The sequence below is a fragment of the Nyctereutes procyonoides genome, unplaced genomic scaffold (assembly GCF_905146905.1).
Source record: "Nyctereutes procyonoides isolate TBG_1078 unplaced genomic scaffold, NYPRO_anot_genome, whole genome shotgun sequence".
NCBI lineage: Eukaryota > Metazoa > Chordata > Mammalia > Carnivora > Canidae > Nyctereutes > Nyctereutes procyonoides.
In genome coordinates this window covers 10,470,008-10,542,096 of record NW_026575049.1, presented here as the reverse complement: position 1 = coordinate 10,542,096, position 72,089 = coordinate 10,470,008, and the positions used below count along the sequence as shown (strand labels likewise).

The window sequence follows — 72,089 nt, the reverse complement described above, 5'->3', positions numbered from 1 at the left end:
AGAGAATAAGGATCATGTGTACTGGGGGTATGATGACTACAAAGCTTTCTACCTGAGTTACCCGAAGTTCTCTTTCTCCTGGAGAGATGTATACTGCCAGAGAATGAATTATGGGTTTCTGAACATCAGACAAAAAATTGAGAAATAGTTTCATTATGCAGTCAATGAATATTTATTAATCGCCTATTGCGTGCCAAGTGCTCTCCTGGGTGCTGGGGACAGTACAGTGCATGAGACAGAGGACTTGCCTTCTGGTTAGGGATTCTGGTTTAGCCCTTCCTGGCATCAGGCTGGGAAAACTGCCACTTAAAATTTTAGATCTACCATGGGTACAGTCTGTCTGGGGCCTGGGAACATGAGGCCAGGGGGTGTTCATCTGGGGTGGCCTCTGGAAGACATTTGACAGTTTACAAGTCAACAACGGAAGAGAAGACCTCTCATGATCTGAAGTTATTTAGCACCGATATGGCTCCAGCTGTTTCTTCCTGGGAGCAGTTTTATGCTGTATCCCCAGCTCTCCTAACAACAAATATTTTTGAGACTTCCTGTATCACTGTTCAGAAATCCTAGTGCATTTTTTCACTTTAGTGGGTTTTGGTCAAGCTCATGGAAGCCTAAGATCTTGGCTCCATTAACACTATGTTTTTGATGGTTGCCCAGCAGGGCTGTATAATGACTCAGAGACATGTCGCTGCTGCTGAAGACTGGTTTGCAATTTTCTGACATTCGATGTTTGTTTCACAGCTGTTTATTCCCTAATCAGGAATAATAATAATGAGGCTGGCAAGCAAGACTGCACCAAACCTTCAAATTACAAGTACTGTAAAGGCAGCCCAAATTCACCTCCATGCATGTTCCCAAAGATGCTTAGTGAGTTATTTAAATTCACAGAACTATATATCAATTCCCTCGACATCCTTTTTGTTGATTTCCTTTTATGTGTCTGGTGCTGTGCTAAGTGTTGGAGATGCAAAGATAGACAAGATGAAGACTCTTCCCTGGGAAGCATATAATTTGATGATGTCAAAACTTATTTTCCATGGGACAACAATTATGTATGTTTGTCGTGTTCCCAGGCAAACCAACAAGTCTACTGAATCCACAGTATAAGCATAAACCTAGTGCTGATATAATTATACAGAGTTTTGGACAAAAGTGGCCATGTCTCATATAATAGAAAATTGAAAGAAAAAGAGTCTCTCATCTTGGGCTCATGAACACCCTCAAGCAAATGTTTGGAAGGAATCTAACTGTTATTTACTCGTCCAAATCTCACCCTTTGCATCTGTCTCCTAAGGCACCTTCCCAAATGCTCAGTGTCCTCGTGCTGCTCTATTCCTACACGGTGGCCTTCACCTGGGTCTTGCCGTCTCACCAATGCTCAAGATTCTGTAATTATTCATTTTCCTTCTTCTAGTTCTTCAACACTCTTGATCTTGACTAGTTGTGGGAGAAAAATCTGATCAAACCTATGTGCACACTCCTTCCCCTAGCAATAGATCATGGCACTTGCTCCCCTGTCATCCATCTCTTGGGATGTTTCCCAGTCTAGTTTTTAGGTGTTATTTAGAATTTGATCCATTTTTAATAACTCAAAATCAAGATATAACCACTATATTGCCAGGTTCTCTTCCTTAGGCATCCATATACATGATAAAAGTTGTTAGAAAGATTTTTTGGAAATATTATTTCGAGACTTAACTTGTGTGTTACTTAACTTGAATGAGCACAGGTAAGATTTCAAGATGAGCTACTATATCTACTATATTCTTAAAACACTTGTATGTTAAGAAAGGTAGTGATCAGATTGCTAAGCATTAGTATTTCCAAATTTAAATTGATACTGATTATAATTTAATAAAATTTTTTTAAGTAACCTCTACACCCAACGTGGGACTCAGCCTTATGATGCCAGGAATTAAGAGTCACAAGCTCCTCTGACTGAGCCAACCAGGTATCCTTCAAAAAAAATTTTTAAGATATATTTGCATCCACCATAATTATTAAGATCACTTTAAAAAGTCACAGAATGGGATAAAATGAGTGCTTAGATTAGCCAACACTGTTATTTTAAAAATGTAAGTCTTCCTCAGGATTAAAAATATATGTGTATATTTTTATGTACATTAAATGTACATAAAAGTGTATTAAAAATATATAAGGTTATTTCTAAAAGTGGAATTATCTCCAAGCTATTATCACTATTTATTTTAAGGCAGAGGATATAGGACACGAGTCCTTTATTTCTGATCACCTTTAATGAGATAAGAATCTATGAAGCTGGAAGGAAAATGAGCCCATGACCAAACTGTTTACTCAGCTACTACACAAGATGAAAAAATATTATGCCGAATCTGGAATCCACAAAGACAAAGCAATTGCTTTCTTTGAAAAATAAGTAGGGTTTAGAAAATTTCTGGGATTTATCTGTGAAAACACCTTAGGGGCCCTAATAGTGACGTTTTAGGGAAACACTCGCATTTCAAGGTGGGAAAAATAGGAGGTGGCGTTTTGTGGGCTCCTGTGGTGGTTAGGTAGTTCTCAGAAGACAGTACTGGAAATTAGATAATTGCTGATGTCATTTTTTACAAAAAAAATGTGTATTCTGGGGGCTATAAAAGCAGCAACTTTTGCCTTCCCCTCACAAGCAGAATCATCGAAACAGGTAAGTGTTTCAGCAAACTTGGTGTGATGGGTTCGTTTGACGTGATACTTCTTGATACCTAATTGTTTGCCTTTATGCTTTTGCTTCTTGTTCTCTTGATACCAGGTTTCTTTTCTAGTCGCCATTAGTTCCAGTTAGAGCTGTTTGCGATGGCTGCCCTGCAGAAATCTGTGAGCTCTACCCTTATGGGAACTCTGGCCGCCAGCTGCCTCCTTCTCATTGCCCTGTGGGTACAGGGAGGGGCAGCGCTGCCCATCAGCTCTCACTGCAGACTCGACAAGTCCAACTTCCAGCAGCCCTATATCACCAACCGCACCTTCATGCTGGCTAAGGAGGTACTCATCTCGGTCTCTCTCTGTCTTTTCATATCTTCTCTCCTTGGAACCTGATAGTTCCTAAAACGTTTTCCAGAACACTACTAAGATCTGTAAGAATGCATCGTCTCTCCTCACTGGTAGACCAGAGATTATTTTCTATGTCTCCTTAGAGACTCTTTGGAGATTGGCTTTACCAGAAGACCCTCCATGTTGGCCTTGATGATATATGTTCGTTGAATTTTACTCCCCAAAGGCCATTTATTAGCCCTCCTGACTGTGTTTCTCCTTACTCCTGTGTGCATTATTTTAAACTCATGCACACATCTGAATTCTTGAGTCTTCCTGGGGCTGCTCTGGGGAGAGTGGATAGAGTGCATCTCTACTCACAGACTTTTCATGACAGATGAAAAGGCACTTAGTCTTTTCTTCTCTTCCAGGCTAGTTTGGCAGATAACAACACAGATGTTCGTCTCATTGGGGAGAAACTGTTCCACGGAGTCAATGTAAGCCATAGTCATGATGAGCGGGGCAGTGTGTCATCCCTGGTTGTTTGGATGGTGGTGATGATGCTCTGGGTCTTCTGGATGCCCCTCAACATGACCCCTGCTGTTTCACTTTTGCCTGCAGATGGGAGAGCGCTGCTATCTGATGAAGGAGGTGCTGAACTTTACCCTTGAAGAAGTGCTGCTCCCCCAATCCGATAGGTTTCAGCCCTATATGCAGGAGGTGGTGCCCTTCCTGGCCAGGCTCAGCAACAAGCTAAGCCAATGTGTAAGTTTTTGTCCCCGCCTAACTCTACCCTCTCCTACTTGACTGTCTTGCCTTGCTTCTTTCCTTTAGAGCTCTTCTCTGCAAACCCTCACTGCCCCTTCCCACGCTGGCACCTCTTGGTGCAACACCACCGTGAGAGTCATTTGGAATCACAGAATGTTTGTTTTTGCTTTAATTGAATCATATTTTGAACATATGATGACGAAGAGTGTCTGAAAGACAAGAGCAGAGAAGGCTCTTTTGTCCTTGGGAAAAAGCATCTCAAGTTATGTGAGACGAGAAAGGTGTTAAGACCTGTAGGGAAAAAATGCCTAGATGTGGGAATGGGTCCCTGGAGTATAGATGGAACAGGTGGGAAGAAGAGAGGCTAATGGGAAGATTTAATGTTCAGTGCCGGGTGGGCAAAGATGGTTGCCCTTTGGATATCACGAGAAGGGACAAAAGTCAGAGGTGTGTGACCTTGATGGCTCTGAATATTTAAAATTATGAAAAGACTGCAGTGGAGTGGGCAGAGTGAAGGGACCTAGTATTTATTGAGGAGGGCCTACTGTTCACACAAGACATTTTATGTCCGTTTCTTGTTCTGAGCATGCATTTTTTTGGGGGGTGGAGTTAGGGTTTTATTCTTCACAGAATTTGCATAAACCACTCTACTCTTTCCACAAACGTAAACCTCAGTAGGATTTCTCAAGGGTGAAGAGAGGTCCCATGTAAGGGAAATGACTGGATTTTGGTGTCCAAGGGAATTCAAGAGCTTTGAAAATCTAGGTCACTGGTGAAATCTAGGTCATTGTGGGCAAAATTGCTAAGAACTTTAACTCCAGGTGCATTGTAACACACCTCAGTTAGGGACGCTGAGGTTCATAGAGCTTCAGCACAACAGTGTTAAAATAAGTGCTCTGGTTTTCATTTTGTAGCATATTGAGAACGATGACCAGCATATCCAGAGAAATGTGCAAAAGCTGAAGGACACAGTGCAAAAGGTACTACTAATAACTATTAACTCTAACCCATTAAATAGGAGAGACAAATACTGTTTTTCTTTCCTACCCTTTCTTTTCTTCCCCCACATGTAATTTTTTTTGCTTTATTTGCCTACATCAGGTTGATTATATATTTATTTATTTGTATATAATATTTATTTTAAATTTTATTATATATATTTATAGATAAATTTTAAAATTTTGCAAATCATAGAATTCTAGAATTGACTGGGAAGTAAGATCATCTAATCTCTTCACCCCATGTTCTGGGCATGACTAGCAGTAGAGCCAGGGCTAGAATGCAGGTCTCTTGAATCCCTTCTAGCACTCTTTCTAGCAGCAATTTGTGTTAGTTTTAGTGTTAATTCTTTAGGAAATTTGAAATTCCTACTGATTCACGTAATCCAAACAAGCACTTCTTCAAAAACAGGAAAGTACTTGGGAACAAATTTATTTGAGGTGATTTTTGAAGCCATTGATTTGATGATTTGAAACTTGGAGAAATAAACCCAGAACAACCATAACAAAAGAGTTGCACATATATGATGTAAATTTCTAGAATTATTGATACTTATATTTAATTATCATAATATAATACCTAGAAGCTATTGATTTCAATTTAAAAGCAAGAATGAGCAACCCCCAATTTCTTTTATGCAGTTCCAAACGGAATAGATTTATTAGAGTGAATGGAAGTCTGAACTGGAAATACTCTTCTCTTCCTCTCTCTTTTCCCTTTCCTTTCTGGTCTCCTTCTTCACTCAACAAATCCCCAGTGAACATCTATCTGGTTAGGCTAGTGTGCATTTGTACAGAGAATGATACTGTCACGTGGCCTATTTGGGGAAAAGAACAATAGTAGAAGGCTCAGACTAGCAATTGTGACTCATTCAAAAACCAGAGGAATGATTACTAGCAGCGAAAGTGATGCTCTTGCAAGCAGGTAACAAACCTCAGAAACATGAAGGTTCTAGCTGTTGGAATTTTTAATAATAGGTGTAACCTTAATCATCCCCTTCTTTCCACCTTGATGTTTCTTTTAAAAATTATTTCTTGCTGATCATGATTTAATGAATCTAACCATTTCTTTGATAATCGAAGGCTTTGTAGTCTTTCATTGTGAAGACCAATTCTCTTGCCATATATCTATTACCTAGAGGTAGAGGGCTGAATGTTAGCATGCCATTGCCAAGAAGTTCTTTGCACTTCTGGCTTGAAAAATTCCTGATGTCAGCTTACTTTGTTGGCTTTAGAAAAATGAAGTGTGAGAGAGAAACATCTGATGGTGATCCATGTAGGGGAATAGAATTTAAAACTTTTAACGCATTTTGAAAAAATCGACTTTAACATTTGCAGTAGAGTGTCATGTAGAAGAGTGATTATGTATTTATTTATTTTTTTAAGGCCTGTAGCTCCAGAAAGCATAGGTGAGAGAAGAATGTTACTCAGAGGAAGCTCAACCTGAGAGAAAACTGGTCAGCACCAGCTGAAATGAGAGGGTGGTCTTGGAGGTGTTAATTCCCCGCCACTGGAGGTAGAAGCAGAGAGCTGGTTGTGGTAGAATGGAGGAGACACAGTAGATCAGGAGACTTCCAAAGTTCTTTATATCCTTGGGAGTCTTTGAGATATAAGAAGTATTACTTGACATGATGTCAAAGGAAGTACGAAAGGTGGAATGATGGCAGACAGCAGGAAGAGAAAGGGGAGCAAAACATAGAGGACAGTCATGGCTTACTACTTTCCTTGAAATAAGTTGGAGCAAATTTAATAGATTAGATGAATTTCAGAGGAGGATGCTTTGGCCTCGAATCTGACGTCTGTCTCCTATGGAGTTTGGAAGCCTCATTTGCATACTATTTGGAAGGAAGAGGAAAGAAGCGGTATTATATTATGTATCTGGCTTTCTACTAATTAGAGCAACTGGATGGGACTAATTTGTCATTCCCCCCACAAAAGTGAAAACCTGTATTTTCCCCCCTTTGTTAAGGAGTTGAGAACAGAAAAAAAAAAAACCCATGTGTACTGGTAAATGTGTAGTTTTGATTCGAAGTTGTGTGAGCTGAGCTGTTATAATTAGTTGGCCTTAGCCTATTGTGAGGGTATGAGGCAAGGCCGGGAGTGATGGGGGGTATTGGGTCCTGCCGATGCCTGCACAGCTTCTCTCTGCTTCTCTGGTGAGGAAGTGGCTTTCGGCAGCTTCATCAGTGTAGATACAACTGAGACTGGTGCCTGTTGGTGCCCTTTCATTTCAGTTGGGTCTATGGCAAATCACACTATATTCTTGTGAAAAGATCACTATTAGTAATATTTTACAAAGGCAAAAACCTGGTTTATGTCTCTAGCAACCTAACCATCTTTTTCTAATTTGTTCCTCCTAAAAAAAAGCATGGTATAAATGCTCAAATACTCATACATTCTTATTTTACAGCTTGGAGAGAATGGAGAGATCAAAGCAATTGGAGAACTGGATCTGCTGTTTATGGCCCTGAGAAATGCCTGCGTTTGACCAGAGCAAAGCTGGAAAATGGATAACCAACCCTTTTTGCCTGTTAGAAATAACAAGACCCCCTAAAAGGTTTTCTTTTATCAAAAGGAAAATGGGAAGCCAAACTTTACAATCATGGGTGGAGTCTAAAGAAACCCCTGCTTAGCTTAAAAAAGAGAACAATGCCACCTGTGTCCAGAAGACCAGAAGGTAGACCTTCCAAGCTTAATGAGAATGACTGATAAAATGTTATTGTAGTTGGTGTTTTATATGCAGAAATTTATTTTTTAAAAGTAATTGTCTATTCCCATAAACCATATTACTTCCCATTTCCTAAATAACCTCATTTCCAAAACCAATAATTTATATTTATGAATTTATTTATTATTGTAAGTACACATTTTATTTATGTCATTTTAATATATAGATTTATTTATAGAAGTGTTATGGTATTGCTACTTAAGTATAAAGTCAGTATTTATATTTATGACAATAATTATAGAGCTATGTTTATTTGACCTCAATAAATACTTTGATACCCTACATCTTGTGGCTTTGTGATTTGTTTCCCTTTACTATCATCATCCTCATTACCATCATCACCATCACCATCACCATCATCATCATCATCATGTAATCATTCCTATTTGCTTATTGTATACTACTCTTAAGCTCTAGCTTGAATCTATTAAGGAGGGCATTCTTCAGTTTTCCTGCAAGTCAGGATATACAGTAAAGGGGAAGAGGACTGAGTTTGCGGGAGTCTTTGAAATTTGTGCAGAGAAGGAAAAGCAATAGAGATAGATGGACTAGTTCTATCTAGAAGAATGAACAGGAGACACCAGCACTGAGGAATGTGTAGGTCTTTCCACAGAAAGTGAAAGTCAGTGGTTAGGAGAGGTCAGTGGGTCAGTGGTCAACTGTTTACGGTGTTTCATTCTCTGAAAAGTCAGGAACCCCAGGTTTATTGTACAGGTCACGCGCCAATTGGTTGTCAAGTTCCTGAAGGATTAGGCCAAGCCTAGTGGTGACAGGTGAGCGCATATGTAAATTTTAGATTCGCTCCTGGGTAAAGTGGAGCTAATACTTTTGGGTATGGGTTCCAAATGCTGAGAGGCACCAAAGCTAAGCTTCATAGATAATAGAAATATAATTGTTTCTGGGCTAAGCTGGGGTTTAGGACTCTTTCTTCTCTTCTTCCAAAAGAATCTCAGTGTAAAACTTAGCGAAATTTGGGATTGTAATTATTTTTGACCAATCTTCTAGAAATTGAGCCATAAATGGAATATCCTCAGAATTGGATTCATGAACGCTTCCATCTAGGCCAAGGAGTCTGAAATGAAGAGATTCTTAAAATTCTGGATGCTAATGAATGTAAAGCATAAAGTATCAGGATCTTCTTCAATTCTGAAGGGCAGTGCTGGCAAATTTTGCAGCCATGGGAGATAGTCCAAATTCCTCACAGGGAGGGAGTCTTTACAGAATCATTGGTACCCGCTATAGCAATTCCTTGCAGCAGTGGCAGAGGGCAGCATTGGCTGGCACTATTAACACTACTCTTACTCTTGGCCTTGGCAGAGGCCTCCGGTGTCTCCTCCCCCAGTAGCAGATGGCAACACCCAGGTGTTCATGAAGACTAATCCGTGAGGTTGCATGAGACAGAGGCCCCCAGAGACACCAACCAGCATTTAGGACTGAGGAAAAGCCACTGGAGTGTTTTGAGTGTGGGAAAAACTGGCTATGATTCCTGTTCTAAAAAGATCACTTTGGGGTTGGGTGGAGAGTAAGTCTGGGAGGGGTGAGACTAGAGGCAAGTCCAGCACCACAGTTTAGGGAGGAGGTGATGATTGCACTGGAGTGGGTGGGAGTGGAGCCAGAGAAAACTGATGGGTGACTATTTCTGTGACACTTGGTTTGGGTTGCCTGGGAAATAAGGGCCACACATAGGTCAGATTCACTAAGAGAAAAAGCGATCTGCTAGTTTTTCTTCTGGTTCTTCATTTATATTAGATTCTTCCCTAGCATGCAGTGCTTCATATGAGTAAGGACAGACAGATGATTTTTGTTCTGAAAAGAGGTCAGGATTTTAAGATTTGAGTCAAGATATGTATCAGATGAGAAATAGTGATACCAAGAGTTGAAATCTGAGGTCCTATCATCTCGCAGGCTACCACAGCTATAGTGACTTTATCTTTAAAATATACTTTCAAGGCGCTTGAGTGGCTCAGTCAGTTAAGCATCTGATCTTGATTTCAGCTCAGGTTTACGATGTCAGTTGTGAGATTGAGCCCTGCATCAGGCTACATGCTGGGCATGAAGCCCGCTTACGATTCTTTCTCTCCCTCTGCTTCTCCTCCCCCTCTGCTTGGTCTTTCTCTATAATTAATAATAATAATAATAATTTACACACATATACATATATACTTTCAAGGACTGTTTATTGTTTAAAAAAAAAAGATGCAGAGGACTGGGACGATGGATCCTAATCACCAAGAGAAAATCCTATCGCTGCTACATCATGAGGGCTGGGTAGACTGTAACTGGACTACGGGCATGGACTGAATTGTCTTGTCTATTCACTCAATAGTCTTGTCCATGGAGAACTGCATCAATTGAAAAAGACAGGATCATCAAGAACTCTGTTTCTATAGGAATGAGGGTGTAGGTCACTTGACCAGGTGAAGGACCCTGTCCAATGAGGTGTAGGCAGAGGGAATAGGGAAAATGGAATGAGTGGTGGAAGGAGGAGTTCCTAATTATTAATTTAGGTCATGTGAACAGCTATAAAAATAGTAACTATAGCAGATAAGGTTTCTATTAATGAGTTATTTGTCTTTTTTCTCCTTTTCCCTTCCCTCCACCTTTTTTTTAAAGGAAATTTTAATTTTTTTAATTTTATTTTAAGATTTATTGATTTTTTTTATTTTTTTAAAATTTTCTATTTATTCAGAGGCAGAGAGAGAGAGGCAGGCAGAGAGGCAGAGACACAGGCAGAGGGAGAAGCAGACTCCACACAGGGAGCCCAATGTGGGACTTGATCCCAGGTCTCCAGGATCACACCCCAGGCTGCAGGTCGCACTAAACCGCTGCGCCACCGGGGCTGCCCCTTCCCTCCACCTTTTATAGGAAGATCATTTGTAGAGGTTATTCTAGTTTTCAGGTGGGAATATGATCGCATTGATATTATTTTGTAATGTAATGTAATGTAATGATTAAGTAGTTGATGAAATTCTAAGTGTTACCTGTGTTGGAGACACAGGAGACATTTTTCACCTGAACAAATCCAAGAGTGGATGTTGAAGACAAAAGGGATGGCTTGTGCCATCTGGCCCTCCAGATCCATCCTCTGTTCTTTTCCACTCTAGTTGGTGCCCAGAGAGTCTGATATATATCAAATGCCTCATATATGTGTTTATTCTCTTTCTATTGTATTTGGCAAGTGGGAAGAGTTAGCAGGAGATTGAAGGAAGTGAATAAGGTCAGAATACTTATTCCTCTGGAAGCTTCTTGCCAGATTGCTTTGCAGGTTGGTGTTATAGTTCTACCAAAAGCCTCAGCTCCTTGCAGACGGCCCTCTTCCATATAGTCTTCTTTCCTGGTTTTAGAAATTGTTCTCAGCACTGTTTCCTCATTGGCTTCCAGCTATTGTTAGCTTCAGGGCATTGCACTGCTTCATGGGGTCCCTTAAACTCTACATCTTAAAAAAAAATCAATCTCTTATTAAACTCTTCTCTGTTACCCAGTTTGAGTGTATCATATGTTTTCTGCTGGGATTCTGATCTATATATTCCCTTTCTCTCTTGACTCTCTCCACAACGCCCACATAGCAGCAGGATGAAGTCTGTTAATTTAGATATCTTTTATGCACAATAAAGAAGTCAGTTTTTGGCATATCTGAGTCATGTGTAAAATTTGACCCTGCAGTAAAGCAAAATCAGAAACAATAGAATTTTGGTTTCTAAAATCAAGCACTTTCTTTAATTAAAAAATCCAACAGATTTCTCTACGGGGGAGTAGTGGCATTTAGGTCAACATGCAGGAACTAATGTGCTCTCTTCTTCCCTCTGGCCTAAGAATGCTCTTGGTCCCCTGGAGGCTCTCTTCTCTACCCTGTTGCTTTCATGCAGGACAAACAAGGGGATCTTTAAGTCGGGCTATGACACCAGCTAGAGGATGGGAGAATTATTACACTTGAATAATTTTGACTGCTCTCAGCCTTGTGTTTTGGTTGCCTCTCTTGTGTGTGACCCTTCTTTCTCCTCTTCTCTTGCTTCAGGACATTCAGGATGACCCTACATGCTTCTTTTAGTCACGGTCTCTCCTTATTTCTATGGGGTTTAACTGTCTGGGTCATTCTCTGCATTCCGTATCTCACTTTAGCAATACGAGTGCGGAAGAACCTCAATAGCATCTAGAAATTGATCTGTCGTGCCCTTACCGGTGGGTGCTGTTTCTCTGTGAAACCTGCATGCTGCGGGATGCCCTGTCGAGCTCTTGTTTCATCTATGATATTTTCCACTTGCCATGACCTCAGAGGCTGTTTTTAGGCACACTGGTTGCCCAGGAACTTTATGATTCCTACGTTGCTGCTTGACTCAATAATATCTTTAGAAATTTCAATTCAATTCAGGTCAGTAAGCAACCATTTAGATCATAGAGTAGCAAGATGCTGCACTAGGGGCTATGAAAGTAGAAGGTTTAGCTATAATTTGGATGCTGTCCTCAAGAAGCTGGTAGCCTCATGAGGAAGATGATGAGCAAACAACTGTCCGGGAACAAGTGGACTGAAATGTGCTTATGGGAGAGGCACCAACAAGGTGACAGTTGTCACTGTTGATGTCACCAGGGTTGCATTTGAGCAGATTTTTTTGAAGGATAAGAAAAATTTCAGCAGGTCTGAAAAATTCAGACCACAATTTCAAATGTGGTCTCCTCTGTGAAACTTCCCCTTCGCAACCTAGCATAGTTAATTGCTCCATCTTCAGGAGCCTCAAGGCATAAATGTATAATTCTCTTTTAGCATTTATCATGCTGCATATTAATTATTTGTATGTGTCTATTTTAGGAGCTTCTCAAGTATAGAAAATATTGTTTGTCTTTGTGTTTTAGGACCTAAAGATGCCTGGCACCTAACAGGGGCTTGGTAAATATTTGGTGGATAGATGCATAAAAAACTGAACAGCAGGGCAGCCCCAGTGGTTCAGCGGTTTAGGGCTGCCTTCAGCCCAGGGCATGATCCTGGAGACCTGGGATCGAGCCCCACGTCGAGCTCCCTGCATGGAGCCTGCTTCTCCCTCTGCCAGTGTCTCTGCCTCTCTCTCTCTTTCTCTCTGTCTTTCATGAATAAATAAATAAAATCTTTAAAAAAAAAACTGAACAGCATTCTGGGCCTAAGGATTTGGATAAGCAAAGGGTTAGAGACCAGAAAGGGGAAAGAGTCATCAGCGAAAAGCCAGAGGCCCAGTGTGGCTGGAGCACAGGGTATGATGACCAGCAATGGTAACACTAATTCTACACGAGGTCCTATTTCTAGTCTCTGGAAACCCAGCTCTTGATCAGACTTATGAAAAGGGAACTTTGTGAATTAATAGGATTTTGGCTCACTCCATGCCTTGGCCTCTAACCTAATATGAGCTGATAAGACAACTGCCTCAACACTCTGTACTCTTAACTTTGTCCTTTTTGAGTTTGGGCAGCTGGCATCTGCTAACACTTCCCACCACCAAATGCCTCATAAGAATTATGGGAAATGTGATATTGCTGATGGTATGGAGTAAAATCCATTCAAAAGCTAAATCCAAACCAACTCAATAGTTTCTGACACAGCCAGACAAGAGATGTCACCTCCTGGAGAACATCCACACTGTAGGAGACCCACCCATGGCCTACCTGGCCTTCTCTGTTGATAACCTCCGACAAGCAAAGGCTGCTGGAGAACACCTGATTTAAAGCCATGATAGTATTATCTGAGTTATCCATCCATGGTTTTGTCAAAGTCTCCAAGCTTTTGTCTCCAGAGCGTGTTTCTAATGGACTGAGGCATGTCCCTAGAGCATGTGTAATCTGCTCTTCACTGTCTCCACAGTCTTTGAACTGCATGTTCCTCATTCTTAAAATAAGGAGAGTGACATCTACCCTCATGTAAGAATGAAATCACTCCATCATGGCTGGTTGGAAGTAGAATTTTGAGTTGAATTTAAAAAATATATATATATATATTATTCTTTTAAAACACAATATATATGCAATATATAAAGAATAAATGAACACACTGATTCAGAGCAGAACCTTGGAAGACATTAGCCCCAAAGCAAGTTTATGGGAAGGATAAGAGACCTCTTACTAAGAGACCTCTTACTAGCTGATTCTTGCCATCAGTGAGTACTTGCAAAACAAACAACACACATATGTTTAACTGCAGAAAAGTGAAGAGCTGTTGTGTAGAAAGTAATGAGAAAAGATACAAGAACAAAAAGGAGGAGCCAGCATCACTGAACACAGAGCTGCAGGAGAGGTTCCCTTCAAGCCCAGCCGGTCAGCTGGTCTGATCTGTCTAAACACTTCTGGTTGGGTTTGAAATGCAGAAGAAAGACAGGAAACAGTACAGAAAGCAGCAGAGGAGATGCCCACTGTGGGCTCTGCAGACCTTCCAGGCAACATTAGATGATAAAGAACTGCTTGCGGCTGCCCAGCAGAGCTCAGAAGTGGGTCAAGAAGAAACACTTGAGAGGTCCTGCTTAGCAGAGTTTATTGTGTCAGCACCCATATTTCTTCCTCTGATCCCTGACCACCCTTTGGTCTTTCCTTCCCTCTCAGGGCATTGGGTGGCGATTGTGTTGGGGTGTATCCAGTAATCCAACACTATTTATTGAACACATACTGTGTGCCAGTCACTGTTTAGAACAGGTGTAATAGTGATAAACACACAGACAAAAATCCCTGCCCTGATAGAATATAGATTTTAGTGAAGGGAGACAGTAAACAAAATGCATAAGTAAAATATATCATGAGTTAGATAATAATAAGGGCTTCAAAAAAAAAAAAAAAAAGGAAAGGGAGTGGGGTTAACTCTATTACGGTAGTGTTTTACTTTGCTAAGTGCTGCCATAAGAAAGCACCGAGGCTGGTGGGCTTCAACAACAGAGATTTATTTTTCTCCTAGCCCTGGAGGCTGAGAGCCTGACACCAAGGTGTCAGGAGGGCTGGTTTTTCCTCAGGCCTTCCTCCTCGGCTTGCAGCTGGCCACCTTCCCTCTGTGGATGTCTGGGTCTTAATCTCCCTCTTCTTAGGAAGACACCAGTTGTATTGGACTGGGGCCTACCCAGAGGACTTCACTTTAACTAGATTACATCTTTGAAGACCCTTTCTCCAGATGCAGTCACATTCTAGCATAGTGGGGGTTAGGATTTCAACATAGGAGGGTTTTTTTTGGGAGGGGGGAGGGACAACATTCAGCCCAGATATCCTGGGAAAGCCTTGCTGATAAAATGATATTTGAGCAAAGTTTTGAAAGATTGGAAAGAACTGGCCATGCAGATGTCTGGGGGAAAAGCATCTTGGGCAGAGGGAACAACAAGTACGAAGACCCTGAGACAAGGGTGTGCCTGGTGAGTCGAATGAGCAACAAGGAGGTGTTGTGGCCAGATGAGGAGAGCAAGCGACAGCAGGAGAAGAGGCCAGAGAGGCGAGGGGACTGGCAAGTTCAGGCAGCCCCTTAGGCCATTGAAAGGACTTCGGCTTTTATCCTAAGTGTGAGGGGGAGTCCTTAAGGGGGAAATCGTGTTGCTAAGTCTGCAAGTTCACGTTCAAATGCAGTGCTCCGTCTGAGCGAAGTCTAGCAGGTGTTTGTGCGCAGTGCTGCAGGCCCCCAGAGCTGAAGGCACAGACCAATGGTTAGTCCATTTTCATGGAAAAGGTACATCTATTTCTAGGCCTCTCACAATCACGATTTCTGAATTCTGTCTCCATTCTTGCTGTTATTACTGCAAACCTTATTTTCAATGCACTTAGAAAATGAGGTGGGGAGGCTATATTTTTATGTGATTTCACAAAACTTTGGAGGATGACTCCACTGTGCCTCCTGTCTCTCCTTGCTGAGCTCAGGGAAGGGGACAGCAGCAGAGGTCTGCTTTCTGTTACCCATTGTGGTCGGTTATTATATTCTTTTTATTTTTTAAATCATGGTTAGTGTATCATAGTCTTTGCAATATTTATGGATGATGTGCCTTTCATTGCCAGATAATGAATGGCCAGTACATCTGATACCAGTGTGTCAAACCTGCAAATGCAAAGTTAGCCCCAAACCTACAGAGCTACAAAGAAGATTGATACTAAAAAAATAGCTATTGGAATGTATAGTAATTTTTTAATAGTAGGTTTATTTTTATGCTTCTCATCAGAAGACCTTGGGGTCCTACATAAATCCCATGTACTTATAAGCCCAGAGGCAAAGTAGTCCAGTGGAAATACCATTAGTTTGTGTTTTGAAGGCATGGGTCAAGCCTAGGTTTGCTCCTTCCTGGCTCTGTGTCTTCGAGGAAGTCATTTTACCTCTTTCCATCTCAGTTCTCCCACCTGCAAACTGGAAAAAAAAAAAAGATCTTCACTTTTTATAGAGTGTTGGGAAGAACAAGTAAAGGAATATGAAGTTAGATATTTTTATCAAGTATATGCAAGGCCTGTAAAATACCACAAACAATTGTTTTACTCTTCTTTATGTTTTTTTCTTCTTGTTCCTTTTCCCTTAGGTCACGGTCCCATCTCTTGTTGTCTGTAGTGTCCGTCACAACCTCGGACATTCCTTGTGTCCTGTTCTCCAGTGTGGTGGGAGGCTGCACAGGGAGTGGGAAGCACGTGGGTATGGAAGGGAATCCCCTGCCTCTTTGATCGAAGGGTCACTTGGGCATGTGATTAAACTTCCTCGACTTCTGTAAAATGGAGCAATACCAGATGCTCTAAAACTACCTACGTTCTCAAATATAATGAGAAGTATTTAGCTATTGCCTATATTTCAGGATATGAAAGTGTTCTCCTCCCAATCAGCCTGTGGAATATTAAGTTGTCAGCACAACAGTCAAGGTCTCTCTTAATTCCATGAATCTAGGATCAGCAGGAAAGCGAGTAGCCAGGGCTTGATTTCACCTCTTTTTTTTTTTAAAGATTTTATTTATTCATCCATGATAGACACAGAGAGAGAGGCAGAGACAGAGGCAGAGAGAGAAGCAGGTTCCATGCAGGGAGCCCCACGCGGGACTTGTTCCCGGCACCGTGGGATCACGCCCTGAGCCACAGGTAGACGTCCAACCGTTGAGCCACCCGGGTGTCCCATGATTTCACCTCTCAAGGAAGCATTCAAATGGATCTAAATACATTTTAAAAATTGGATGAGGTAGGATTCTCTTCCTCTTAAAAATGTTTTTCTAGAGCTACTAATATGTTGGCATTTGCAATATAGTTAAAAAATAATTCTCTTCTAGACTGAACAAGAGAGGAAGGACCATGACTTCAGATAAGGCTTGGTGTAGCTATGACTCAGTGGAGGCTTCTTTCCCTCCTGCTGCATCAGCGGCTAGGCTCTCCTTGCTTCTCTTTCTCTCCTTCTCCTTCTTTCCTTCCTCTCCCTCCTCTCCTCTCCTCTCCTCTCCTCTCCTCTCCTCTCCTCTCCTCTCCTCTCCTCTCCTCTCCCCTCCCCTCCCCTCCCCTCCCCTCCCTCCCCTTCCCTTCCCTTCCCCTTCCTTTCCTTTCCTTTCCTTTCCTTTCCTTTCCTTTCCTTTCCTTTCCTTTCCTTTCCTTTCCTTTCCTTTCCTTTCCTCTTTTCTTTTATTAAGGTGAAAGTCAAATTATATAAAATTAACCACTTGAAAACAATCAGTTCATTGGCATTGATACATTCATAATGTTGTGCAATCACTGCTTCTATCGGGCTCCAAAATATTTTCAACACTCCCCATGAGAACCCAGCAGTTACTCCCTCTTCCTCACCTCTCAGCCCCAAGCAGTTTTCTGTCTCCATCTACTTACCCATCCTCGATATCTCATAGAAGCGAAATCACACAATATGCCACCCTTTGTGTTCAGGGTCTTTTATGTAGCGTATTATTTTCAAGTTTATCCATTCTGTAGCATGTCAGTGTGTTATTCCTTCCTAAGACTAACATTCCATTGTATGGACATATTACACCTGGTTTATCCATCCTTTCATTCATGGATATTTGGATCCTGTTTTTTTTTTCAAAGAACCTAAGTCTGATGATATAGCTCCTTTGCGCAAATCTCCCAAATGGCCAAGAGTGGAAGCTGAAGTCCCAGTAATAGCTTTAAAGGCTGTGACTTGCGTCCACATATCCTCTTTGATGTCACATTTTCCTCCCTCCTCACTTGCTCTCGTTTGATCACACAGGCCTCCCAGCTGTACTGAACACACTAAGCAGGAGCCTCCCCTAAGGTCTTTGCATTGACTGTGACTTTTGACTGAATAGGTATCCCCATGACTTACTTACTCCTTTACTTCATTCTACTGTTGTTTAAATGTTACCTTTCCACAGAGCCTTCTGTGATCATCCTGCTAACAACCCATCCCCATCTGAGCACCAAAATCCCCCTTATTCTCTTCTATTTTCTCTAAAGCAACTATGATTCTCCAATGGTTTATAACTCATTTATAACTTACATAAGTTATACTCATCGTGTTTACCTTGTTTCTGTCCTCTCCCTCCTTCACTACCACTAGAATATGACATGAAGTCAGTGATTTTTTTTGTTTGTTTATTGGTGTACCCTAAGCCCCGGTAAGCCTGGGAGATAATAAGCACTCAAAAAATATTTGGTGACTGAATGAATTAACGATGCGGGGGGAAAACATATAGAGTACAAGCCACCTAGCACAAGGCAGGGAACACAGGCTGAGATTCTCAGGATTTTTGTGCACTTTTCCTCTTCATACTTGTTTCATGAGTCCAGTTCCTATATCTCCTTTCTTCCCCATCCAGACCATTTGCAGTCCTCTTCATTCCTTCTTCTTCTTCTTTTTTTAAAAAGATTTTATTTATTTATTCATGAGAGACACAGACAGAGAGAGAGGCAGAGACACAGGCAGAGGGAGAAGCAGGCTCCATGCGGGGGGCCGGACGTGGGACTCAATCCCAAGTCTCCAGGATCATGCCCTGGGCTGAAGGTGGCGCTAAACCACTGAGCCACCTGGGCTGCCCCTCTTCATTCCTTCTTAACCTGTTCTCACCCATCCCTATGATGATGTAAACATGAGACAAACATGTTTCTTGGGTGGAATTGTCTGACAGAGAGGGGCAATTTTGAGTCTATGTTAGCCATGCCCTGGGAAATAAATTATGCATGCAACCGCTAGATGAGCTTTCTCTTTTTTTTTTTTTTGTTTTGTTTTGTTTTTGTTTTTGTTTTTTAGATGAGCTTTCTCAAACCCCAGGAGTTGTATTTATTAAGTAAAGCTTATTAAAAGGCTGCATTTGCATTGAGGACACGAGGGCATCATTGAGAAAATATTTTGAATCATTGAATAACATTTTATTTTCTGGGGGATATAAAAATGACCTCTTTTTATTTATTTATTTTTATTTAAATTCAACTAATTAACATCTAGTGTATTATCAGTTTCAGAGGTAGAGTTCACTGATTCATCAGTCTCTGCTTTCTTAATATTTAGCACTGGGTTGTTGCCTCGCAAGATAATATGTAATTTTGGTCATTCTTCCAAAGATAGATATTTGCTTCTCTAATAGCAGATTTGCATCCCACTGCTGTTCTGTGCCTGTGAACACATTAACTTTTATTTCATTGCTGAATCACAGTGCAATCTTTCTAAAATGTTTGAACAGCAGTTAGACTCACACATGTAGTAACAGCCCTGCACACAGTTCCAAGTAGGGACAAGATTGGAAGGGACTACTGTCCCAGGGCCTAACTTGGGGATGTAATTATAAGACTTTATGGATCATAAAACACTTCGTGATTTCAGAGATATTAAAATGTGTGTGGGGAGGAACCAAACTACAGATGTCTCTTCGAGTCAATGAAGTGGTTTAGCAATTAGGAATTTAGGAATTTAGGAATCCCAACTGAGTTTTCTTTTTTAACTCCTACAGAAGAGCACAAAGTTGCATCACAGAGATCTCCAAGTGAGCTGTAATTCTCTGCCTGAGACTCATTTTGCTCATTGAATATGCCTGACCATCAGAGACAGCAGCTAGCATCCGTTTGGACGTGTGGGGGTGAAACTGAATTTTAAGGGAAATGGCTGCCTTGGCGGCATTTGGGAACTGGGGTAGCCAAGTGCGCTTTGGGCAAATCAATTGTTTTAATGTTCTCCTGGACGTTATGTAAGAGTGACAGCCCATAAAATATCCACTTAACATCTTAGTCTGCTTTCTGGATGGGTGTGGGGTAAACTGAATTCCTCATGCCCGCATGCTCTTCAAAATATTGTCAGGTTATTGATCATCTCTCAGTTTTCTCACTTCCTTCAACCATTTCCCCAACCTCTGAAAGCTTGTGATAAACTTTAACATTATTCAGAGTATTGCACATGCATTTTGCTATGGTCTGAATGTTCCTAACTCCCCCTCCTCAGATTTATATGTTGAAACCTAAACCCCAAGGTGATGGTCTTAGGTGGGGCCTTTGAGAGATGTTTAGGTCATGAGGGCAGAGTCCTCATGAATGGGATTGTTGCCTTTATAAAGGAGGATCCAGAGAGATCCCTTCTGCCACACAAGGACACAGTGAGAGGTTGGCTGTCCATAACCCAGAAGAGTATCTTCACCAGATAGTGACCATACTGACATGTGGATCTTAGATTTCCTAACCTTCAGACCTGTGAGAAATAAATTGCTATTGCTTCTAAGCTATCCAGTCAGTCGTATTTTGATATAGTGCCTGGACAGACTGAGACACATTTGTTATTTGAAAAATAATAATGCAATAGTAACTATTTCCAGAGTGCCTCTGTAGCTGCCATTGTGCCAAGCATTTTACTTATATTACCCTATTTGTTGCTCATAAGAGCCCTCTGATTATTGTACTGTTTAATGATGACAAAAACTGAAGCTCAGAGAGGATTAGTAACTTTCCCACGCTATACAACTAGCAGCGTAGTGAGATCTGAGTTTCAAAACCAAATTTCCTTGTAATTAATAGCCATTTTTATAAATTTCTGTATAAGGGACTTGTGAAAGTGATATAATAAAAATACATCCAGATGAGCAGAGACTTTATTTCAAACTGGTGCCCCAAGGACATTATGTACTTTTCTAATGGTTCTTCTGTTATTTGGGACACTTTGGGAACCCTCTTTTGGAATTGTCTTTTGGACCTGTATTTTAAATATCTTTTACATTAATCATTATTCATCTTTTGAGGTCAGACTGTATGAAGGGCCCTAATGAGGCAAATCTGTCAACTAAGGTGTAGGATGATTATGATCAATAGGGTGATATAGTTTTCAGTCATAAGGAAATGACTAGTTTTCTTGATTCAGTTGTAAACCAAAGCAGAGGCACCCTTGGACGTGTATGATCTTCCTTGGGTCATGACAGTTTGAGAGACAGAAGACATTTATGTAAATGCAACTAGCAGGAGTTAAAAAATAGAACACACGTTGACTTCATTTATCATTATCAGCAATTTGAGTCACACTTACGTTTTGTTGGTATACACCAGGGACCTCAAATTAGCTGCCCGAGGCAGTGTACAGCTCCTGGAGGTATTTTGTGTGGTCTTTTCAGAGCACCCACACAGTGTGTTAATAGGCTATACAATTAGGCAGATTTTAGACTTGGTGGCAAAATAAACAATTTAGATTCAATTGTCTTATATCCACCCACCCAGGGTGTTCATCTTAATCTCCCACCCCCTGAAGGCATTTGGGCTTTTGACCCCTAGTGTTCACATTCTTTTGTCGAAAGGAATTTGGAATAATCGGCATTACTCAGCTCAGAAACAAAAACAAAAAACCAAAACCCAACAACCTTCGGGTACTTCACGTCTCAGTTCAAACTTAAAACTTAAGCTACTCCCAGCTAAAAATAATTCCTCCTTTTTCCTGAATTTTTATAAAATTTCAGGAACTCCCCTTTGCACTCCCAACAAGCTGTCTTCTGCTGTAGCTCTTTGTGGAATAGCTCTCCTCTTGCTTCGGAGGGTGCTGCTTTATCAGCAGAGGTGGTCCTGTGGAGATGAGCCTCCGGCTCTTTCAGATCTACTCACTTTATGAAAAAGCAAAAAATATTCCCACTGTTTGGACCTTTCCCTCATACTCTCTCCTTGCCCCTTTGCTAGCCTGGTTGTCTTGATGTAGACGCTAGTCCTGGATTTTGATGCCTCTTACTGACTCTGCCTAGCTCTGAGGAATCACTTGCTCATGAGCAGACTCCTAGTATTGCTTCACCCAGGTACTACGTTGACTCTCTGTGTGCTGGGCTTTGGTGTGCCTGCCTCTGCTTCTCATTATATGATTCTGGGCTACGTCCACTTCTTGGGGCTGCTTCTTCAAATGAACCACACCCACCATAAGAAGAACTGAACTTAGGACAGGACTCCATGGAGCATAGCCCTTTAGTATCTAGCACTGGTCTTTGTCTAGGCAGATTCTTGACAGAAATTTGTTGACAGGATAAATTAAAACACAACACAGTTACAGTAGCATTTCATGATGTGGAAAGGGAAGTATTTGGATATGCTTTTTTAGATGAGGAGCCAGGGTAGGTGCTGAGGATTCAGAGATGGAATGTTGGGGTTTCTTTCCTCAAGAAATGTGCAAGCGACTCAAAGTCTAGAGCTAGAGGGGGAGTCTGGGTGGTCCTTTTGGACAGAGATGATAGAGATCTACTAAACTGTGGGCCTTAATCCCAGGTCCTGTGCCAAACAAATCTTGAATATGTTACGGGAGTTATAATTTCTGAACTGGGAAGAATCTTGAGAAAAATTGCAAAAGTCTTCCCTTGGGTCTTGTGCTGGCTGAAGAATGGTGGCCCATGAGGGAGAGCCAGGTGAAGGGCTTGGCAAGGGAGAAGTGTAAAACCCGTATGAGATCATGTGCAGGTTTCCCAGGGCTGTCCATTCTACCTTTGGTTAACTTGGGGGGTGGATATTGGTTAGAAAAGAGATTTTTTTTTTTCCATATGGGAATTTAGAAACAGTCACACAGCCTCCTGGAGATTAGTCTCTTTTACTGGGTTGGCATGAGTTTTAAAATAAGGAATCTGTTGTGGTATGCAACTGAAGTTCTGACTCTTTTTGAATACGGGGCCTCAGCTTTACCAGTAAGCTTGAGCTTTTTCTTAATGTCACTGACGGTGTGGTCAAAGCTGTTTTGGTTATGAAGCAAACTCTTAAAAAAATAGAACAACCAAAGTGATCTTCCTCTATATAAACTGTAAGTTATCTATTACAGCATCTCGTTGGAGAGGTGGCCTTGAGAGCTCAAGTAAGTAGGTTATCCGATCATCTAACCAGCACAAGAGACTCTCTGGCTGCCACCAGTGACACGAGCCCAGAGTGGGGTGGAGGGAAATGCAGGTGAACTGCATTTTGAGGTCTGCGGTGCTGTTTGCCACTCTGTCTCTTGCCATTGCCAAGCACAAGCAGTCTTCCTCCGCAAAAGGTTGCTACCCAAGGGGGACACTGTCCCAAGCCGTTGACACACTGTACGTCAAGGCAGCGTGGCTCAAGGCAACAATTCCAGTAAGTATTAGGCACTCTGCTTCAAATGAAGGTTTAAAGGACATGTGTACTTCTGGGTGAAACTTCTTTCTCTTTGTTTTATTGTAGGAAGACCGCATTAAAAATATACGATTGTTAAGAAAGAAAACAAAAAACCTATTTATGGTAAGCCAGAGGGTTTTTAAAAATCTTTTTTTTTCATGTTTTCTACTTGTTTGATGCTTTCTCCCCTGCATTTTAATTCTTCCAGATGGCCGTCGAGTAATAATCAGGGGGGTGGTTCCAGTGACATTTCACAAAAGCTCTTCAGCCTTTACCTTATGCAATTTCTTGTGTGTCACTTACAGAAAAACTGCAGATTCCAAGAGCAGCTTCTGTCCTTCTTCATGGAAGATGTTTTTGGTCAACTCCAGTTAAAGGTCTGCAGGGAAATACGTTTTGTGGAAGAGCTTCATAGCCTCAGGCAGCAGCTGAGCCGTTGTGTAAGTATGCCCAGCAAATACGGTGACTTTGAGCTCAGAAACCTACCTAGAAACCAGCATGTGGGAATCTTTCTCCATATCGAAGGGTGAGAAAAAGGCTTTCGAACTGTTGGCTTGTGGTCCAAATGGAGAGCTTATCATCAGTGAACCAGCACTGAACAAGCATTAGAACTCATAAAGCCACTATGCTTATTATTTCTTACAGAACAGCACCTAAGACATACTGAAGATCTAAAATAACATGGAACGATCCTCAATGTTCATTTAGCTCCTTATCATTCCCTCTATATATGATTCCCAAGCCATCTGTTCTATTATTTATTAAATAATAAATAATAAATTAAATACAAATAATCAATAATAAAATTAAATATTGCCTAATATTTCTCAAGGCAATATTTCTCAAGCTTGCCAAACATTATTCTAGTCTGCCTTTTTTTTTCTCTCTCTCTCTCTCCTTCTCTCTTTCTTCCCCATATTCATGAGGAGGGCTTTTAGATTACTTTTTTCTCAGCTATTTATCCAATTTTTTAATAGTTACGTCCTTTTTAAGGCATAGTCTTAGTCAAAGCTTTAAAAAGTGTGCTATGTCTTCTTTGGTACTTAAATTACGTGATGCTGGAGTACGGTCATGGTCACCAGGAGCAATGGGGAATTAATCAGGAAGGTAAAAGTGACCACATTTCTCTATAAACGTCCACAGTCATAGTGACCAGCGCAGAAAAATGACACAAAAAACCCTCGAACCATTAGGCCAGGATGCCTGCAGTATTAGTTGACTTGCCTCTGTGGGGAATGGCAAATCTTTTCTGTGATCCTGTTTGGGTTCCAAGTACACCTTCTCAGCCTCTTGTGACTGTACCTTGCAGAGGTGCAAAGGCAGAGGGAGCAGTGACGACAACGCCAGTCCTTGGGTTGCCAGATGGGAATGAGCTCTCTACTCTGGGGTATTATGGTCATTGAGACTTAAACGCTGAGCAGTTGGAGGTTGATTTTTATTTCTTAAGAGCTCGGATGTCTTTTCCTTGTGGTCCATAAAAGGGCCCAGGATCTCAAGTTGTGGACCATAGCACAGAGGCATTTTATGTGGGTGAGCTGGTCAGCCAGGTGAAAAATTTCAGTGCATTTGCCTTCTCCTTTTCTTTGGTTAGTTTGCATTTATGTCCTTATTTGAGTTGGGTTGTACGGTGGTTCATAAACCCTCGCATTCCATTCAAATAAGCACAATGATAAGAATTACAAACTGGTATCTCTGTAGAAGGAGAGAGAATGCTCTGGGCAGTTCCCTTGTCTAAACCAGGGGAAAGAAACTCACTTCTCTCTGGCTTTTTCTCTACTTGACCTCTGTGTTCATCTTATTAAGACAGTGAAATAGTATAAACAGTCTCTTAAATTTAGCCGAATCATCATACAATTTTACATTTCATTCCCCTCCCCCCCACACCTGGTTAAGTATTATTATCCCCAGTAAGAGCATTTTCACTGCTGAAAAATTTAAAAAGGAGGAGACTATGCCTTGAAGGACTCGGGGAAATAATGAACAGTAGGCAGTCACCAAAGGCTAGAGCAAGGCTAAAGGAACAAGGGGGTTGCTCCCATTTCAGGGTCTGGTGACAGGGGTCCTTTTCGGCCTGGTTTTGTTTGTTTGTTTTTGTTGGTTTGCCAGAGAGAGAGAAAGTACAAAGCAGAGGGGAGGGGCAGAGGCCGAGGGAGAAGCCGACTCCCCGCTGAACAGGAAGCACCAACGGGGCCTGGATCCCAGCACCCAGGACCTGAGCTGGATGAAGACACAAGCTTTAATGGGCTGAGCCACCCAGGCGCCCCTGTTTTAAATGCCTTCTGTTTCTATTTTTTTGTTTTGTTTTGTGTTGACCTGGTTCCCCTGTGTAGGTGCTGTTCATTGCATTAGCCATCCGATTCGATTTAAAGTTATTTCAAATGAAGTTGTTAAGGACGATGAGGCACTAGAACAAATCCTGGCCTGATACTGTGCAGTGTGTCTGGACACCCGAGGCCCTAGAGCCGTGTCTGTCTCCCCCATCAGTTGGGTTTCCTCCGCTCACATAGCTGGAGAACACACAATGACAGCTGTAACCAAAACCGAGCAGTGTTCTAGACGAAACACTTAGAAGACATACAACCAGCTAGGGCCTCTGGTTTGCCTTGATTTGGTTTTGGAGGGTTGGTTTTTTTTTTTAATTTTAATTTTAATTTTAATTATTTTTTTCCTGAAGAGTCCTGTCATTAAAGACACTGCCAATAGAGACACTTGTTTCAGGGACATGGGCCACCCAGCCCAAGGGGTGGTGCCCAAGGGCGCAGAGGGGCAGCCCTCCAGCGGGTCTGGTGGCTGGCACCCCCTAGTGGCCGCATCCCAGCACACACCCAGCGAACCTCCCCAAATGCCAGCTCCTTCAGGGCTCCCCTTCTTACCTTCTTCTCCCCAAAGCTAACCATTGCTAGCTCCAGTTAGTGTGTCTCACAAACTGTAGAATTTATGCCCTGGGGTATAACAACCACTTCTGTGAAGACTCAAAAAAAAAAAATCAGAGGATTAGCCTGAGCTTTGGAAAGCCTTCTCAGACACACCCTTTAGGGAAATTAGTGCTGGGCTCGCATTTGATCTTTTGGCCAATCATAATTGTGTATTTTTGATAACAGAAGCTGGTACCTGTTTAATGTAAATTTACCGAGCACCCTGCTCTAGTCAGTGAATGATTTCTTCTTACGAATATATCCTTCTCCCGAATAAGAAGGGAAGTGAAACACGCAACACTGAACTCTCCCGAAGATGGTGTCAACACAAATAAATGGAAACCCAATCAACTGAAACTAAGTGGTTAAAAGAAACAAGTCAGTTTTGTAAATTGGCTTTCTTTTTTAAATTTTTCCAAACTGGCTTGCAGCAGGGTGGCCTGCTTCTATATTTTCCTGGGTGAGACAGGCCAGTGTGGTTTGGTCCCTGCTTCTACTCTTACTGGCAAAGAGATGTAACCCGAGAAGGCCAAGGAATCATGAAATGTGACATGTGTGATGCCCAATTTCCCGTGTGACGAAGTCACTGTAGAAGCACCAGGAAGGAAGTAGTTAATTCTATCTGCCTTGGGGTGTGGAGGGCAAGATGTGTTATTGAAGGGGACCATGGCTGAATTTAATTTCCCAGGGAGTAAGGGGGTAGCAATGGCAGGGGAGAAGCTTGATCAAGGCTTGGTGGCATGAAACCACACACCATATTCAGGAAAATCGAGTGTGAATGGGAATTGGCTTGGGGAATGTGAAGAGGAGGCTGTGTGGTTAGATTTTAACCGGGAGGTGCTGGTAAGGGCCTGGTCAAGCAAGGCATGATACCAGTGGCCAAGGATAAAGACTGTATCCTGAAGAGCATGCAAAGCCACCGAAGGGCATGGCGTGATCAAGAACTCTGTTTCAGAAAGATCTCTTTGGTGAGGGTGGAGGGGTGCATGTGGGGGGTTAGGCTCGAGGGAGAAAAAGCAATGGGAAGAGCATTGCAGTAATGTGCCTGGAGTACAGTGCTGGGGCCCTAGTGTCACAGGGAAGGGCAAGAAGAGTCTGCAGAAGACAGTGGAGTCTGCGATGAGCCTAAGGTTCTTACTTGGGGGTTGGGGAGAGGGGTTCATGAACAGTGTAGAAGGAAGAAGCTTGGAGGAAGGTCGATATGTTGCTTTAGACTTGCCGGAAGTTTCATGAGTCCCATGCATCAGTGTAATCATGAGTAGTATGTACATTTTCCATATATATTTTGTGTATGTTTAGTATTTATGATGTATCTGTTAACAGATTTACTGAGAAACAGTTGATACACAGGTAACTGAACATTTAAAATATATAATTTGGTAGTTTTGACGTACATGCACACTTCTGGAGCCATCTCCACAGTTAAGGTAAGGAGCCTATCCATCACCCCCAAGAGTTTCTTTGTGCCCCTTTGTGATGCCCTCCCTCTCTGGCCCTGTCCCTCTGTCTCCAGGGAACCACGATTAGCTTTTTGTCACCATAGAGTTGTTTGCATATCCTAGACTTTAATGGAAAGGGTGTATGTGTCATACTCTTTTGTGTCTTTTTTTTCTTCCCCGCATAATTATTTTGAGATTCACCCATGTTATCGAGTGTACCAATAATTTATGCCTTTTTTCTTGCCCAGTAGTATTCCACTGTAATGATCTACTACAATTTCTGTATCTATTCGCCTATTGCTGGTTATTTTCTTCCCCCCGTTTTTGGCTGTTACAAATAAAGCTGTTGTGAATACTCACGTACAAGTCTTTGGACAGCTGTTTTCGTTTCTCTCTGGTAAATACCTAGGAATGGAATAGTTGGATTATAGGTTAGGCATATGTTTTGTAAAAGATGGCCAAATTGTTTTCAAAAGCAGTTGTGCCATTTTACCGTGTTCACCAATAGTGTGTGACGGTTTGTTACTCAGTATCCTTGCCATCACTTGGGAAGGTCAATGTTACGCCAGCCGGTGCAGTTGGAGGGTAGTGGTATCGCCTTGTGCTTTCAACATGCATTTCCTCATTACTGAAATTGAGCATCTCTTAATTTGCCTGTTTACCATCAAAGTATCTTTATTTGTTTGTTTGTTTGTTTATTTATTCATGAGAGACACAGAGAAAGAGAGAGGCAGAAACACAGGCAGAGGGAGAAGCAGGCTCCCTGCAGGGAGCCCGATGTGGGACTCGATCCCAGGACTTCAGGATCACGCTCTGAGCCAAAGGCTCAACCACTGAGCCACCCGGATGTCCCCAAAGTATCTTCTTTGGCAAAGTGTCTGTTTGGATATTTTGCCCGTTAAAAAGAATTAAGTTGGTTATTTTCTTACTGAGTTTTGATTATGTGTGTTTTAAAATATATTCTGCATGCAAATCCTTTTCAGATATATAATTTGCAAATATTTTCCTCTGGTCTATGTCATCTTCCCATCATTTCAATAGTGTCTTTTGCAGAGAAGATGTTTTATGTTTTTCTTAAATATTTTATTTTTATTTATTTGAGAAAGAGCAAGAGAGTGAGTGAGCGAGCAAGCACAATCGGGGTGGGGGGCAGAGAGGGAGGGAGAAGTAGGGAGCCCAATGTGGGGCTTGGTCTCAGAACCAGGGATCTTGACCAGAGCCAAAGGCAAATCTTAACCAACTGAGCCAACTGGGTGCCCAACAGTTAACATTTTGGTGATATCCAATTTATCAATTTTTCTTCAACGACTCATACGTTTTTATGCCATATTTAAGAAATCTTTATTTAATCTTTATTTAAGGTCACAAAGAATTTTTACTGTGTTTTCATCTAGAATTTTTTCTAGTTTTAGGTTTCGTATTTAGGCCAATGCCTTTTTGCATCTATTGATGTGATCATGTGATTTTTATTTTTTAGACAATTGATACAAATTAAATTGATTGATTTTCAAAGTGAAACCAACTTTGCACTTCTGGGGAGTACTCTGGTAACAATGTGTTATCTCTGTCTTGTATTGTTAAGTTCAACTTGCTAAAATTTTGTTAATAGTTTTTGCATCTACATTTATGAGGACATTAGTCTTTTAATAGTTTTCTACTATTAGTACTAAACTACTACTTCTAATAGTAGTTTTCTTGACTTGTGATACTTTTGTCTCATTTTTGGAAATAGTGTCATGTTGGTCTCATTGAGTAAGTTGGAAAATATTCTTTCCTCTTCAATTTTCTGGAAGGATTTGCATAGAATTAGTCCTTTGAAGGCATTTTTTTTAAAGCAAATGGTCCAGTGAAGTCATTTTTGCCTAGAGTTTTCTTTATGGGAAGATTTTGAGCTAAATATTCTATTTTTTAATAGATGCAAGGCCATTCAAGTTATTGATTTCTCCTTGAGTGAGCATTGATAGCTTGTGTTTTTCAATGATGTTATTCATTTCATCAAATCTACCAAATCTTAGCCATCATATTATTTATGCTATTTCCTTAATATCTTTTAAATATTTTATATAGTATAGGATGATGTCACTTGTCTCATTCTGAATATTGGTATTTTTTGTCTTCACCCTTTTTTTCTGAAATTTTATTGAAATTCATCAATTTTACTGATTTTTCAAAGAACCGGTTTTTAGGTTGATTTTCTTTATTATTTTCTGTTTTGATTTCACTGATTTCCATTCTGAACTTTATTATTCCTTTTTTCTGTTACATTTGGGTTTAATCTACTCTCTTTTTTTTTACAGCTTTTTTTTTTTTTTTAAGGTGAAAGCTTGGGTCACTAACTCAAGATCTTTCAGTGTTTTCTTAAGGTGGAAGCTGAGGTTATTAGCTTGAGGTTTTTTTTATCTTTTCAGTGTAGGAGTTCAGTGTTATAAATTTCCCTTTTGATACAACTTTAGCGACATCCCACAATCTTTGATATGTTGTGCTTTATTTTCACTCACTTTGAAATACTTTTTAATTTCCGTTTTGATTCCTTCTTTGATCATTGGTTATTTCAAAGGGTGTCATTCAGTGTTTGTGTCTCTGGAGATTGTTCCAGATGCCTTTTTGATTTTGATTTCTAATTTGATTTTATTTTGGTCAGAGAGCATCCTTTATAATGACTCAAATCTCCTTATATTTGTTGAGCTATGTTCTATGGCCCATAATTTGGTTAATTTTGGTAAATGTCCTTTCTTTGTGTATTTGAAAAGAACAAATGTCTTGCTGTTGGGTGAGGTGTTCTAGAAATATCAGCTGGATCCATTAGTGGCTACTCCTCTTCAATTTTTCTATATCTTTGCTGATTTTCTTTCTACTTATTTTATCAATTATTGACATCTCTGACACGAATTGTGGCTTCTTCTGTTTCTCCTTGAACTTCTATCAGTATCCATGGTAGACGATCCTGTATTTTGAAGTTCTGCTATTAGGTGCATAAATTTTTGTGATTGCAATGTTATCTTCATGAATTGACCCCTAATTTTATAAAAAGTATGCTATTGTCGTTGATAACACTCTGTTCTGAAACCCACTTTTTCTGATACAAATAGAACCATTTCAGCTTTCTTTTAATTAGTATTAGCATGATGTATTTTTCTTTGTCCTTTTACACTTATTTGTGCCTTTTAGTTAAAGTGGATTTCTTATAGGCAGCACACATTTAGGTTGTGTGTATATTTATCTACTCTTTTTATTTGTAGGTTTAGACCATTTACTTTTAAGTGATTGGGTTTTTATTTATTTTATTTTATTTTTTTATTTTTTATTTTTTTGTGATTGGGTTTTTAAATGGTTGGAGTTAAATCTACCACCCTACTTGTCTTCTATTTACCCAGCCTCTTCTTTGCTCCATTTTCCTCTCTTTCTGACTTCTTTTTGGTTGATTTTATAAAAAATGATTATAATTTAGCCCTTTTATTAACTTATTAGTTATAACTCTTTGTGTTTTGCCATTTTTGAGACTCTTCATTCTTTTGTGTAGAACCAGGTTTCTCTCTGGTGTCATCTTCCTTTTCTTTGAAGGATTTCCTTTAACATATCTTGTAGTACAGTTCTATTGAGGATGAATTTTCAGATTTTGTTTTTCTTTTCTACTCTTTTTATAGTTTACTTGTGAAAGATATTGGATCATTTGCCTTACAAAGTTTCTCATAGCCTGTATTTTGATTATTGAATTTTTGTAGAGTCATTTAATATTTTTTCTTTATTTTTCTATACACTGGTAATTACACATAGATACTTGATCAGATTCAGGCTTGATGTTTGGGCTGAATCAATTCATATGTAGTGTTGTGTATTTTTCATCAGAGGTATATGTATATGGTGCCTATGTTTATCATTTAGCAGTCATTAATTATTGTCTAGATCTATGTAATCCTAAGGCATTACAAAATGGTACTTTAAAAATTCTATTATACCTTCTTTATTTATAAGTGAGGGTATTCCATAAACAGAACTTACCCCTTTCTACTTGGCTGTCCTGAGAAATTTATCATATAAGAAAGGCAGAACAAGTAGTTAATTCTTCTTCCTCATTTACCAGTTTTCAATATAAGGAATTACTTTTTAAACAGTCTTCCAAGGTGATCAATGAGTTGTTATTTTGCCCTACTGTTATTATTAACTCATGGGTTTAAATTAGTTTTCATTTTTTTTTAATATTTTTTTTAAATTTTTTTTTTTACTCACTTATGATAGTCAGAGAGAGAGAGAGAGAGAGAGAGAGAGAGAGAGGCAGAGACACAGGCAGAGGGAGAAGCAGGCTCCATGCACCGGGAGCCCGATGTGGGATTCAATCCCGGGTCTCCAGGATCACGCCCTGGGCCAAAGGCAGGCGCCAAACCGCTGCGCCACCCAGGGATCCCTAGTTTTCATTTTTGAGGAATATTTCTGATTTCTACAAGCTTCCATCCTTTTGGGATTCTTTGTAAGTCCACTAAGACTGGCATCCTATTGAGCCACTCCTAAGAAACAGCACCCAATAATAATTCTCATGGTAGACCATTCAATGTGGGATTCCAATACCACTGCATTTGAGAGTCATCTCTTTGTTTTTGGTAACATTCTAGGCATTGTGCAGCACCTAATAAAATACTATATTTTTAAATAATCTGATTTAGGTAATTCAGATGGTATGATTGTTCAAAGGAAATAAATTATAGTTAATATAAACACTTTTATTTTTATAATCTTTGCTAGCCATATAATTTGGCTAAATGACATTTGGATAGTTGACTTATGTAAATATAAAAAAAATGCAGGCAACCCCTGGTGGCTCAGCAGTTTAGCACCTCCTTCAGCCCAGGGCATGATCCTGGAGACGGGATCAAGTCCCACGTCAGGCTCCCTGCATGGAGCCTGCTTCTCCCTCTGCCTGTGTCTCTGCCTCCCTCTCTCTCTATGTCTCTTATGCATAAATAAATAAAATATTGCCAAATTGCTAGTGATCAAAGTTGAAACTGAAGAAAAATCCATTAATTTTTAAGATGTCATGATCTACTTTAATTAACATTTTGAAAGCCTGAATAGTAATGGTAATTAGATATATTTCTTTATATTTATTGTATATACTTAATTTTTAAGTCTGGTAAGTCTTGGCAAATACAGTATTTGTGTCTCAAATTCTTGTAGTGTGTTTAATAAGTAACTTGTATCATCAGTTGCAACTAACTTATCAACTTATGAAGCATTGCCAATTATTTATCCTGGTAAATTTTTTAAAAATTGCAATTGCCTGAACTGGTAAAACCAGAAGTAGGAAGTGAGACCAACCCTGTGTTGTTCTCTCATGAAGTTGCAAACTCCAAAACCTGTCTTCAACAATACCAATAATCTCATCTTGTGGTTGTTGGAAGAATTAAATGAGATAATATAACAGAGTGCCTAGCATATAGTAGTTCTATAAAATTTTTAGTGTCTTTTCTTATTGCTTTCATTGCACAGAACACTAATTTTCTTCCAATTACATTTTCTCAACAATTTCCAAAGGAGTGGTTCACTCAACCAACAAATTCCTTTTCAGTGACTATGCTAGTGTTAACTTGTATAATGTGTATAGTTTATAGCAGTTCTTTAAAGAGACAAGTTTTGGGTAGTTGGTTTAGATAAAAAATATATTTTCTAATGATATTATAGAATCTGTTGACAAATCACTCCTTGGTTAGTGATACATAACTTCTCTATCAAAATTATGGGGCACAGCTCTAGCCTTCCATGCACTAAGTTACATGGACTAACTCTTTTTATTGACATATAATTGAGGTATAACATTCTATTAGTTTCATATGTGCAACATAATGATTTGGTATTTGTATCAATTGTGAAATGATCACCATAAAATGTCCAGTTAACATTCATGCATGGACTCATTCTGATAAACAGTTACACTGAAAATTTTTAAAAATCTGCAGTAAAGTTATGCTACCCTAGTATCTGTTTGTATTTAAGGTATTTGGAAACTCTAGTTTTTTCTATGACTAGAACATGGAGAAATGTTGAATAAGGGTCTAGGATTATTGTAGCATATGTAATGAGGTTATTATATACACTAATACATGTCAGTTGATTCCGTTAGTTATGGAGACTATAGAGATAGGACAATATCCTGTAAACTCTTCTGATCTATATTTGTTTGGGATTGGCTACCTGTCATTTGTTTTTTAAAATTGAATGATTATGAATTTGGCTAATAGTTTAGTCATTTTCTCTCCTTTCATGCAAACTCTTTTTTTAAAAAAGATTTTATTTATTTATTTATGAGAGACACACAGAGAGAGAGAGAGAGAGAGAGAGAGAGAGAAAGAGAGAGAGGTGAGACACAGGCAGAGGGAGAAGCAGGCTCCATGTGGGGAGCCCAATGCGGGACTTGATCCCAGGACCCCAGGATCACGACCTGAGCCGAAGGCAGATGCTCGACCACTGAGCCACCCAGGTGTCCTCATGCAAGCTCTTTGGACACAAATTTAACTATGCTTTCTTATGCTAATTAAAAAATTTCCTTTCTAGGTTTCCTATAAACCTTTCTGGTCTCAGTAGTGTTGTGTTGATGTCTTAGAGCCCATACTTTTGCCGAACTGACATTTAGTTTTTTCAAAACGAGCTACACTGATATACTTTTCTCAACTGTTATTTTAAATGCATCTGAAATAGTATTTATAAGACCTCACATACTGCAGTCAATTAAGCCGACTGTGCTCTTTCTCCATGGGGGTTAGGCAAGTATTGATTCTCTCGATGAAGTTCTCTTTCATCCAGTTGCAAGATTTGGACCAACTATTTTTGTATTAGACAGTTTCAGGTTAGAAGGAATTAGCATCTAATCAAACTCTTATTTATAAAATCATGGGCAGACTTCTCTGAATTCTTCCCATAGCTACTACTTTCACTGGTCCTAGACTTGGTTATTTCTAGAATTTCCTTTTGTAGCTCCAGTCTAAAACACAAATGAACAAAGAAGCGCATGTGCACACACACCAATCATGAGATTTCTTCTGTATATTACCACATCACCCATTTTTGAGTTGAAATCTGCCTCTGTCTCTCTGCCAATCAGCCTTTAGCCCTTTAAAGCAAGCCATTTCCAGCATTTCCCTGCTGCCATGCAGAGCAGAGATCTTTGAAGTAATCTCTCTTTGGAACTGGATTTTGAATGTTTTCAACAAAAGCCTGGACAGTTGCAATATCTTTTCCAAGTTATGCTGGGTTTTTTTTTCCTTCACAATAATAGAGTGGTTTTAAGTACAGACTCCAGAGTCTGAATATTTGGGTTCGGGTCTCAGCTCTTCCAAGTACCATGATTATTACCTTCCATGCTTCAGTTTCCTAATCTGTGAAATGAGGGTAACAATAGCTTGTACCTTATAGGATTGTTGGGAGGACCGAGTGCGGTTCATATAATTGAAGCCTTCAGATTAGTGCCTGCTACATAATGCTAGCCTGATACCTGTTGACTGTTCCTATTTTCCACCAACAATCTTCTGAGTATTTTTTCTCATCACTAGAAAGGGAATTGGGATAAAGAAGAGAGCTCCTGGACTGCCTGATTTTTTTTTTTATAAATTAATTTTTATTTGTGTTCAATTTACCAACATACAGAATAACACCCAGTGCTCATCCCGTCAAGTGTACCCCTCAGTGCCCGTCACCCATTCACCCCCACCCCCCACCCTCCTCCCCCTCCACCACCCCTAGTTCATTTCCCAGAGTTAGAAGTCTTTATGTTCTGTCTCCCTTTCTGATATTTCTCACACATTTCTTCTCCCTTCCCTTATATTCCCTTTCACTATTATTCATATTCCCCAAATGAATGAGAACATACACTGTTTGTCCTTCTCCGGTTACTGTGGCCAAGTTCAAAAAGGGTGTTGCCTGAGTTCTTCTCTGGGATTTTGATGGAATCTTGTCTCACATTTAGATCTTTCATCTATTTTGAGTTTATCTTTGTGTATGGTGCAAGAGAGTGGTCCAGTTTCATTCTTCTGCATGTGGATGTCCAATTTTCCCAGCACCATTTATTGAAGAGACTGTCTTTCTTCTAGTGGATCGTCTTTCCTCCTTTATCGTATATTAGTTGAGCATAAAGTTCAGGGTCCACTTCTGGGTTCTCTGTTCTGTTCCATTGATCTATATGTCTGTTTTTGTGCCAGTACCACACTGTCTTGATGAACACAGCTTTGTAGTACAACCTGAAATCTGGCATTGTGATGCCCCCAGATATGGTTTTCTTTTTTTAAAATTCCCCTGGCTGTTTGGGGTCTTTTCTGATTCCACACAAATCTTAAAATAATTTGTTCTAAGTCTCTGAAGAAAGTCCATGGTATTTTGATAGGGATTGCATTAAACGTGTAAATTGCCCTGGGTAACATTGACATTTTCACAATATTAATTCTGCCAATCCATGAGCATGGAATATTTTTCCATCTCTTTGTGTCTTCCTCAATTTCTTTCAGAAGTGTTCTGTAGTTTTTAGGGTATATTTTGAGAACCATTTGAATGGTAAATGGTTCTCCAACCTTTTATTTTCAGGTTGTAGGTGTCCTTCTGTCTAAAATGAGTCTCTTGTAGACAGCAAATAGATGGGTCCTGTTTTTTTATCCAGTCTGAAACTCTGCGCCTTTTGATGGGGTCATTAAGCCCATTCATGTTCAGAGTTACTTGAACTTCTTCTTAAAGGGGAGTTTTAAGAGTCCCCCTTAAAATTTCTTGCAGAGCTGGTTTGGAGGTCACATAGCCTGATTTTTACCTTCTAATATCGATCTCATATTTCGTTGGGAATTCTCTCCACAACTCTTATTTACTAATTCCTTTTGTTCAACATCATGTCCTCAATGTCTAGCACTAAAGCCTGACACACAGTAGGCACTTCATCAACGTTTGCTTAATAAATGAATGGAATTTTTTCTGACTGTACTCTCTGACATTGGCCACCTCTGTCCTGGACCTGTCACTCATTGTTTTGGCCTCATTGGATCTGGTCTGGGTGGCAATGTCCTCTTCTGATCACAGGAAAGTCTAATGCCATGCTTGCGAATCCTGCAAACTATACTTTACCAGATTGTTCTGTGTCTGCAGGTCTTCTGTGCTTAATCAGCGAAGCCCCCTTTCAAAAGAAGGATCTCTTGCTTCCTACGCAGGGTCTGACCTGAAAGCAGAGTCCCCAGTTCGGCAGTCATGACACCATCACCACCTTTACGCCCTGGAACAGCTTTCAGAATATAACTGTCAAGTCATTTCAGTTATCTTCTCTTAATAAGGAAAGGAGCCTGCATGCTCCCCATGCTCCCCATGCTCCTCCTCTTTGGGTTCTGGCCTCAAGGGACCTGTTGGTTGACATTGGCCATATTTTGATAAATCTTGTCATTTAGCTGCTTCCATTTCCTGAGTTTTAATTGTTATTTTTGTTGATGTGCCCAGCACTCTTTTATCACTAGGGTAGGACCTCTTGTGACACCTTCAGCAAGTGACTTAACCACTTGGGCTTTGGCTTGCTTTTCTGCAAATCGAGAATTGGCCTATACGATCTCCTTGGTCTGTTCCAACACTAAAGTTCTATGAGTAAAAACTAAAGAGATAAATTAGGTATTTTCACCTTTTTTTTTTTTTACATTTTTTTTTCTATTGAAGCCTTTGGAAATGTGTGGGTGAATAGAGGACAAAGTTAATGTCCTCCCACTTGGTTTTCAAGCGATTTCTGTGGTCAGATAAGGACTGGAAATTCACCTCCACAAAGGAGACTGGCGGTTTCTCCTGGCCTGGATACTAGACATCTTCTTAAAACGTCAACCTGCAATTTCTCCTTTTGGAGAAACTAGTATTTCCTGGCCCTTTCTCCTGGCAGTCAACACCTGGATATTGTACTATGCAATGCACATAGCAGACAGGGTGATTTTTCAAAAAGGGAATTCTTTTCTTGTCAGTTCCTACATCTTCCATGCTTCCTACATCTCCCAGCTTGGATTGCTCTAGCTATGTTGCCTTCGTTTTGGTTTCTGGGAAACACTAAGTCTTTCTGCCCCAGGGCCTTTGCACGCCTTCCTCTCTGCCTGAGTTATTCTCGCCTGGGCATGCTCCCAGCATTCTCTTTCCTATCTTCACTAGCTCCTTCTCATTTTTCAGATCTCAGTTTAAATGTCATTCTTCAAAAGAGAGCCTTCTGTGACCACCCAGTTGAAAATAGGTCATTCCTGTAAATTCCTATCATAGACCCTAGGTGTTTCCAAAACACAGATTTAATTGTAGTTTGTAATTTGTAACTCTTTGTTTTTAAATCGATTGCTTGCTTCTGTCATGAGACTATAAGCTCTGTGATGACAGAAACCAACTATTATTTACCTGCCATTGCACACTTATGCCCAGGACATTATAGCTGCTCAGTATATGCTTATCGAATGGATAGAAAAAAACTATCAAAGCCTCTCCAATAATGTAACCTGTGTTTTCTGTTGATTTATTAGATTTCCTGTGCTTCCTCAGCTAGAGAGATGAAAACGATTACCAGGATGAAAAGCACGTTTTATGGGGTAAGGATTTCAAGTCATTGTCTTTGAGTACTCTGTTTCTTAAAATGTGAAAAATTTCTGCTTTTATCTCTCTGCTTTATCTGCAGCTTGGAAACAAAGGAATCTACAAAGCCATCAGTGAACTGAATATTCTTCTTTCCTGGATTAAACAATTCCTGGAAAGCATTAAGTAATGCAAGGAGCCAAATGCATGGATCTGATTGCTCTTTTGGAATATAAATGCGAACCACTGGAAATGCATTTGTAAGAGTGTATTTCTTTAAAAAAGTTTTTGTACAATTTAGATGATGCAGAACAGACTATGGGAATTTAACATAATAAAATTTTGGAGATATGTCAGTTGTCATGAGTATGTACATTTTCTTTATTTTCAAGGAATTCTTTCATCCTGAGCGTGTTTTATTATTCCCAAGTACATTGTATAAAGTTAATTTAAAGCTGTATAATCAGAATTAACTCATATAATATTTGTGGAGGAAAAGTGACAGCTTTTAGGGATACAGTATAGTGTTATTGAGAGTTACATAGATGCTGTGTATATGATTATTATCTACTTAAGGCTTGATGATTATTAATTATGCCTGGTATGAACTTAGCTCCTAACAGATTTTCAGTGTTTTTTTTTTTTAAAGATTTTCTTTATTTATTCATGAGAGACACACACAGAGAGGCAGAGACACAGGCAGAGGGAGAAGCAGACTCCCTGTGGGGAGCCCGATGTGGGACTCGATCCCGGGACCCAAACCAAAGGCAGACACTCAACTGCTGAGCCACCCAGGTGCCCACAAATTCTTAGTTTAATTAAATAAACTGTTTCTTTCCCCTAGATGTCCTTTCTACAACAGCCTGCTAGAATTTCATCGAGTACAATGGGTGACAACCAGACTCGATCACACAGGACAGACATGTAAGCTAACTGGAGTGGTTTACCAGGAATGCCCTTGACAGATAACCCAAGCCACAAGTTCCCAAGCTGAGATGGTGCTGGAGCTTGATATAATGCTCCTTCTGGGTGCTGCACAGTTAGGAAAAGTCCATAGAGGCCAAATTAAAGCCTCGATGCAGCTCAGACTACCCCCCCCCCCCAGGAAACAATCAGTGTTCAGAAGGCTTCCTTGCCCAGCTAGCCCTTCTGTTAAATGAGTAACAAGGCCTGACCTTTGTTTTTGCGTTACCTGGACCTGGCTTCTCAGGTGCAGGGTGCAAAGCATGGGTGGTTGCAGAGAGCAGGTTATGTGACAGCCAGTTGGCTTCCGCAAAGAATTCCTCGGGTCCCTGTGGCACTCGGGGAGCACCATGATTTGGTGTTCTGTGATCTGAATAGGCAGGGCTTCCTCCAAGCCTGTGTGGATTTTGTGCCTCTTCCCTACTGCTTTCCCACCACCCCGTTCCTCTTTTCAATCATATGGTGACTATTCTTTTCACTAGAGACTACCCTGTCTTGGATTATCTCATATTCCAAAATTACTTCTTTGTTTCCTGCACCTTTTCCTCTCTGCCTTCCCCACCAACACCCTGTGGTCCCACCTTTTATCTGTCTTGGTGACCCTAATCTGTTATTAGACAGATCCACAGGGAGGGAAAGGTGTGGAGAGCAGAGGGGAATGGCGAGGGGGAGACTGGAAGACTCTGGCGCTGTTGACCTGGGCTTCCCAGGGCAGCTCCCAGGCCAGCAGTGATGGGAAGCCTACTTTGTTTGTTTGTTTATTTATTTATATTGAAGTAGAGTTGACACCCAATGTTACACTCGTTTCAGGTGATTGGACAAGCCTGCATGCTACGCTGTGCTCATCAGAGTGTAGCCACCATCCTTGTCACCACACAGTGCTATTAGAACACCGTTGACTCTACTCTCCATGCTGTGCCTTTCATTCTTGTGACTTCCTCATTCCATAACTGGAAGCCCATATCTCCATCTCCCCTTCACCCATTTTGCCCAGCCCCCCAACCCTTCCCCTCTGGCAACCATCAGGTTGTTCTCTGTATTTACTTATAGTTCTGTTTTGGGCACCCTACTTTCTTTCTTTCTTTCAAGATTAATTTGTTTATTTCACACTCAGAGCAAGAGCGAGAGGGTGTGAATACACATGAGAATGCAGGGACGGGCAGAGGGGGAGAGAGAGTCTCAAGGACATTTCCCACTGAGCATGGAGCCCGACGCAGGGCTTGATCTCACAACCCTGAGATCATGATCTGAGTCAAAATCAAGAGTTAGATGCTTAGCTGACTGAGCCACCTGGGTGCTCCTGTGGATCCTACTTTCTTGAGGAACATTTGAAAGAACCAAGATCCTGGGGATCAAGAATATACACCCTGGCTTTGCCATGGACTTGAGAGGAGGTGATATACCCATGGATTCTCATTGTCCCACTTTTAGGGCGCCATGTCTTCTAGAAAAGCCTTCACGGCTCAGTTTGACTGTGCTGCACTTCCACAGAGCCCTGGTATCAGTCATGGTTGCAAACCATTCCTAAGCCGTTGCATTACTTTGGGACCTCAGACATCGGAGGGGCTGTGAAATAGTCACTTGCTGGTCAGCAAACTCTAGGTCCTTAGGGTTAAATTTCACTTGTGCCCCTCAATATTTTTTGGTGAATGAATTCAATGTTTTTGTTTATTTCCCCAAATCTTTGGTTTGCCCAGAACAGTCAAAAGGCTGCTAAACTCGGTCAGAAGCACTCTGGAGATGAGAAGGTCATCACCTAGTAAGAAACCAATATCCATATGTTAGTGCCTGTTCCCAAACAAACTTTGTTCAAATGCCAAGGAAAAAGCATGATTTTAGTGTGTTTGAGTAAAGACTGGTATATTGAAAAGGCAGCTAAGAAGAGAGAAGCTGGTGTCCTTATGCATAACGAGAAAAAGTATGTGGTGGGGTCACTGGGCTCCGTATGAAGACTTCTCTTCAGTTTACACAGGTCTTACTCTGGATTTTATCAGAATTAGAGATGGTTACATTTTGGGAAATGGACATATAGCCCCAAACACCCACAAGATGCTCTGTGAACCCTAAAACCATTGAGCATTTATAAGTGAAACTTCTTCTGCTAGATTTTTCCTGGATCATACCTCGGAGACTAAATTTCCTATGAAAATGTGAACGTTGGCTTATGATTAGAGCTAAAGGAGTTGCATCTGCCTTTAGCACAGAGTAGGAGAGAAGGAGCCTGAATACCAGGGAGCAGCATGGAATGGCAGGTAGGGCCCTCAGTACAGTTAAGAGATCTGACTAGGCCCAACTTTAGGCTTCTGCCCACATCATCAGAGGGTCACCCATACGAAGTATCAACCCCCTCCCAAACCATCGCCTCAGCCCTCATCACTGCTCTACACCACTTCTCTCCCACTGACACGCTTGTATTGACTTGTTTATCGGCTGACTCCACCATATCAGAACAGAGGCTCTGTGGGGCAGAATGTTGTCTGTTTTGCTTCCTGGAGGATTCCCAAGCACCCAGAATAGGACCCCAATATGGGACACTACCTAAGCATGTGGTAAATGTATGGGCCAAGGAGAGAATGGATTGAGGCCTTGGTCCTGCTGTCGTTAGGATGTGTGGTCAAAGTCGGGTCACTTCACCTCTTGGGCCTCCATTTCTGGATTGGTCCTAACTGAAATGAACTACCATAGGCAATCTGTACAGATACCTGCCTAACGGGGGACTGAGATGGTCCCTTCCTCTAGCTACCCTGCCTGCCCCCTCTGGGTCTCTCACACCCTCTTCTCTTCCCACCTACCTCCAGGACCCTGAAGTCCTGGAGCCCCAGTTGGCCTGGTTAATTTCTTCTGATCTTTCCAGATCTCATCAAACACTACTCGGCTGCTACTGGTTTCATACGTGCTTTACATCTTTCCAGAACCTACCATAGCCATAACTCTTCTGTGCATCTGTTTCTCTCAGTAGACCCTCTCTGGTTCACTGCAGTTCTACCCAGACCGTGATGCATTAGTAGTAAGTGCCTGATAAATGTTTGTGGCTTGAATTTTCAGTAAGTAAAATACTGAATTGAATGAGATAGTCTCCACGGTGTCTTCTGACTCTGGCATATCTCCTGCCGTAATTTTTACTGGTTGGGGTGAATCTTGAGGGATGTAACACTACAGAGCTTCTCCACTTGAGTCCCTTCAGAGTACCTGTGCTATTATTTGCAGACCAATGGATTAAAATCAACTTACTCTTTTGCTTGCCCCCTGTAAAATGGGTGACTGTAAATAAATACTCTTAAGTAAGTTGCTAAACTTAAACAGATACAGTTTTTTAGAGATTTTATTTATTTGAGAGAAAGAGAGAGAGAGCATGGATGCTCCTGCGGGGAGAGAGGGAGGAGGAGGGCAGAGGGAGAAGCAGGGAGCCCCACTCAGGGCTCAACCCCAGGACCCTGGATCAGGACCCAAGGCCAAGGCAGACGCCTAACCTACTGGACCACCCAGAGGCCCCTTCATAAGACAGACACATTGTTCCCTAAGCTACGTTCATTTGCATACTGTGTAGAATCATCTTGCAAACCCTGGGCGGAACGGGTCTTACACATTGGGAAACACTGCATTATAATGAATTTCCACTGTCTCATTCTGGTCCGACTTAGCAATTAGAACTCGATCATCGGAACCTGCCCACAGATACCAGCATAGAAAACAAGTCAAGCCACGATGCTCAGGTTTCAAACTGGTTTCAGAGTTCCTGTCATTGTTTCCAGAACTGGAGGGACGAAAGTCACTCACCCCGTCAGTCATTCCGCGGCGCCTATGACTGAGGCTCTGGACGGGGATGGCAGCCTGGGCCGCGGCCTTCCCTCTGCAGCCTTGGAAGGGCAGCGCCTGCCCCGGGGGCAAAGCTGAGGGCCCGGGGTCACTGCCCTTCCTCCCGGGGAAGCTTCTGGAGGGGTCAGATGTGTGTGGAGCTGTAGGAACGAAAAGTGAAAGCTCAGTCAGGCTGAGTAGAACATCCCCAGAGCAGCCTGGAGCTGTGCTGTGAGGTTACTGCACCTCAGCAGGAGTCCTGGGCTGGGAGTCTTTGACCTGGACCGGGGTCACTGAACCCAAATGAAAAGCAATCAGTTCTAGGAAGGTTGATGGAATGAACACCATCTGCTTGTCTCATGGTCACGGCTGAGGTAACAATGATAGGGAAAACTCAGTTCCTCTGGCAAGTCAGGATCTGGGAAGGGAGAGGAGCCCACGGTGAGGTGCCAGCAAAATGGAGACACATACAAAGTGCAGAGGGCTGGAGGCAGGACGCATTGCCCTGAGGAGGTGAAGCCTGAGGTGATTTACCCTGTGGGACTCCACTCTTCCAGCAGGCCTTCCCTGCCTGAGTCCCTCGTCCAGGCCCCCACTCCCAGGCTGCACTCCTCGCACCCCATCCTTGCAGAATAGCAGTTGGCACCTCAGACTGTAATGTTTTGTTTCCCTGCTTCTCACTCTTTTGAAGGCACAGACTGAGTTTTATTCAGCAGTGAGTCCTCCCTACTTGACATGGGGCTTGTCATGGAACAGGCGTTCAGGAAGTGTTTTTGGAATGAAATATTGAGGGAAAACCACAAGGACAGTGAGCCTGCAGAGAGGAAATGGATCCAGGAGCTATTTAGGAGATAAAATGGACAGAATATGGACGTCAACAGGCTGGTGGGGGGTGGGGAATCAGTATTGAGGAAGTCGTCTAGGATGACTCTCAGGTTTTATTTATTTCTACAGATTTGTAGAAAATGGCGACTCAGAAAAACACATTGTAATGAGCCTCTGGCATTGCTTTTTGGCTAAATGCAGAAATGCCTTGAGATTTGGAATTCATGGAGCATAGACTCTCATAATTTGAAAGGACCAATTAGACCACATTGTCTGAGTTTGCATCTTTTACCAGAACTTTCTTTATAACACTGTTCTCATGTAGCATGTGCTTGAGTGCTTGCATTTAAGGTGGACAAAATACTGGCTGGAAAAATATCTCTATCTCTAAATAATCCTGCCTGTTAGAAATTTGTTTAGATTGGTCTGAAATCCTCTTGAAACTTGTCATCTATTTTCCTAGTTGTTTGAGGTTTCGAGTATTTCTGTCCCATCTTCCATGGGACAGGTGGATTATTAGGAGGCGTGCTGGGGAAGAGGAGGCTCTCTGCCCCTTCCTCTTAAAGGTTCAGGCTGGACATCACCTGCACCCTGCATGTGCACAGACCTGGGCCAGAACTTACAGGGTCACATCCAGGCCCAAGGGAGGTAGAAAATACCATCTGCATTTGGGGCAACCATGCAGCCAGCTAAATCATAGGTTTTTATCCTGTGAGAGTAAGGGAGGAAATGGACATTAGGTGACACACCCAGTCACGAAATACTTGCAAACAGCAATCATTTCCTTTTGTTTCCACTTCAGCTTCCTCATCTCTTCCCACGTAACCTCTTTTCCAGGCATCATGGCTTCACATTTCCCCACCTGTTTTCCAGTGGCAGGGTTTTGGGTGCTTTCAAAACCTGGGACTAATTCTCTTCCAAATGTATTCCCAACTGTTCTTAATGAATCCCTGTTGGGTTCTTGGGCCATGTTTTCTCACAATCATTCTCTCCCTTTTCTTTTTTATATTTTGTAATGGTTTTTAAAAATTATAAAAATAATATATGTTTGTTGTAGAATTGAAATAGCATCTAGCCAGACATATAAAGAAATTCATCCCCTCTCTCTGCCTTGGTACCTACACCTTCCCAGTGAGTGAATGATGGTGGTTTGCTAGCTTTTGCCATTGTTTTTCTATTTTGTCAACAACAAAAAATATATATACACATATCTTTCATTTTTTTTAGAATTACAGATGGTTTCACATTGTTTATTGCACCCTTCAACTTTTTTCACTCAACACATCAAGGATATATATATATACACACACACACACACACACACACACAAGCTTTGGAAAGAAATTCATTTTAATAGCTATAAAATATTCCATAGAGTGAGTCTAGCATAATTTATTCAACCATTCCAGTTTGCTATTTTGGCTTTTATTTCATACATAACAGGCTGTAATGAGCATTCATATCCTATGCTTTTGTTTTTACAGGAATGCTTTCCAGAAGCAGGATTGCAGGATCACAAGATATGCTAAATATTGCCAAATTATTTCTTATAATTCTTATATTGCTCATTTTCCCCCACATGGGAATTAGCACTGGATATTATCAGTATTTTTCCATTTTTGCTAGTCTGATGGTTGAAAATAGCATCACGTTGTTACAGCTTGTATTTCCCTGACAACTTGTCAGATTGATCATTTTTTTATATGTATCCTCCATTTACATTTTTCTTTTTTCTGAGATATATACCCCCAAATGTCCTATGGTTTATTTACTTAATGATAAGTTTGAAATCTCACCCAAGTCTAACTACAAATGGTATATTGTAATTGGTTTTAACATTTCAAATAATTTAATAGAGAGAAGATGCCCGGGATAATACATTGTGCTTTCTCTTTACTCATATAAGGTCCACTCTGCTCAGTAAGAGGTTGCTGTGCAGTGGCTTCTCCTCATACCCCCAGGTGAGATTGGGGAGGTGCTGTACCCCAGTTCTTTGCTGTTCCGGGTGTTTGAGGGAGAGCGAGAAGCCCAGCTATAAAGTCAGGTGTTTGCATCTGCTGTGGGAAGTAGAGATGGGGACTGAGAATCCTTTAAGGAGAAGGAGACTCTCTTGCCTATTCTGCTCCAATCCAAAGCTTCCTCCAACTCTTTCTGCTCCTTGCTCTTCAAAATTAGACAACCCATAATCCCAGGCAATTTAGGATGGACCAAGCTTGTCCCATTTTCTCAAGAGTGAACTCTGATGCACTCCCAGCAGTCTTTGAGGACCAGGGATGGTGTAGTGGTGTCCTCTGGAACCTCACTCCTCCCCTTGCATTGAATGTCTTCATGCATCATTGGATTTAAGCTTTTCACTAATTGGAAAAATTCTTCATAAATAAAGGTAGCTTTCACAGAAAAAAGTGTCTAAGGGAAGTGGCCCTCCTCACCTCCTACCATGACACTCCACATCCTTTTCCCCCCTCTCTGTAGCATGTATCACTTTTAACATACTCTACAAATAACTTCCATATTATTTTTATTTAGTGTCACCTGCTCTCTCAACTAGAATTTCCGTTTCACGACAGGAGAGATTTTTGTATGATTCTTTTGCAATTGTGTCTCCAGTAGTTAACCAGTGCCTTGTTCAAGTAGGTGCTCAATAAACTGCTGTTGAATGAATAAAGGAGTGAGTGAATGGTGTATTCAGAGATAAAGAGAAAGAGCCAAAGGAGCCCTGTTGCCAAAAATGCTGAAAATCCTAACCATGGCTGGGTCCTAACCTTACCCTCTATGAGAAGATAGAAACTCCAGCAAGAGAGTGGGTGAAACAGCTTCCCGAGCATGTGGTTGCATTTCTTTTAAACAGAACTGTTCTCAGAGCAGTTGATCTGAAATGAGGCTCTGGTGATTTTCTATTTTCCATTTACCCATATCATTTATGATTGAGTCCTGCCCAGGGTAGATCGAGCTTAGAGTAACTTAAACTGAGAAGGTAGATTTGCGGCTTAGATACGGACAGCTACGAGTGACAGCAGCCTTTGCATGGTGAGATAATCTCTTGACTTTTCGGTACCGGTGAGAAAGCATTCTCTTCATAGAAACCAGGTCCCTGTAGCACTTTTTAGCCATGGCGATTTTGAAATTCTGGTGAGAATGTCATGCAAAGTATAAGCTAGAGTGGATGGTGGAGTGCTAGCTTTTCATCCATATATCATGCCTTCCTAGTCACAGCGACAGGTACAGACCTCTGGAATAAGCCCATGATCCAAGAAGGTCCAGTCAGAGTGAATTTCAGGATTCTCTGCCTGGGAGGAGAGTCTTTCTGTTCTTCTTCTTCTTCTTCTTCTTCTTCTTCTTCTTCTTCTTCATCATTTTTTTTAGTCTTTCTCTTCTTGATGAACCTTAACCTTGACAGGATATAGGCTGAACTATTGCAGTCAAATTGCCACCATGAGGACAGAGCCTGGCTGAGAATCAAGCTAACACTCCAATCGCCTACATTCTGGAAATCCACATTCCCCTGGGGTTCTTTCTACCTCACTTGGATCCTGCTTCTCAGGCCCTCAAGTGAGTTTCTATCTGAAAATGACAAATTGGAGAACCCCAGGCCTTGGTTTTGGGGCCTCCTCTAATCCTTGTTAGAGATTGCATGAGATACTGTCTGTGTGCTGATGACCCCAGCAATGTCTCCAGGCTGACCTGTCCCCTGAAAGACCGTGCTCACACATCCAGCTATGTACTTGACATTTCCATGCAAGGCAGCTCAAAGAGAATGTCAAAAGCAAAAATTGTGTTTCCTCTTCTAAAATCAGTTCTTCCTTTGGTTTTTGGCAACTTGGATATATCAGACAGAAGGACATCATGGTTGGGCACACAGACCCCGGAGCCAATAGAGCCTGCATTCAAATATTGGCTGAAGTTTAAAAGCTGAATAAGCTTAATCTCTCTATCCCTCCCTTCCCTCATCCGTATCATAAGAGTGATGGAAATAGTATCTATTTTTATTTAGTGTTGCTTGTGAGGATTACAGGAAATAATATGTGTAATGCAGTTAGAGCCATGACTGGCACATAAAAACTATAAAGCATGAGTTATTATTATTATATGATAAATCATCACCTGCTCAATTACTAAAGCCAACAATCTGGGTTTATCCTTGACTTCTTCTCTTTCCTCATACCCCAAACCAAATTTATCAGCATGTCCTTTTAGTTCTACCTTCCTAACATACTCCAAACCCCCCATTAGTATACTTTGGCCTAGATGTCACTGGCATGTCCGCAAAAGCCCCCCAACTGACTGGTCTCATTGTCTCCACTCACCTCCTGCCCCCAAATCCAACGTTCTTACAGCTTTCAGAGAACTTAAAAAGCATGAGCCAAAGCGTATACCTTCCTGTGTGGTAGCTTTCAGTGGCTTCCCTAGCACAAGAACAAACTATATTACCTGGCCTTGAAGGTCCTGCACAAATTGTCTGGCCTTTCTCACTGACCTCATCTCTTGGCTGACCTGCCTGTTTCTGAAACATTCAAGGTCACTGTCTGGGGTCCTTCTTCTTGCTACCTCCTCTCCCTGGAGTACCCTCCTCCGGGTGTCTGCGCAGCTGGCTCCTTTCATTCAGGTCTCAGCTCAAGTGTCCCTTCTGTCCAGATTCGATCCTGAATATCTCCACAAGAACCGAGGTCTTATCCAGATGGTTTAGGACTCTACGTACCTACTGATTGTTGGCCTCTATCTTATTTTTACCCCCATTCCTGGCCTAGTTAGATTCCTCCTTTGGATTCTTCTTGCTGCCATGATGCTTGCAAAATACTTACGCTGTGTCACTGAACACACCATATTGTGACTTTTGACTCCTTTGTCCAGCTCTCTTACCCCACCAAGAGCTCAGGATTATAAACAACAACAAAAACCAAAAACCCAAGCAAAATAAAAAGAGTAGGGACTATGCCTCATTAGTCTTTGTACTGTCATCATCTAATGAGAGCATAGAACATAGGAGGGGCTCAAAAAGTTATAAGTATGAATGATTGAAGCATTATTTATTACGTGGGGCAAAGATTTTGACAAGTTCATCAGACTTAAAAGAGACATGATCTGTTTTCTGAGGATAAAAGTAATAATTCTCACAATAAAAGATGTTTTTGGGAAAATGGTTCTTGCTGTTAAACTCATCACTTTGTGGCAGAAGAGTTCACTGGAGAACATAGGGACATGACATAGGTTTGCTTTATCTATATTTTTTGAGTAGATGGTTGATCTTTTAGATAGCTGTCTATTTCCTTTAGTCACTTATACTTCTCCACTCAGCAATGTACAAAGGTGTAGTAATAGAAGAATGTTTTAATAGTTTCGGAACTTTTTTTTTTTTTTTGAGGTCTGGGTCCAGTCTGGAAAAGATCATCACTTATTTTTAGCAGTTTCTGTTCTTAAAGCATGAAACAGGTCTGTTTCTGTTGGTACCGAATTTATTTTATGGCTTCTCTACTTTCCCTACACAATGTTTTCTAAATTCTGACACACTGGGTGATCTTCAGAAGCGTATTGTGTGTGGCCACCTGGTTAGCTGCATGGTCTACTATGAGGCTGTCTGCTGATCGATCTGCAGCTGGGTGATGATACAGATGTATAGCACCATGGAACATGGTGACTTACAGAGCACTCTGAGCACAGTATCTTGTTATCCTGAAATTACCCCATGGCACAGCAGGAGCATTTTCTGAATTGTTAGCCTGACATTCAGAGTTCATCATCAGGCCCTGTCTTCTCACCAGTCCTAATGCTAAGTTCAGCATGCAGCAGTTGTGTATTGTTGAATAGGCAACTGAATGAGTTTACAAATCCATCACCCACCATTCCTTGACATGTATGCTTCCCTTGAGATTGGTCCATTTTTCAAAAAAGCCCCTCCCCCCACCATATAAGATCAGCTTTTTCTGCTTTTAGGATCTCATATATGCTATTTTGTCTACCTGCTATGCCCTCTTGACCCTTCCATTTCTAGCCGAATTCTATGTTTTCTTCATGATCCTTTCCGATCTATAAAATCTCCTGCAGCTACATTAGCCCACAGTGATTATTTTCTACCAGTTAACTTTCTGATGTTATCAATGATTGGCTATAAATATATCTTGAACTTTCATATGTACCTGGCTTTATTGATATAATTTCCAATTCTGCTGACTTATTCTAATATCACTTTCTGAGCATTTACATAAATATGGCTATGTTGCTTTTTAAAAAAATTCCAACACTGATTTGTTTTACTTGTTATACGTCAGGCTCTGTTTTACAAGTTAAACAGGTGAAAATACTGTTCTAGTTGGGGAATACAAACAATAAACAAATAGAGAAGTAAATATAGAGGCAACCTATAGAATGGGAGAAGATATTTGCAAAGAACATACATGTTAGGGGTTAATATCTAAAATATATAAAGAATTCACACAACTCAGTAGCATAAAAAATACAATTTAAAAATTGGCAAAGAAGTTGAATAGATATTTTTCCAAAGAAGATACACAAATGCCTAATAAGTACATGAAAAGGTACTCAACATCAGCAATCATCAGGAAAATGCAAATCCACAACACAACCAGATATCACCTCACACCTTTGAGGATGGCTATTGTCAAAAAAAAAAAAAAAGATCACAAGTGCTGGGGAGGATGTGGAGAAATTGGAAGCTTTGTATTCTGTTGGTGGGAATGCAAAATGTGCAGCTTCTGTGGAAACAGTATGGAAGCTCCTCAGAAAACTATAGATCAGACTACTATATGATGCAGTAATCCCATTTCTGTGTATATATCCAAAGGAACTTAAATCAGGATCTCAAAGCGATAACACTTCTAAGTTCATTGCTACATGTTCACAATAGTCAGGATATGGAAAAAATCTAAATATCCATTAATGAATATAAATGAATGGATAAAGAATGGATGACAAATGGATAAAGAAAATGTGGTATATACATACAATGGAACACCATTCAACCATGAGATAGAAAAAAACCCTGCCATATGCAACAAGGACAAATACTGCATGATTTCACTTACATGAGATATCTAAAATTGTCAAAAAAATTTTTTAAATTGTCAAATTTATAGTAGCAGGAAATAGAATGGTGGTTGCTAGGGGCTGAAGGAAGGAGGAAAATGGGGAGTTGCTGTCCTGTGTGTATAAAATTTCAGTTATACAAGATGAATAAATTCTAGAAATCTGCCATATGACCTTGTGCCTACAGTTTACAATACTGTACTGTACACTTAAAAATTTGTTGAGGGTAAATCTCCTGTTAAATATTCTTGCTGCAAAAAAAGTACGTATAGAATATGTCGGATGATGACAACTGTTAAGAACAGGAAAGGTGGGAAGGGGATCAGGGACAGAAGCAGGGTGGGAGGTTGGTTCTTTTTAAAAGGTACAGTCAGGAAAAGGCTCATTGATGAGCTACCATTTTTGCACAGACTTGAAGGATCCTCCCAATGACTGAGAAGTAGACAGCAAAGGTATTACCGATTTTGTGTTTTTGTGGATTTAGAAATGGAGGCTGGAATATTTCAACAAGATCATGTATTATTATGAAATAGACTAAAACTATAACCTACAAGACCTCACATTTCTCTAAGCTGCCTTTTGTACCTTAGTTTTTCTCAGGTCAATATGTCAGTTATCTGATGAATTGTAATAAACAACAGAAGTGATTTCTTAACTGGAAAACTATGTTGTCTTGATTGACCAAACTATTTTTCTTTTTTTTTCCAAACTATTTTTCTATGTGTGTAGTGAATGTGTTTTCTAAATCAAAAATTGGGAAACAAACTGAAAAGTTCTAAAATGCTTACAGGGACAATGGGAACAAGTAACTGAAGTTGACACCAAATCAAGAATTTGAGGCCACCGTAATCGTACAGATCACAAAGCTGTTCCTTGCTACAAAAAAAAAAAAAAAGAGCAAATATGACAGACGCCAGTATTTCTCAATCTATTTCATGGAATATTAGCATTTCCTCAACATATTAATGTATGCTTTTTTTTAACTTACAAAAGCGTTTTTTTTTATTTACAAGTTTGGGAAAATGATGCAAACTGTGTATTTCCTCTCTGGGGGTTAGATCTTACAATGGAATATTAAAGGCTTGGAGGGTTTCTACGTTAAAACGACTCCTTAACTTTGTTTCACCTGTTTCCAGAAGTTGTTTGACCCAAGACTATGTCCATTTTATCAATCAGTAACACTTTGTGTCTTTGTTTCATAGAAAATAATTTGAGGAACACTGATCCACACAAAATGATAATCTTGAGATGAAGCAGAGCTAGAAAAGATTTAGTACTTCTGATCTAACTCTAGATGTCACTCAAGGAAAACAAGAAAAGGATTAAAACTGATTTGCTTTGTTTCTTAAGTAAGATATAGAAGCCAATTTGTTTTTCCTTTACATTAGGAAAAGAGTATGCAGTTCTCACTTCAAACTCTTTCTCTGGATCTCTTTCCTCAACATATGATTCTGCAGAAAGCTCTCTTCTTACAAAAAGAAACTTGCCCTATTCTCACTGTCAACCTCAAGCCACAACTCTATCATTCTTTTTCCATTGATAGCTAACTTTCCTTCAAGAGGACAGTCTATGGCTGTCCTCTGCTTCTTCAATAGCGATTCACTACACACACTTCTACAAACATCCATCCATCTGTCCGTCCATCCATCCATCTATCCATCTATCCATCCATTGGTCCATACAATAAATAGTTATCGGTGCCAGACACAGTTCTAGGGACAAACAACAAAACAGTCTCTACCATCATGGGGCTTATACTCTTTTAATGGGAAATAGCAAATAAACACAAGTATATAATAAGTTGAATGATGATACCCACAGAGTAAAAATAAAGCAAGGTAAGGGTGGGGAGTGGGGAAGGATGAAGATAAATGCTGGTCAATGTCTTTGCTACAGCGAATAGTCCCATCAACACAGAACCAGTGGAATTAACTGGCTATGGAGATTCATTCAGAGAGTCCAGTCATATTGAAGCTCATAAATTTTGATCAGTAATTAAAAGAAGGAATATCATCCCTTCCTGAAGTGAATGATCAAGATTGTAAAACCAGTTACTATTGTAGTCATCTTGTTACCATGAAGATATTTAGCCTAAGAATGCAGCCAATAAGAGGAAGCCAAAATTTAGAGAATCACAAAGAAATGCAGCTGGCTTCTAAATTAAATGATGCCCCGAACCTGCCATATGTTTCAGTCGAGCGTTATAATTAATCCCCTCCATTGTTTCAGGCCAGTTTGAATAAAATAGTTTGTTACTTGCAACCAAAATCTTCCTGACTCTACAGTTTAGATTTCAAGTCTCGCAGACATGGGATCTGTGGGCCTGGATACAATTTTGGGGATTCAAAGTTATTCTTAGAGATTCCTTTGTCATCCCTATTTCCATATCACTTCCCTCTCTTTGGACAGTGATGATGTTCCATCAATGCCCAGGTGCCAGTTTCTAAGGCCCTCTGGCTGCTTACAACTATTATCAGCTTAGGGGCTGTGACCCAGGTAGTCATGGAGCCTGGGCTACATATGTCCCTGGAGACAACTTTGGAAGTCTCAGTGGGCTGTCAGGGCTAGCTGTGGGGCCACAGCAGCATACTTGGGCAGGCTGTTGCTGAAAGCACATATCATCTTCGTAGCACTCCAAAATCCTCTGGGGCAGTGAATGATCTGGCAGCCAGGCACTGCTTCTTACAAGCACCATCTGCTATCCACACTAGATCTTCTCGGCTAGCCATTTCCCTGATGGGATAGACAGGGAGAACTTTTCAAAGTGCACATACTATCATGACATCCACCTCCCTTACCCTTTAGAGGTTTGGGGAATCATTTAATTAAAGCCTTCAATGGCTTTTCCTTGCTTCTGTTATAATAAGAAAGCTATATAAAATGGTATCCAGGAGGGCTGGCATTAAGATGAGGCCAGTGGAGCATCTGGCATGTAAATTTGAAGGAAGAACTCACTTTCAGCATTGTGCAAATGGTACTTGCCTGATCCCGAGCATGAGTATCTTTTTACATTTTACACCCCATCTCCTCATTCTGGCCCTGGCTTCCAGGGTATTGTGTGTTCTCATTCAACTCCATCTTGCAACACTGTTCCCTGAAATGTTCTTGCTCTTAGTCCCTTAGAGTCTCAATTCCCTTTTGTCAGGAACATTTGTGAAGGTCAGAGCTGAAACACAGAACTTTGGCGTCAGCCTGTCAGAATGGAGAGTGGCTTGGAAACTACTGGCATATACCTATTAATGTGTGCAGGCATTAGCCCTGGGAGCTTTCACATTCTGTTCTCTTTCTGTGAAACACTTTTATTTCTCCTTTAAATTTCTATTTTTTAATTTTTATTTAAAAAAATTTTTAAATTTATTTATTAATGAGAGATACAGAGAGTGGGGGGAAGGCAGAGACACAGGCAGAGGGAGAAGCAGGCTTCATGCAGGGAGCCCGATGTGGAACTCAATCCCAGGTCCCCAGGATCAGGCCCTGGGCTGAAGGTGGAGCTAAACTGCTGAGCCACCAGGGCTGCCTGGCCAGGTGCTACTTTAAACACTATAAATATCAACCTATATAATCAACATAATAATACCATTATTTTACCCATTTTACAGATGAAGAAACTGAAGCACAGAGTATAAGTAGAGTACACAAGGTCACAGAGTAGCTGGCCAGCAATGATTATTAGCATCTTGGATTCTAGCTTCAGGTTCATGCTCTTCACCGGCCCACTGAGCTTTTAGCAACCTCTCACTCTGATCAGAAAAGAGTAGATCAGAATATTAAGCTTCTAGACAAGGCCTTTGTTCTTTAAGAAGCTGTGTCACTAGAAAGGCCAAAACAGAAACATAATGAATGAAAAGGGAAATTAATGTAATTTCACAAATAACTAAGTAATTTTTATTGTTCCCGGGACTTATAATGCAAAATTTCTTACACCTAATCTTGTATTTTGTTAATATCTTAGCCGGATAGAAGGCGACCTATGGATTACACTCTGTGTCCTCAAATACAAGACCTGAGAAATAAAGATAATCCAAAAGAAGAACTTCTCTTTCTTTTTGGAATGGTAGCAATAAACAAAGGTATAACTGCAGAAAACTTTCCAAATGTATATGAAGGACCTGAATTTGTAAATAAATATGGTCCAGTCAAAATAGAGGTAGTTAACTGATCTGAGGTTGATGACCAATTTTGTAAATACCAAGATAGGCAATGTCATAAAAAATAATCAATGGGTCTTATTGCATCAAATTTAAAGAATTGTACTAAAAAACCTCCTTTAGCAAATTTAAAAGATAAAACCATATTGGAAAAAGATTCTTTTACAAATAATGACAAAGATTTAATATCTTTAATACATAAAAATGTCTTCTCAACCAGTAGGTATAAACAGGGAATAGATAAATGACATGAGCCTAAAAGGATTTTCTTTTCAAAAAATAGCACGTAGGGATGTGTATCAGTTTTTTTATGGTCACAAAATCCTGTGTAACAAACATCCACCAAATCCCACCATCATACATAAACACTCATTTGGATCTTAAGTCTACAAGCCATTTGGGGTCCACTGACCAAGGTTTGACTTATCTAGATGGTATTTTTGATGTTGGCTTGGCTCTGCTTTCAGTATCTGTCTCTTTATCTGAGGATCTAAGAAGGCGAATATAAAAATGTGAGATCTCTTAAGACCTAAGCTGTTGAGGTTCAGGCTCAGAACTGCCAAATGTCATGTCCTTTTTATGTGATTGACCACTGCAAGTCAAGTCCAAAGACAAGTGGCAGGGCAATATTTCTGTCCTCTTTAGTGGGAAGAATGTTAAAATCCCACAACAAAGGGTGTTGATGAAAGATAGGATGAAGAATTGGGGCCAATAACATTATTTACAATAAGAAATAACAGTTTGGAAGCTGCTTCTAAGAAGTAAGCTGTGAACAAGGAGTAGGCATCAATGACTTGCCTTCATTTGCAAGAGCTGCAGAGCACGTGCTGGAGGAGAGTACTGGAGGGCGGGGATGGTGTGGGTGGCCTGCATTCTGAGGGGTAGTCACATTTGACATGGATATGAAGTATCAATTCACTATAGGGTTTTAAAGAGAACTTTAATGCAACATTGCTTTGAAGTTATTGGAACATTAGTGAGATCTTGTCTTAAGGCCACCAAAATAAATTCTTGATTAAGTGAATCTTGGATAGGATGGGTTAATTTTCCAGACCCTTCTCTCATGTGAAAATAAGAGTAACTCCCAAAGGAAATAGGACACAAGCATCTCTTGACAGAGTTTTATAATCTGCAGTAGTTATACTTGGATTACTAGGGGAATTTTCATTGACTGGGCCCTGGTTAATCACACCATGGGCTACTGGCATGGCTGAAACCTTCCTTCATGGAGCAAATAACAATGACAAGTTCACCGATGTAGAGGACAGAGGGAACAATCTCACTGAGCTTTGATTTTTGAAGTTCCGTGTGAGGACTGTCTTGTGATAACGCTGTGTAACAATGCCCAAATCTCAGTCTTAAAACAGTGCCTGTTCGTAGGCCTCCGAGTCAGCTACCAGCTGCTGCTCTGGTTTCAGATACACTCCACACATTTCATCGTGCAACCAACAGGCATGTCCTTCTAACGGCGGGTGATGGAAGCACAAGAATCTGATAAATCACGGAAGTATATTTTTAAGCTTCTGTTTGCATAATGTCTGTTAAAGTTCTATTGGTCAAATTTAGTTATATGGCCAACATCACTATGGCAGAAAAATAAATTCCACCCAATCTGATCATCATGATACAGCAAAGAGGCAAAGATTAATGATTCTAATGTAATGACAAAGTGAAGAATTGATGTAATAATCTACTCTACTGTAAGGGCTTTATTGAGCTGCTGGAGTTTACATCCACTCACCCTCATCTGATGAGGCTAGCCCATGATGTGTAATCCCTTGGTGACTTAGGTGATAGTTCTTACTTTGATTTGTTGTGCCAGCACCATCTGTGAACCTTGCTATGGTTGTTCTGTCTGCCACCAACGTGCCAGAGTTGTCCAGCCAGTTGTGACCTTGGGGAAGGCATTGACCAGGAAGCCAGAGGACCATTGTCTTACCAAGACCATAACTTTGCCCTTACCCTCAAGACAGGGATTCAGGTTCCAGGTAATAAGATATTCTCAATTTTAGAACAGAGACCAGTTTTGGGGAAATGAATCAATAAGAAGTTGTGGCCCACAATGCCTTAATTTTTACCCAGTGTTATTTGTAAGGATAAAAATCACAGGAATTATTGCCATGGTAATGTGTTGGTACTTTCTCTCGTAGCTTCCTCCCCTGATACAGCAACTTACTTGAGGAGAGCAGGTGTCCGTGAATCTTAATCTCTTAGAGACCTGCAGTTTCACTCATCTCTAAGAGGAGTAGAGATTTGGGGGAGGGAGAAGTGATGTGGGGTCAGCTGTGCTCTGCCTTCTGTAGCACCTTTTGAAGTGGTGAAGTGATGGGTTGGTATTTATATATTTAGTATATTAGATACCATAGATACCATCTGCTGGCAGTGATGACCCTGGTGTCCTGGAAATTCTGAATTTCTCTAGACAGTGATCATCTCTGAGCCAACTAAGGGGGATATCTTTGAATGCTCTGAGGTTGTGCTACTACATCATTTCTATCCAGGGAATCTGGGTCATAACCCCACTTCTGACTGTCCAGATTTTTATTATTTTATTTTATTTTTTATTTTTAAATTTATTTTTAATTTTTTTATTGGAGTTCAATTTGCCAACGTATAGCATAACACCCAGAGCTCATCCCACCAAGTGCCACCTCAGTGCCTATCACCCTGTCATCCCAACCCCCTGCCCACTTCCTCATCCATTACCCCTTGTTCGTTTCCCAGAGTTAGGTGTCTCTCATGTTTTGTCACCCTCACTGATATTTTCACTCATTTTCTCTCCTTTTCCTTTATTCCCTTTCACTAATTTTTATATTCCCCAAATGAATGAGACCATATAATGTTTGTCCTTCTCCGATTGACTTATTTCACTCAGCATAATACCCTCCAGTTCCATCCACGTCGAAGCAAATGGTGGGTATTTGTCATTTCTAATGGCTGAGGAATATTCCATTGTATACATAGACCACATCTTCTTTACCCATTCATCTTTCGATGGACACCGAAGCCCCTTCCATAGTTTGGCTATTGTGCTGTCCAGATTTTTAGTTTGAAGAGGTACTCAATTGATTAGCTACCTCAAGGTCTCTGATATTGGTTCTTTTCCCTAGTTGTCTGTTCATTTTCAATGCACTATTTGTTTATGCAGCATATATTTATTGAGTGCTTATCACATGCTAGGCATTATTCTAATACTGGGGAACAGCCATGAAAAGAGACAGTACCCCCTACTTCAGGTGCTTACAATCTACTGGAGAAGCAAAAAACAAACAAGCAAGCAAACAGCAACAACAACTAGACAAATAATTTCAGAAAGTGGTAAGTGCTATGAAGGAATTACCAGGGTAGTATGATACCCATAACTGGCTGAGGTGGGTGGGCACGCAGGGGGTTATTTTAGAAAGGGTGCTCAGGGCAGATTTCTGAAACAAAACAACATTGATATTCCAGCTGAGACTTGGAGGATCAAAGTTGAGACAGCCATCTGAGTTGCTGAGCAGAGGGAGCAGAGGGACCCTAGGCAGAGGAAACAGCCAGTGCAAGGACTTTGAAGAGGGAAAGGTTGTGGAGTGTTCAAGAAGCAGAAAAGGGGTGAGGGCAGCCGGTACATAATAAACGAGAATGGGACAAACGGGGCTGTAGGAGCATCTGGGAATCAGATCATGGAGAACTGGGAGGATTGGCTGAGGACTTTGCATTTTTTTTGCAGAGTAAAAGACATCTCCGAATGGTTTTCTTTCTATGAATATTTTCATCTCTTTACTATAATATTTTGAAACTTGCAAAAAGGGTAGAGAGACTATTATAAAAATATTTAAAAGAAAACAAACTTTATTATTTTTTTTAGAAGACAAACTTTAATATACTTAGCATTCAGCTTTTAAAAACTTCAACATCTGGCTCTTGGTTTACCTGTATTTCCCACTTTCCACCTCAGATTATTTTGTTTTGTTTTATTTTATTTTATTTTATTTTATTTTATTTTATTTTATTTATGAGAGACACACAGAGAGAGGCAGAGATACAGGCAGAGAGAGAAGCAGGCTCCCTGCGAGGAGCCTGATGCAGGACTTGATCCTAGGACCCCAGGATCATGACCTAAGCCAAAGGTAGATGCTCAACCACTGAGCCACCCAGGTGCTCCCACCCCAGATTATTTTAAAGGAAATTCCAGATATCATAGTTTTTATCTGAAAATATTTCAATCTGCCTAAGAAATAAGGACTCCTAAAAAAACACCTGGAATATCACTATTCCATAAAAAATTGTCATCAATTTATTAATATAATAAAAATTGAAAATCTCATCAATGTCTTTTTTATAGTTGGCTTGTTTGAATCAGAATCTTAAACACATGGTTAGATATATTTCCTAGATCTATAATGGTACCCACATGCTTCTCTTTCTCTTTCTCTCTCTCAATATCTATTTTTTGAAGAAACCAGATCATTTGTCCTATAGAATTTTTTACTTTTGCCCTTTGCTGCTGGCATCCCCATGGTGACGTTTAACTGCCTACCTTCCCCAGGATTTCCTGTAAACTGGTAATTAGATGTGGGGGCATAACCAGATTCAGTTTCAAGTTTTTGGCAAAATACTTGATGGTGGTGCTGTCACCTGCCTATTGCATCATTCAGAAAGCACATAATGCCTTATTGTTTCTCTTTCTTGATGTTAAGTTAGATCAGTGGTTTCAGGTGTTGTCAGCCAGATAAAATTGTTATGATCAGAAGAGTGGAAAGCCATGATTTATACTGTAGAGATCACTCTGGCTACTAAGAGGCAGAATGACTGTGGACAGGGATGGTAACACGAATATTTAACAACCTGTTTGACATGGGTTTTGATCAGCCACAGTGGCCTACAGACATCCCCTCAGCCCTCCTTGTAGGCACGGAAGCTTGGGAAGCAATAGGAAAGCATTTGCAGTGGTGCAGGTGAGAGATGGTGGCAATATGGCCCAAAAAGGAGGCAGCGGAGATGGACAGAAGGCTGGATTCAGGGAGCTCTGGAAGGATCTAGGGGTGCCTGATGTGCGGGCAGTCATTTCTTCCTAGCAACTGTGTACTCAAGGGGACTCCTAATTTGAGCCCCACGTGACTTATTGTTACTGTGTTTGCCATCCCTGCCCCAGAGCAAAGCCTCATCCTAGAAACAAAAATGTTCATCCTCATGGTGTTTTTGAGATAGATACCAAGTGGGTAGAAGAACAGAAGAATCAGTGTACCATTAATGGAGAGAAAAAAAATCGATTGGATTTCTCTTCAAAGAAAAAAAAACATTTAAGAAAGCAACATATTAATATGATAGGTGCTGTGTTGAGGAGATTAAAGGGAGAAAACTTAATAAATATATAGAAACTCACTTTAGTGTTTGCTCATTTGTATTATTGAGGCAAAGTAAATATCATAAGTGTAAAATTCACTGATGACAAGTCTCAGGTTGCTGCTTCCTGCTTAGCTCATCTCCTAATGAAAAAATGGTGTGTGTCACCATAGTGACTTTAACCACAAGTGAAGAACTAAGTTCTATTTCCTAGACAAAAGTCAAAGAGCCAATGTTATTCACTTTTTTTTTTCTGTTCATGTGTAACATCTTGGGAATGGCCAATGACACTTTCCTACTGAGAAAGAAAATTTTCACGGTAGTGGTAACCACAGGTTCGGATGATTCCTCACTTTACTACATTAGTAATATCTTTTGTTCTACACTCCACACAAGGGAAAAAAGTGCGGAGAGCAAAACCACAACCTCAGCTGTCGGTGGAAATGATAGTTAATGGCACCTTGCCGCTGCATCAGAGGGCCAATTCCTGGTAGAGAAGATTCTCTTGAATGAGGTTTCCAAATCAATGGATAAGAGTGAGCTGTGGCAAAAGTGAAGTGATCCAATTGCTTATCACACTTTAAATATAGATTGATTTTGGGGGGAGTATCATAAATCTGCTTAAAAATAAGCATGTACATATAAATTATAGAAATAAACATATATGTGAATCCTAAATAACTCAGGAAAGTCCTAGGTGTGGGATCAATTGTGCTTTCCAAAAATTATTTCAAATATTTCCTTTTTTCCCCCCTTTTTTTTTGGCGGGGCATTTTGTCCTTATACATTTATACATTGTCCAAGTTTTCCTGGGAACACAGCAAGTTTGCCCCCAGCATGGAGAAGCACACTTGTCTTTCTGGCAGGTGGCTTTCAGGGTGGACACATCACCAGCGTCGGACCTGGTGTGACCTGGCCAAGAACACATAACTCAGTCACATCTGGGGTGTGAACAAGTTATGGCAGAAACAATTTTGGGCCTCAACATATCAATTTTGAAATCTAAAAGCCCGTATTGAAGAGTTTAGTTCATGTCCTTAGGTGGCCTTTCTTTCTAAGGAGGCCTTCCTCCTAGGACTTCATCTGTAGGTATTAATGAGATGTGACATCCTCTTCCCCAGGTAGTCCAGAAGGAGCCGAGAGCTCCTGCAACTCTGGGAAATAAGACCATGGTTTCCTCAACTTCCATATAACCGTTGGCAAGAATGAAGAGGGGACCCATATCTCTGTGTTCTTGGTACGATCCTCAATGTTGCCAGCCTCTCTGCCCCTCAGGCTGTGAGACCACCAGGGATAATCACCTGGTGCTCTTTATCACTGTGTAAGACTGATGCACAGGAAGCCAGGACTCCCAGGTCACCTCTCACCCTCAGACTTTCACGTCCATACTGGCTCTTACTTCCTTTTCTCCGACCTCATCTCCAACTTTTGACCCTTCTAGTGTGTCCTCTGAACTCACTGCTAGTTGCAAGAAAAATCCCTGGTATCTTTAACACTGTCCCTGAACTTCACTTTCTTCTGTAACTGACCTGACTCTCCCCTGGTGATCTGGCTTCCTTGCAGCCTTCTCTAGATATGGCTGTTTCCTCTCCTTTTCTTCTCAGACCCTGAGGCATGGAGGTGAAGGGGGCTTTGGTGCCCTTTTGGATTTATAAGCCCCCAGGGTTTCCGTAAAGGGAAGTTTGAAGAACCTGCAAGAAGGAAATGCATCCACACCATTTTCCCTAAAACTTATTAGCTTCTTCTAAGTATCAGATCATCAGACTCTGTCACCCACTAGTCCTCTGGTGCTCATCATATACTGATCTTTCAGTCACTCTTCCTCATTCTAGAAATATTCTCCCTACAGATTCATTGTCATTCTGTCCAGCAGCCCTCCTAACACAAACTTCAATGTTCATATAGATGGTACTTAAACATGCTGGTCTCTCAATTCTATGAGCCACCTCCTACCTAGATGTTACCTTTGATCCTACCTTAGCCAAGTGTTTCTCATGGGCAGACCTCACATTATAAAATAACAATGGAGCCCCCACTCCCACATTATCTAAATTTTATAAATCCTACTCTATGACTTCCCAGCTTATCCCCTCTAGATCCCACTCTAGCAATTACTCAACTTCAATGAGATTGAAAACCCATTAATACTAGCATCTTTTCATTGTCCTTCACCTCCTTTATTTCTTTACTTCTCTCATATTTCTTCTGTCATTTGCTCGTCTCTTCTTATATCATATTATCCTGGCAAAAACCTCAGATTATAGGGGAAATATTTATATAGAACTTGCATCAGAAACTAAAGTTTTCAATAATAATATGCCATTATTATATTTGCCAATAATGCCATTATTATTATTATAATCACCATCAGCAGCAGCAGCAGCAACATCTTAGCTCACTCTGTGCCCGGCAGAGCTCTAAATGCTTTAAAACCATCAACATGTTTGTTCTTCATAATAACTCATCTAATGAGATAGGTGCTATTAACTTGCCTATTTTAAAATTGAAGAAAGGAAGGTCCTGAGAAGCTAAGTAACTTACCCAAAGTCACATAACGAATGAGTAGTGGAATTAGGACCTAAACCACTGTTCACTGGCTCTAGTGTCTGGGCTCCTAACTCCTATCCCATACTGCCTCCCAATTTGGGATTCACTCAGTAAAAAATATAAATCAAGTCAAAACCAAAAAAGAAAAGAAAAAGTAGATGTGTTTATGTAAGAATGTTAAGTGCTATCCATGTAGGGAACCAGCACTCCAAGTACTTCTAGCAGATTCCCTGAAGGTGGCTTTCTGGAGTTACCTTTATGTGTGGCCAGCATGAAATGCTCTACAAACTCATTGTGCAGCTCTTAGGATGATTTTTCTACTTCTCTATTTCCCTCCAATTATAGGGATGGATTTTCCCCCCCACACTTGTTAAAATTGCTCCATGAATATGACACTTCTCTCTCTCTCTGCCCTCTCCCCCATTGTGCCCTGGGGGCTGGAGTATCTCATCTGACTTGGGAGGACAAACAGAGCAAATATATCCCAAATTCTTTCTCTTCTCTCTTCTTTTCCTCCTGGGAGTGAACTCCTGTGGGGAACACAAGTTCTGTTCTGCTCTCCCAGGGTCTTGGAGGTGGTGTCCATCCTGCGTAGCAATGCTGGCTGGCTGAGTCTCTAGCTCTGAGGTTTAATTTTAGGATTTCCACCTACCTAGAGGTTCTAGCCACATTCACTATTATTGGCTCAATCAGCAAAAAGGTAATATTTTGCTTTTCCATTTGTTCCCTCTTTTGTCATATATATTTAAAAGATTCATTTATTTATTTTAGAGCAAGAGTAAGAGAGAGAGCAGAGAGGGGCAGAGTGAGAGAGAAATTCTAAGCAAACTCCCTGCTGAGCACTGAGCCGAGGATGGGGTAGGATGGGGGGATTGATCTTACCACCCTGAGATCACAACCTGAGCCAAAACCAAGAGTCAGATGCTTAACTGACTGCAATACCAGGGGCCCCACTTTCGTTTAATTTCTTAACTGGCAGAGAACTAGGAGGAAAAGAGGGATGCTACTTATTGGGTGTTAATGGACTCCAAAATTCACTCACTTTATAGCCAAAATATAGCATTTCCTTCTTACAGGTTTTCCAAACTTCTCTTTACTAGATCCCTGGGGGCTTATAAATCCAAAAAAGTAGTTGCACAATAAAGTGGCTCTGAATGACCATTTCTTCTACTGCTGCTTGGTATCACTGATGAAGAGCGACCCTATGCTGCATGAAGGCAAGGCCACTGAAGCAGTCCAAGGCAGGTGATTTCAGTCTCCCTGTGATGAGCTACCCAAGCTGTCCCAACTTCAGTTCCTAACCTTGCTGCTCTTAAAGCTCCGTTCTTTCAGTCTCCACACCAGGCCACCCCCCCAGGTTCCCTCCCTGGCCCAGGACCACTTCCTCAGAATTGGATCCAGCATCTGTGCCTTCAGGCACAGAATCACCCTCCTCTGCCATGAGATCCATTTCAGGGCTATGGAAGCTTTTCCTTATTAAATTATCAAAATGCAAAGGATCTACTATTTGCTTAATTTTTGTCGTTCTGTGTTCTGTGTTATGGTGATATTTGCCCTATACTGATTCTCTGTGACTGCTTGATCATCTACAAAATGAGATAAGGTACTATTTGTACCTACTTCACAGGATTGTCAGAAGATTAATGATTTAGTATATGCAATGGTATATATGTGACAATATCATTACAATTTCTTTTTAGAGAAGAGAGGATGTTCCTACTACTTTATAAGTAATTGGCAGGGGAGTGTAATTGACCATAATTGGCCATCCTCTTGGGGAACTGAGTAGAGATGATGCCAGCACGAAGAAGGGAAAATACAGGAGAGGAGGATTTGGGAGGATAGACTATGTTTGAGGTAATTGACTGGAAGACAACTTCAGTATGCTCAGGTGAGTGTATGTTCCCTGTTCACAGCTGTCCCCTTTCATGGAGATCCACCAGGCATCTGGCAGCCATGTTATTTATTTATTTATTTATTTTTTCCAGGTGTAACAGTCAGGAAAACAGAAGTCACTTTAGATATTTCACATACACAAAATTTTAAGGAAGGGAATTAGAGTTTGATTCAATCAATGTTTTTGGGAACTATGGTCAGGCAAGCTGCCACTGACAATGTCAGCCTACAGCACTGAGCTGTGTGGTTTTTAAGACCGATCTTGAAGGAGCTATGAATCATAAGAACCTTGAGAGGCTTCTATGGATCACTTCAGTCTGTGGAAGTGATGTAGGAAATTCTCAGGAAGCTTGCCCAGAGCTACTTTGAACCTCTTATCTGTCCATGTGCCTGCCTCTAGAGAATAATGGCCTCCCCTCTCTTCTACCTTTTGAATCTTGTGCATGTGCCTTAATTGGCCCACTCTAACAGGGAATATACGTAGAACAGGATTCTGGGAAATGTAGTTTCTGGCTTCAATGCATCACAGAGGAGTGAGATTTTACAATGCATGCGGGTTCTGCAAGGCTGATGGCAGGTGATGTCCCTACTATTTTATAAAAGCTAATTGGTAAAGGACTATAATTGACTGTAATTGGCTGTCCTCTTGGGGGACTGAATAGAGATGATGCCAGCATCATTGAAGAGAACACAGAGGAGGCTTGGATGGATCACTTAATTACTTTGGAAATCCTGATTTATGATTTGGGGTCTCTGCCTCTGGCTGGAACCACAGGACAAGTAAAAACTCCAGAGCTGCGAGGTGGCCACCATCTGTCCTGTGAGGAGAGAAGCAGACAAACATGCATTTTTGTGGAAGAGAAAGAATGATTCAAATGTGCACAGAAAAGCGGAGATGAAAACTCATATAGCCTATGGTCAGAGAAAGCAAGAATGAGTTAACAGGTCTCTTGAACTATAGTTGAACTTTCAGCCTTGGATTCTCTTTGCAAAACCTGGGTCCTTCGATTTATTTATTTATTTATTTATTTATTTATTCATTCATTCATTCATTCATGTAGGAGAGAGAGAGAGAGAGAGAGAGAGAGAGAGAGAGGGCAGAGACACAGGCAGAGGGAGAAGCAGGCTCCATGCAGTGAGCCTGATCTGGGACTCGATCCCAGGTCTCCAGGATCAGGCCCTGGACTGAAGGCAGCGCTAAACCGCTGAGCCAACTGGGTTTGGCAGCCCGGGCTGCCCAATTATCTTTTTAAAAATATTTAATTTAAATTTAATTTTGTTGCTTAAGGTAGCTCAAGATGGTCTTCTAATCCTTCTAAATAAAAGAGACTTAAGATAGCATCCTATCAGTGGTGTCCACATGGAAGTAGGATGGGTGGATTAGAGATTTAGGAGAGAGTTTTCTGCTGGGGGTAGATTGAGGAGCCCTGGGGCATATAAAAGTAGCAAAACTGTAAGAATAGAGGAGCTCAGACAATGGTTTCTTTATTCAAAGGTAAGTGACAATGTGGATATCAAAAGACTTGTAAATGGATCTTTAAAATATTTTAGTGCTAGTACAGAAAAAAAGATAGTCTGTTCCATGAATAAATGAATGGAAGTGTAGTGTGAGATAAAGTTGGAAGGATAGATATTATACAAGTATATGAATAAATAGATTTTACTTAACAAATACTAAGACTAAAGTGTGTTTACCTGTGAGAGTGCTTTTCAAGCCTTGATTTTTGGCATGCTCTTGATAATGAAAAAGTCTAATTTATTTTTTGTTCTGAGAATGCTGTGCATTTTTATGGTACTAGGTTATAAAACTTAAAAATCAACAATTAAATTTTAGTATGTACTATCTTGAGCAATATTTTATGTGTTTTTTTTATCTTAGGAAGTAGATACATTCCTATGTTCAAAAAACAGAAGTTTCAAGGCTCTAATAACCTATTTTGTCTACATGCTGATGCTGAAATAGATCCTGAGTTAACAGGATATAAGTACCTAAGTTTAAAATAGCCACTTGTTCTGAGGTAATTTGTGAATTGAATGTACGTGATGTACACCAATTATTTGTTTGTCCGTCATCTTTCCTTATCCTATAGAACCTGGCTTATGTTGTATACATGACCCATTGAGGATCACCATTTTTTAAAAAAGATTAATTTATTTGAGAGAGAATGAGAGTGCTCGCTAGTGTGTATGAGCCAGGGGGAAAGGCAGAGAGAGAGAGAGAGAGAGGGAGGGAGAATCTCAAGCAGAGTCCCCAATGAGCGTGGAGCCAAAGAGCAGCCATCCCAGGACCCTGGGGTCATGACCTGAGCTGAAATCAAGAGCCAGATGCTTAACTGACTGAGCCACCCACATGCCCTAAGGATCATCATATTTTTATATGACTCCATAGTTAATTAATTGTTTCTGGAGTGAGTACTTGACTCAGGTTTTCTCTTGGATTTTTCTGGATGACTGCAGAGCCTCCTAATTGGTCTCTCAGTTTCTACTCTTACTTCACTGGAGCCTAATTTCCTGATTATGTTAAAACATGTGTTGTATCATTTTACTCTTTTGCTCAAAACCCAATACAGACTATCCTATTACCCCTAGAATATAATCCAAAATTCTTTCTCTAGCTACATGCTGTGACCCCTGGCTATTTCCTTTCATGTCCAGCCACCTCACCTTTCATGCTATAACTCAACCTAAAAAGGTTTGTCCTCAACCCTGGAGGACATTATGTCAGTGAAATCACCCAGACACAGAAAGACCAGTACTGAATGATCTCACCTATATGTGGAATAATACATTTTTAAAAAGACAAACTCCTAACGACAGAGAGTAGACTGGTGGTTAACTAAAATTGGAGTATGAGGAATAGAGAGAGAGAGAGAGAAAAAAAAAGGAAAGTAGAAATTTGGTTGCCTGGAGCTGATCCATATCAGGTTATGGGTAGTTATCATTTTATGGGTACAAATTTTAGTTTTGCAAGATGAAGAGTTCTGGAGGTGGATAGTGGTGATGGTTTCACAACACCACTGGTTGTACTCAAAGCTGCTGTTAAGCATTTACACTAAAAAACACTTAGGATAGTACATTTTATGTCATGTATATTTTACCATTACAAAAAAACATAAGACAGCACTATCTCCTTCTCTTACTTTAGTTTTTCAAACAATAATCCCCACCTGACATTATATTGCACAGCTATGTGTTTACGTATTGTCGATCTCCTCCACTAGAATACAAGATCCATGGGACAGGGGTTTAGTTTCTTTTCTTCTTATTGCTTATCCCCAGTGCCTAGAATGATTAGACATCAATGAGTATTTGATGAATTGGTTTCAATGTTTCAAAGTGGAATTAAAAGAGAAAGTCTATTTTAGGGGACAAAATTCTGTGAAATATGAAGCTTTGGAGAAATGTCTTGACAGCCAGGTTTCCCTCCAAGTGAAGGAAGGAAACTGCCACTATTACCCAAAAATAAAGGATATAATGGAAATAGAAAAATACTATTAGGGAATAAATTAAATGAGTGTTAAGAGAATTTGCCATTGTAGATGCGGCCAGTGCCTTGCCCGTGTCTTCTCAGGAGGCTCCCTTCCCACCCTTGCCCACTGCATTGAACCATAACAAGTTACTCCTGAGGGCTTCTTTGGAAGTGCCAGGAGGGCAATGTTCCTGGGTAAGAGGAAGAGAGTTGGAAAATAAATACCCACGCTTCATTGCCTGTTGGGTAGGACAACTTCAAGGTGTGTTCTATGCCTTCACCCAGAGGTCTTTTTGGGAGTTGAGTCCCAGTCGTCCACATTGGCTCCTGTTTGTAAACCCCCTCCCTCCATGGACTTCCTCCCACTTCTGAGTCATGCAGATGCTCCCTGTCCATTGCTTCAGGCATTAGCACCCAAATGACCTTGGCTCAGCTCTGTCTCTGATGTCACTCAACTTAATATAGTCTTCATATATTAAAAATTCCCATTGAACATGAACAAATAAATTAAAATGAAGAAATGTAAAAATACAACTTACTGTAAATCAGTTTACAACTGGAAAAACATGAAACTAAAATAAAAATAGTGAACACACATCATTCTTACTATATGCCCAGCATTGTTCCAAGAGCTTCATGTGTAGCTTTCTGATTTTCACAGAAACCCTGTGAGGTAGATGCTATTATTATCAGCTAAATTCAGAGAAATTAAAGAACTTCCCCACATTTACAGTAGCTGGTAAAAGATGGAGACAGGATTCACATGTAGTCCTGCTTCTATGTCTGTGCTATTAGCCATGATACTATATTGAAGAGGTAATTTTTAAGAATAAATGTTCATGGGCAGCCCGGGTGGCTCAGCGGTTTAGCGCCGCCTTCGGCCCAGGGTGTGATTCTGGAGTCCCAGGATCGAGTCCTGCATTGGGTTCCCTGCATGGGGCCTGCTTCTCCCTTTGCCTGTGTCTCTGCCCCCTCTCTCTATCTCTCTGTATCTCTCATGAATAAAAAATAAAATAAAATAAAATAAATGTTCATGAATGTCATGCTATTATGCACAATTAAATTGCCTATATATATAGGATATATATATATATATATATATAATATTGAAAACTAATGACATTTAAGATCACTATAATCTCAAGGAAGAGAGGGTCCTCGTATACGCAGGAGAAGTTATGACATGAACATTTTCCTTATGTCCCATGCAAGTCAATCAGTTGTTCATAAGAGTGGTTTGTCATAAGCATGTAAGCAGCCCCTGAGGTTGGGGTAATATAGCTCTTAGGAAACAGTGGGCAGGCATAGTATAAAGCTACAACTCAGCGTGTATGATGAGGTATCACCCTATTACCTAGATGGCCTTGGCACTAAACTGCAGCTAAAAAATCGAGATGGCTTCAGGCTTGCAGTCCTGGCTAAGTGACCTTGCCGACTCTGTCCTCCAGGCTTAATGGTCAAGACCCACTGGACACTCATGCAGGGCACAGAGGGGACACTGACATAGGCAAGGAGACTAAGATACAGAGTAGACCTCCTGGGACCTTAACATCTGGTGAATGAGGCAGGGATATAAGGATAAGTTGACATCTTTTTTTTCTTTTTTTATGAGAAAAGCTTCAGGTGACCTTATCCAGAGCGTTCGGCTTCATCTGGATTGACACACGTTTGCACAGTGTCTCTTCCTTGCCTGAGCCGTTGCAGCTGTGGCAGCCGGTATGACTACCTCAGAAGAGGGGAGATGCAAAACAAACTCTTGAAGCCCTGGGAGCTCTGCAGGTGTTTTGCTTAATGTTCTTCAAATGAGAGGAAGTCAAACAGCCTCCTGCCTCAGTGACAGAGAACGCTGCCCTGCCACACTGTCGCCTTTGCCCTCTTGCAGAGGTTGAAGCGTCTGTGAGTGGGCCAGACGCTGTGCTAGAGGGAGAGGAAGTCGAGGGGGATGAGAGCAATTTCCTTCTTTCTTGGGTGACCCACAGGAAACAGAGGGGAAGTCGGGTCGAAATGGCTTGACACCTCTGTCCTGGGAAATCCTATCAGGTGACTGAAAAGAAAACTTAACTCGCCAAGTCACTGCTCTTCACCAAGAGATGGAAGGCACCTTGGGGGAAACCCCCGACCACAGGCCTGTAGAACCGAGGGAGGCTGGCATTGCCGACAAGAAGACTAGAAAAGTACTTCTTCATGTTCACCCTGGAGTGACACATATTTCCATCTTGAGTCTTTTCACTTTCCTAATGGAAGTATAGACTGAATGTGATATGTCATTTAGATTTCCCCTCTTGTGACTGGTTTGGCTGGGTTTTTTGTTTTTCGTTTTAGGAAGAAGACAATCGGAGAGAATGCAGGGTGTGTGCATGTGTGTGTGTGTGTATTTTAAAGGTTTCCTAATGAAAGCACAAATGCAACCAGCATACCAGTCATGATCAATGACTCTAATTAGCAAATGATGTCTCTAATTTTCGAGAAGGGCAAATCATATATCATTCAGTTTGAGGATGCTGAACCTTAATTATAGACATTGACAAATGCTTAGAGCTGTCTGGAGCAATAAATCTGCTATAATTAGAAAAGAAGCAAGATTATCTGAAGAAAAAGGATAAGGACTTCATTTCATTGATGTTTCTTTTCGAAATGAAAAGAATGGACAGAACCTTTAAATGTTACTCACCTCGGATCCTTTGTGGAATGAGGGAAACTAAAGTTAAAATGAGCAAGCAAACAAGTAAACAAAATATAAGAAGAAAACAAGAAAAATATAGGAAGTAAAGGTGCAAAATTTAAAAATTCAATGAGTAGCAAATAAACACAGTGGCCTTAGAGACTTTTCCAATTGGAAAAGTCTTGGGGTGCCTGGGTGGCTCAGTAAGTTGGGTGTCCAACTCGATTTTGGTTCAGGTGATGATCTCTGGGTGATGAGATCAAGCCCTAATTCAGGCTCTGCAGTCAGCAGAGGGTTTGCTTGAGCTCCTCTCTCTCCTTCTCCCTCTGTCCCTCCCTCTGCTTGCTCTATCTCTCTAAATAAAAATTTTTTAAAATCTTTTAAAATAAACAAAGAAAAAGTCTTAAGAAGGTGATCCTCAGAGGGAAGTATATGCACAAACATACTTCAATGTGAACAGTAAATAGGAAGTCAGGTTTAGGAGCAACATAAGTCTGAGTACACAGTGACAGTATTTGCTTTAAAGCCTTTAAAATGCAATTAAATTTTTATTTTAAAATATGAAATACACCTATTTCTTTATTTAGGTGAAAGCTGGGGTCAAGGTATGGGGCTTCAGGAGCTGTATTAGTCAAAGTAATTTGAATGCCTCCAAAATGTATTGATGGCGGAAACCTAATAGAAGTTTTTTCTTTTTCATGTAATGTCCAAAATGAACATATCAGGGAAGCAGGTATCCTTCCTCTCAGGAGCACCAGGATCCTTTCATTCTGTGGTTCCACCACCTTCAAGACTTACACTGGGAGGTCACCGTGCATATTTGTCTCAAGGGCGGAAACAGAGAAGGAGCAAAGAAGAATGCATTTAGAGGGTGGCAAACACCACTTTCACTCACACTCCAGAGGCTAGAACTCAGCTCTGTGTCTACACACTATGGGCCAAGAAAGCTGGGAAATCTGAGCTCTGTGTCAGGAAGGAAAAAAATAGGCTTGGTGAACATCAAGTCAGTCTCTGACCCCAAAGTCTTCCCAAATGGAATGTGCACAAGCTGATTCAGTAGTGAGCCGTTACTGCAGTGATGAACCTCTTTGTTCTGTTCATGTGTTAAAAGGTCCAGGGATTGTCCTACAATGTTAAAAAGAAACACATTTCAAAATTCCACTGAAGGTTATGCCATTCCATGAGGTCCTCTGAAAGTTCCTAGAGAGGTCATCCTTCCTCTTGTGGCAACCAAACATCTCTCCCCTTCCTAACGGCAACCTTGTTTCCTTTTGGAGAGTCTGGTTACCCTCCATAGGTGTAGTCAGGCTGGCAAGTCTGGGTTTCCTATACTCTCATGAAACCCAAAGGGGTACCTGGGAAATCACTCTATCAGATTTTCTCCCTTCTCATCACTGTAGGATTGACTGTCAAGGGGCAGCCAACTAACCCAAGATGAGCCAATGGGACCCACTTCTCCGGGGCTAAGGTTTGAAGTGAAGATAGGAACAAAAGCTTTGGAGTTTCCTGATTCATTCCTTCATGGTGCCCTGAAGAAGGGTGGAGTAGTTTCTGCGGCTGAAACGTGGGCTTGCC

General features: G+C 40.7%; 2 protein-coding genes across 2 annotated transcripts; both read left to right on the top strand.

Annotated features, from left to right (window-relative positions):
- The first annotated feature begins 2,814 nt into the window (after window positions 1-2,814).
- IL22 (interleukin 22) lies at window positions 2,815-7,242 on the top strand. The gene is made up of 5 exons (XM_055327788.1): window positions 2,815-3,000; window positions 3,420-3,485; window positions 3,610-3,753; window positions 4,671-4,736; window positions 7,165-7,242. The coding sequence occupies exons 1-5, from the start codon at window positions 2,815-2,817 to the stop codon at window positions 7,240-7,242; spliced, it is 540 nt and encodes a 179-aa protein (XP_055183763.1).
- A 15,519-nt stretch (window positions 7,243-22,761) lies between these two features.
- IL26 (interleukin 26) lies at window positions 22,762-38,036 on the top strand. The gene is made up of 5 exons (XM_055327815.1): window positions 22,762-22,932; window positions 23,020-23,076; window positions 23,259-23,393; window positions 37,798-37,863; window positions 37,950-38,036. Exons 1-5 carry the CDS (start codon window positions 22,762-22,764, stop codon window positions 38,034-38,036), a joined length of 516 nt encoding a protein of 171 aa, XP_055183790.1.
- Window positions 38,037-72,089: the final 34,053 nt, after the last annotated feature.

Excerpts from the sequence above, each read along its gene's own strand:
- IL26 (XM_055327815.1), top strand. The coding sequence starts at position 22,762 with ATGCAGGTGAACTGCATTTTGAGGTCTGCGGTGCTGTTTGCCACTCTG. Across the intron at positions 23,077-23,258 it reads AAACAAAAAACCTATTTATG|AAAAACTGCAGATTCCAAGA; the intron begins GTAAGCCAGAGG and ends TGTCACTTACAG. Across the intron at positions 23,394-37,797 it reads GGCAGCAGCTGAGCCGTTGT|ATTTCCTGTGCTTCCTCAGC; the intron begins GTAAGTATGCCC and ends TTGATTTATTAG.
- IL22 (XM_055327788.1), top strand. The coding sequence starts at position 2,815 with ATGGCTGCCCTGCAGAAATCTGTGAGCTCTACCCTTATGGGAACTCTG. Across the intron at positions 3,001-3,419 it reads CCTTCATGCTGGCTAAGGAG|GCTAGTTTGGCAGATAACAA; the intron begins GTACTCATCTCG and ends CTTCTCTTCCAG. Across the intron at positions 3,486-3,609 it reads AACTGTTCCACGGAGTCAAT|ATGGGAGAGCGCTGCTATCT; the intron begins GTAAGCCATAGT and ends TTTTGCCTGCAG.